The sequence below is a fragment of the Telmatherina bonti genome (assembly GCF_933228915.1).
Source record: "Telmatherina bonti genome assembly, chromosome: 20".
NCBI classification, from domain to species: Eukaryota; Metazoa; Chordata; class Actinopteri; order Atheriniformes; family Telmatherinidae; genus Telmatherina; species Telmatherina bonti.
The window spans coordinates 27,731,925-27,804,013 of record NC_136618.1 but is presented as its reverse complement, the minus strand read 5'-3'; the positions used below and the strand labels follow the sequence as shown (position 1 = coordinate 27,804,013).

At 41.7% G+C, this 72,089-nt stretch overlaps 3 protein-coding genes across 3 annotated transcripts in view; 2 read left to right on the top strand and 1 right to left on the bottom strand.

The window, feature by feature from the left end:
* Positions 1 to 36,005: 36,005 nt before the first annotated feature.
* LOC306770547 (retinol dehydrogenase 12-like) lies at positions 36,006 to 45,621 on the top strand. The gene is made up of 7 exons (XM_079259418.1): positions 36,006 to 36,141; positions 36,284 to 36,399; positions 39,536 to 39,691; positions 39,768 to 39,872; positions 43,523 to 43,732; positions 43,871 to 44,063; positions 45,302 to 45,621. Exons 1-7 carry the CDS (start codon positions 36,128 to 36,130, stop codon positions 45,402 to 45,404), a joined length of 897 nt encoding a protein of 298 aa, XP_079115544.1. The 5' UTR covers positions 36,006 to 36,127; the 3' UTR covers positions 45,405 to 45,621.
* Positions 45,622 to 46,797: 1,176 nt separating this feature from the next.
* fasn2 (fatty acid synthase 2) lies at positions 46,798 to 60,899 on the top strand (the record flags this gene model as incomplete). Its single annotated transcript, XM_079259991.1, has 8 exons — positions 46,798 to 46,855; positions 48,090 to 48,243; positions 49,596 to 49,756; positions 49,871 to 50,077; positions 50,212 to 50,393; positions 52,799 to 58,275; positions 60,396 to 60,542; positions 60,836 to 60,899. The coding sequence occupies 8 exons, from the start codon at positions 46,798 to 46,800 to the stop codon at positions 60,897 to 60,899; spliced, it is 6,450 nt and encodes a 2,149-aa protein (XP_079116117.1).
* A 6,553-nt stretch (positions 60,900 to 67,452) lies between these two features.
* The window catches only part of pks1 (polyketide synthase 1), a gene marked incomplete at both ends in the record, with an annotated part of 8,340 nt that continues 3,703 nt past the window's right edge, over positions 67,453 to 72,089 (bottom strand). The window contains one exon of the mRNA XM_079259990.1: positions 67,453 to 72,089. This exon is cut by the window's right edge and continues 814 nt beyond it. Coding sequence (XP_079116116.1) covers positions 67,453 to 72,089 — 4,637 coding nt within the window.

The following is a 72,089-nucleotide window of genomic DNA, read 5'->3' as shown; positions in this document are numbered from 1 at the left end:
TCCCACAGGCCAAGAGGGCCCGATAGGACTCCTTCTTCAGCTTGACGGCATCCCTCACTGCTGGTGTCCACCAACGAGTCCTGGGATTACCGCCACGACAGGCACCAACGACCTTAAAGCCACAGCTCTGGCTGAACACCTCAACAACAAGGCACAGAACACAGCCCATTCGGACTTGACGTCCCCCGCCTCCCTTGGGACATGTTTGAAGCTCTGCTGAAGGTGGGAGTTGAAGCTCCCTCTGACAGGGGACTCTGCCAGATGTTCCCAGCAGACCCTCACAACACGTTTGGGCCTGCCAGACGTGACTGGCTTCCTCCCCCACCATCTGAACCAACTCGCCACCAGGTGGTGATCAGTTGACAGCTCCGCCCCCCTCTTCATCCGAGTGTCCAAGGCATGTGGCTGCAGGTCCGATGATACGACTACAAAATTGATCGTCAAACTGTGGCCCAGGGAGTCCTGATGCCAGGTGTACATATGGACACTCTTATGTTAGAACGTGGTGTTTGTTATGCACAATCCATGACCAGAACATAAGTCCATTAACAAAAGACCATTTGGGTTTAGAGGTGGGGGGACCATGTCTCCCAATCACTCTCCTGCATGTAATCCTGTTATATAAAGTTTTTTTTTGTTGGTTTTTATTTTAGCTCCAGTGAACAAAGTCAACATTAATCAGTCAGACAACAGGATCACCTGCAGCTCAGAGGGGATCTACCCTGAACCTGAACTCACCTGGTCCACCAGACCTCCATCCAGCATGAGCCTCCAGAGCACCACCAGCATCCAGCAGACTGAACAGCAGCTGTACAACATCAGCAGCTCTCTGATGCTTTCAGACAGTGATGCTGACGTGATCTACAGCTGCTCCATCAGCACTCGAGGCAACAGGAGGAGATCTTCTCTGAAACCACTCTGTGAGTTCACAACTAACCTGGTTACTAAAACTAATTCTCACCTGGTCTGCAGGTTATGTTGTTCATGTTGTCATGAATAGTCGGCTGGTTAGTCTTTCCCTGTTTTTTGTATTTCTATGTTCTGTATTCCAGTTTCTTCTTCTTTTGTTCCAGTGAGCTTCAAGTTCTAATCCCTCTGCTGATTGCACAGTTTTTTTTCTTCTGAAAGTTGATGTTAGCATGATGGGAAAATTCCTGATGCCAACATGTGGAAGGTCAGAAAAGTAAGCAGCATATATGTCATTTTTGAACAGCAGTAGCAATGGTGGTATGAAAAGCAACAACAAATCACATGTATGAAGTTTAAGAGCTGGAGTACACAGATGGAGCTGATAGGTGTGTTTGATATTTGGCAAGAAGAGCAGCTTGAGTTGTCTGCCTGAACTTGCTCACTGGCTTCGCTTCCTTTACTTTGTGGCATTTTTAGTTTAGCTTCTCGCTGTTTTAACTGCTGTTTCAGTAAGAGATAATACCCAACGACGTGAAGGCGTCAACCGTCAAACGCAAAGCATCAGAAGGTTGCTTCCGTGAAGGGATTCAGCCCGGAGAATCGACCCATAGTCGTACATATGTTCTGAGTTTCTGTTGCCACGGTTACCAACTAGTGTTTTTGAATCAGCACCCAGAGCTTTTTATAGGTGTCCTACAACACTTTTTAACGGACGCCCTGCAACCAATCAGAATTGAGTATTCACCCAGACCGTGGTATAATTCCAGATAAAAGACACATTTAGACCTATTCCAAGTTTTGGCTCTTATGCCTCAGTTATGGTAACAAGTTTTGTGTAGACCAGATGTGGCCCAGATGTTGGTTGATGGTCCACCTTATTAAACCTGCCAACATGAACATTTTACTTTACTGAACTGTTCAAGTATCTGTAATATTTCAAAACACAAAGCAATAGGATTAACTAATCCATGTCAGTACAAAGCTGTGTCCATCCTTTAACTTATTATTTAGCATATCCACACAGTCCCAGTTCCAACTGTTGCAGTTCAGTGTGGAGAACCAGTTAACTGGTCTGGTAATACAACAATATAAATTTCATGTTAGACAGCAGTCTAGCATGATTATTGTGTTTAGTTTTAACCCACAGATTTACCAACACATAACTACAGTAAATCCATACGACAGTCATGAGTCAACTTTCCTAAACGGAGCAAATCAGTTTGGGTTTTTTTGTTGGTATTCATCAGTGTGTTGTTGTGTTTTCCAGCTTCAGTTTCCAGCAGCAGTGAGACAACAATCCTCTGCTCTTCCTCCAACATGTCTGTAACAAACCTCGTGTGGAGATTCAACCACAGTCAGATCATCGTGAAGAAAACTGGTCCTGATGTTACCTACACGGTATCAGAGGAGTGGAGGAAACATGTTAAGGATGTATCAGAGTCAGGCAGCATCACACTGCAGGACTTATCTTCACGTCAGGACGGAGTTTATACATGTGAACTCAGTAACTCTGAGGAGACGATGATAACTGAAACCTTTCTGAAGAGAGAAAGTCATCGATGTAAGAAGTTATCTGTCATTTCCATTTTACTGACACCAACAGATGAAACACCTGAAACAGTTTTTTCCTCTCAACATTTTATTAATTTCAGACTATGTTGGCGTGATAGTTGGAGTGTCGGCAGTCATTTTGATCATAGCTGTTGGTCTGGTGATGGTCTGGAAAAAGCGAAAAGGTAAATTAATGATCTGTGTTTATTCTCATTGTTTAAATCCACAATGTTAAAATATGGACTCCATCTTTTCTCAGGTTAAGAGGAGGACACAGAAGTCAGACACATTAAACACAAATGTAAGTAAATCTGTTGAATAAAAATGATCTGGACAAACTACATTCAAACATTTCCTCTCAGATAAAATGTCACCTTAAAATGAACACAGTGAAGGCTGAAAGTCTGACGAGAAACAGGCTTTAATAACTTATCAGGAAAACATTAAACTGATTAAAATATATTTGTTGTTTTTACTGTTATTTCTGATTTAATGAAACAAAACTATTTATAATTTATTTTACTATTAAAGAAATAGACATTTGAAGAAGTGATGAAATCATTCCATCTTCATCCTCTGATGAAGACTGTGACTGCATTGAAGGAGTGTGATCGAAATTCATAGCTAATATTCTGATGTTAATGTATTGGAGTTTAAATATATTTCTCAATCTCAGAATTTCAGAACAGAAAATACGTTTTTACTCCTTTTGTGGAAACTTTTATACGGTAAAGGGAAACTACCCAGTATTACGTATACAGCAGTCTGTGTTTACATGAGTTTAGACAGTTTGTTCCTGATGTGTTCATGACATGTATGATAGAAAAGCTACAGCACATGCTTTTTCTTATAGACTTGTCCTGCTGCGTTGAACATGAGGATCCAAATGCATGACTGAGAGGCAGATGACTGCAGGGAGAAGGTTTTAATTACAAGAACCGGGGAAGTCCCTCGCAGTACGTCCCACCCTGCCACAAAAAAAGCTTCTCCCGGAGTTGGAGAAAAAAAAAAGGTTCTCGCTTCTTACAGAGTGTGTAACAAACTTCCAACCCACAGATCACGACTAGAGGCTGGGTAATATTTTTTGCACTGGGTCTCTTTTTGATCCACAACCCCTGATGTTAATTTCACACTTTTATCTCTGTACTAGTGGTTTAACTTTGGCTTTAACTTTACAATTATCCCCTGGGATGATCTTGTGACCCCCATAGGGGTCCAGACCCCCAGTTTGAGAACCAGAGCTTTATAAAAGTGGATGTAGTAAAGCACTGGTTGACATTAAGGACTGAGACAGTTTACAGGTGAATAATTTACAGTGACAACTAATTTCAGAATTAAGTCTAATTCTGAATCCCGTTTGATAGAAAACGTCAAAGTATTTTCATATTTCTTTATTTTTTGTGACATAACTCTTTATTTGTTTACTGTTTGCATTGAGTTTTTCTTTAACTCTGTTTTCAGTTTGAGTTTTTACCTCATCATTTCTACAACTAAAACATTTTTCTGACTTCAGAAACTTCTGAAAAGGTTTTCTTTTAACTAAATGAGAACAAATGAACCCTTTATACAAGCAGCTATTTTTATACTAATGTTTTGTGTTTTTCAGTCTTTGTTGCCTAAAGGTTGTGACTTTTGTTTTTGTATTTTATTTAAAAACCAGCCACAGTGATCAAATCCTAATAATTACATTCAGTAGCATAAACCTCAAAATGGTTTTAAATTTTGGCTTTTTGCACTACTGCCTACTCTGGCCTTGTGCAGAATGTTTTAAAGGAGTTCTAAATCCTGTTTCAGGAGATTAAAGATAAATAATGCATTAAAATGAACTTGTAGATTATTGACCCCTCCTGTGGGCTCACTACCCACAAGAGGGGCCACAGGGGTCGGATGCAGTGTGAGCTGGCAGCAGCTGAAGGCACGGAAGAAGTCTGAGGTCTGTCCAGGGTCCTGGAGGGGTGAATCCATTAAATAATCGAATCCTGGATTGAGGAGGAGCAGTTTGGTTTTCGTCCTGGTCGTGGAACAGTGGACCAGCTCTATACCCTCTTTTGGGTCCTGGAGATGGCATGAGACTTTGCCCAACCAGTCTACAAGTGCTTTGTGGACCTGGAGAAGGCGTTAGACTGTGTTGCTAAACCGGTATAATTCCCTTTTAATGAAAATTTAAATGAGGGCAGAGTCAGGAATGTGGGTTGTCCCTGTTAAACATGTCAGAACTTCTCTGCCAAAGCCAACCAGATTATTCTGCTCTTGACTCCTGCTTGGTGGGTTTTTTTTATTTTATTTTTTTTTACTTGGATAAGTGAAATCTGAAGAAAGAATGCATTTTGGTAATTTAATACACAACCACAGCTTGTTCATTGAATTGTATTGGAGTGGATGTTTGAACAAACAGAATTTTTGTGTTATCTGCTGATCAGATCATTAAAATACAATAAAACTACAAAAGTGGTTGGGTGGAAGCTATTTTTCCTCATTTGCACAATACTAGTTAAGTACCACACCCAGATTCCTGGCCTGTGGTCTGATACACGATGCTAATGGTCCAAAGGAAATGGAAAGAACCTGGACTAGTTTGGGGCGACGAAACAGGACAACCTCTGTTTTATTTTCATTTCATCTTAGGAAATTAATGTCCACCCATGTCTTAATGTCCCTCATGCAATTAAACAGAGCATGAACAGATTCCTTAGAAGGGACCTTTAATGGCATGTAAATCTGTAAGAATCTGAAAGAAAGATAAAAGACTAAAGTAACATGTAGTTATTATATGATCTCAACTATTTGTACAGGAGTGACAACTAATATACAGAAACTCGTTCTCCACTCCTCTGATTTGCAAAGACCCCTCCCCTGCCTGTGCATGTTAATATATATTATATTTGAACAGTCTGTAGAGCGGGAGCATCATGGTGGCGTGTGTGGAAACTTCACAATTCTCATGGCAACAGTGGTCAACTTGTGAACTTATTGCATAACTGGGAGCCTTCTGGCCTCCGTGTTTACATGGCAACAGCTGCCATCTTTTGGCATCTATTATAATAACTACTGATTAAGAGGTCAATGGTCAGATTTATAACCTTCATTGTCTGCTCTGTGTGTGTCATGTCTGTCCTGGACTGACAAGTTCAGACCAACAGATGTAAACATTTATAATTTGTTATTTCTGTGCTTCTCCATAATTTATGTTTTTATTAAGTTTCTTTGAATAAAAATGTCCTTTGAAAGAAAATAGCTTTAAATACAAAAGACAGTTGTTCAGTTTTATCGAACTACAGCGACCACAGAGAAAAATAAGAACATTTATGTCATCAACTGTTGTTTATGCATCAGCTCAAACAATTTTTTTTTTTAAAAAAAATACAAAATTCCTGACAGTAAACATATAATTTAGTTTTTTGATTGATGTTTTTAAATATATATTTTTTTGTTTTCAATTCTATATCCTCCATTTCCTAGCCAAACATTTCCCATTGTTCTCGGTGATCTTTTAGGGATTAAAGAGCAGTGGTCATCCAACTAGATGCATGATTATGGCAGAAATCATCAGAATTTCTATTTAGAACTGATCCTGAAATCCTGAACATCACATCTTTTTACTTAAACCTGAACAAAGTGATTTTACCATTGGCAAATAAAAAAGAAAAAGGATTCAATTGGAATATAAAATAAGTAAAATTAAATATTGAAAATGGAATAGTTGATTGTAAAAGCTAATAAGAAGAAGAAGAAGAAGATGAAATGAAAAAAACAAAATGACTAAAACTGTATAAAAATGAAAAAATATTGAAACAAAAGTAATAATAATTAAATATTAAATTTAGTAACTGAACTTCAGATGTAAATGCTGCATTTCTTTGTCGGATTTAAAACTATAAAATTCCAGGAAGTCACAATCAGGATGAAAACGTCATGTGAAATAATCATCCATCTTAATGGCTGGTTGAACGGCTGGATGACTACTAATTCATTGATCCTTCCAGGAGATGTAAACCTGCAGAAAGAGAAGGTAGAAGGAAAGAAAGAGCTGGATTGGGTCTTTGTTAGAAATGAACATGAATAATGAAATTAAATGAAAAATGAAAAATACTTTATTAATCTTCAAAGGGAAGTTCAATATTGTAGTATATAATAATTAATTAGAGGAAGTCTTGTTCCGGAAGCTGATGGCTGCTGGCAGGAATGATCTTCTGTATCTTTCAGTCTTCCATCGGACCTGAAGGAGCCTCTCACTGAACACACTTTGTTGTTTCATCACTGTATTGTGGAGAGGGTGTGAAGAATCCTCCATCATCTTCATCAGCTTGTGCAGCATTCTTCTTTGGACAATCAGCTCCAGCGGCTCCAGAGTTACTCCAAGCACAGAACAAGCTTTCTTGATCAGTTTGTTGATTCTCTTCAAGTCTCTGGTTCTGATGCTACTACCCCAGCAGATGCTGCAAAGCTGACTGCACTCTCCACAACAGACTTATAGAAGATATGAAACATCTTGGTGCAGACGTTAAACCATCTCAGCTTCCTTAAGAAGTACAGTCTGCTCTGACCTTTCTTGTAGATGTATTCAGTGTTGCATTTCCAGTCCAGTTTGATGTCCAGCTGAACTCCAAGATACTTGTATTCCTCCACCACCTCCACCTCCTCTCCCAGGATGGAAACAGTGCTTTGTTTATTCTTGTTCCTCCTGAAGTCAACAATCATCTCTTTTGTTTTGCTGCTATTTAATATAAGATGATTGTCAGCGCACCATATAACAAACTGACTGACCACTTCTCTGTACTCTGCTTCTTGTCCATCACTGATACACCCCACAACTGCAGAACCATCAGAGTATTTCTGCAGATGACAGGACTCAGAGTTGTACTGGAAGTCTGAAGTGTACAGAGTGAAGAGGAATGGTGAGAGTACAGTTCCTTGTGGTGCACCAGTGCTGCTGACCTCCATCTCAGACACACAACCTTTCAGTCTCACAAACTGGGGTCTGTTTGTGAGGTAGTCATAGATCCAGGTGGTTGTGGAGGTATCCACCTGGAATTTATGGAGCTTCTCACATAACAAAGCAGGCTGAATGGTACTAAAAGCACTTGAGAAATCAAAGAACATGACCCTCAGAGTGCTGCCTGAATGGTCCAGATGAGAGTGTGCTCTCTGGAGCAGGTATATGATGGCATCTTCAACCCAAAGTTGAATTGAATATTATAAATGAAATAAAAATACTTTATTCCCCTTCAGGGATTAATAAAACACTTTCTTTTTATTTCATAATATTGTGATTGATTAGATTGATATCTGTGTTTTCACTCCAGATCTAGATTCTTCTTCTAGTTGTAGCCCACCTATACCCGTTGTCTGTAGGTAAGGGCCCCTGAGTTCTTTACTAAAAGCTTAATGACTGTAATATCTAATATTTCCGTTATATACAACATACATTAGCACCAAAATAGACAGTATTTGAGAAATGACCAAACCAAATGTAACTTTGAACTTATTTTAAATTTACTGTGTTAGTAAATTCTCTTTTTTTTAAGTTGTAACAGAGTTACAAAGGTGTCTTTGTTCTTTGATAACAAAAACTTAAATGTCACACTCAACACCAAATTTCACTTTCATGCAAGTGGGCCCACTCACCAAACATACACACATTCACAAGCCGACTTACTCATAACAGTTCTTGTTGCAGGCCTGAGCGTAGGTTGGGAGCGGTGAGACCCAAAATATATTGGTTACTTCACTCAATGAGCCAAATAAAAGTTTAAGTGGTACCTGGTTCCGTATTTCAGAGTTTCAGAGTCAACTTGTTTGTGTCCACGGCTAACATGAAGGGGAAAGGCCACGACGTGTCCCAAGATGGCGGAGCGGTCACGTCCACACTGGTCCAAACTTCGGATCCTCCTCACGCACTGTGTCCGGCAAAATACTAATTTAGATGTTGCTCAAAATAGTCTCTTAGCTCATAAAATTACAACACATTCACATTTCTAGCCGAAATAATGATAAACAGTTCATAGCAGGCTGATTTAGCGCTTCTTTGAAATAACATGAGCACATTCACTTGGGGAGCAAATGCTAAGCACACGAGCTAAAGAGTTTTTACCTCACGGTAAATACTTGCTGCTGGACGATCCTCCGTGGTGAGAAAAGGTCCATCTGCACTCTTTACATATTTTTCTTCCTTCACCCTCGTTGTTTTCTCTCGAGGTCAAGCTAATTTTTTTTAGCGAGCGCTACTTCCGGTTACACACAGAGCGTAAAGCTAATACAAAATAGACCAGTAAAAGTGGTGTAAACACATGGCACTTCCTTTTAGCCCTTCAAAATAAAATAAAAATAAAAAGATCGGCTGTACTTCAGAGGACAGGTTTTAACTTATTTCCAGGTACGTTTAACATTTGTAAACACATTTATCTATCAATGAAGTAGCATTTTAATAAAATTTATAACTCAGTGAACTTATTTGTGTTTTTAATCGTTTTTAACTGCAACTAGCATAATGAACTACTAGTTATTTATAACAAGTGTATTTACATTTTATCCAGGTTACATAGTCTTTGCGTAAGTTTTCATGTTATGGAGGGATTTGTTCTTTAAATCGTCTCTATGGTGACGGGGTCTCTGATCTGGTCTTCTCTGGTCTGAGATTCTTCTCAGTGAGGAAGACTCTCCTGAGACCATCGCTGGAGGACTTTCATCAGTCTTTGAGACGTGATTTTGACCCTTGTGTCCGTGGAGACGTGCTGGACGTCTCGACTGAGAAGGTATCTTTGATCTTCTGAAGTCCACATCTGCTGCTAAGTCCTCCTCTGGTCCAGAAACTTCCTGTGGTTGAAGGTCCACTTATTCTGAGACCACATGTGTTTTTGAGACTCCTTGTGGCTCTGAGACTTCAGAGTCCGTAACTGGTGTCAAGACCAGTTCTGGTTTGGACTCTGCTTCTACTGGGAGACATACTGGTCCAGATACCTGATCAGGGATCTGAGGCTTGCTGATACCTGCTGCCATCTTGAGTTGAACTGTAAATTCTGCCACCTTCCACTCCAGATCCTGTATTGTCTCCTCCTGAGACCAAAGTCTGGATTCCAGGTTTTTGTTGGATCTGATCTCCTCTTCCAAACTTTTCTTTAAATGTTCCAGCTCATCGAGGTTTCCCAGCGGGAGTCCTACCTGTCTGACCTCGCTCTGACCTTCTGGGTTTGATGGCTCGGACGACTGAGCCAGTTCCTCAGTGATGTCCTTGTATTTCTTCAGTTCCTGCTCGTAATGCTTTCTGAGACGGCATTTTTTTTCCCGCTGCTGGTTTGTCTCGGCAAACATTTTCCAGGAGTGTTGCATCGTGGCCGAAATAAAGGTGCAACACCTCTCAAGTTTCTTCTCTCCTTTATTCGTCTCGTGCACATCTTACAAGCACGGTTCTTTTCTCGATGCGGCATCTCTTATTCTGCCGTTCTCCGCATAACACCGCCTACACAACGTAACATGAAGGCGAGTTCGCCCTCTACTGGTGTAGCGTATAAAATACATAAACATAACTAAATGTTCCCAATAACATTCAATATACCACATCTCCCCCACCTTTAAGCAAAAACTTGTCTGGGGTAACTAACACATTTTTTTTCTAAGTAAAGCATACACATAATAATACAAACTGAAAATGACTTAGCTCAAGACTAAGCAATATAAATGAACTATTAGCATTCTAGTAAACAAAATCTTTAAGGTGCACAGGTGCACGTCTCTCTCTATGAGAACGTCTCATTTCTGGCTCTGTGGGCAAAACTTTCTCTGCCTGAATATCTGCAGCAGGGGGTATCCCTGGCTCTACCTCTGAACTAGAACTCGGTTGTTCTAACATTAGCGGTTTGTTCATTTCAGGTAAAGTAACATTAGATGTAGTGTCTGGAAACAACACCCTCTCCTTCTCAATCTTTAGCTCGGGATCAGGTAATCTAGCTCTGACCTGATCAACATGCCTTTTCACAACTTGACCAGTACCAACATTAACAGTGTAAGAAAGAGGTCCTGAACAGTCTTGGATAACGCCAGGAATCCACTTTGGTCCATAAGAATAGTTCCTGATGAGTACATCATCTCCAGATGTAAATCCTCTTTCTTTGCTGTGTGTGTCATGATTCACTTTCTGTTTCAGTTGTTTTTGTTGCACTTTGGTTTTTACGTCCGGAACAACCAAATCCAGCGCTGACCTCAGTCTGCGTGACATCATGAGTTCTGCAGGTGACAAGCCTGTCGTTGCATGAGGTGTGATCCTGTAGCTAAATAAGAATCTTGACAATCTTGTTTGGATTGTCTCATCTTTCATCTTTTTCATCCCCTCTTTAAAGGTTTGAACAGCTCTCTCCGCTAGTCCATTTGATGATGGGTGAAACGGGGCGGATCTCACATGGTTAATGCCATTTTGCTTCATGAACACTTCAAACTCTGCACTTGAGAAGCAAGTCCCATTATCGGACACAAGCATTTTTGGTATTCCAAAAATACTGAAGCTTTGTCTGAGTTTTTCAATAGTGACTTGGGAGGTGCAAGAGTTTGTTGGATACACGTCCAGCCACTTTGAATGAGCATCCACAATCACGAGAAACATTTCTCCAAGGAATGGTCCAGCGTAGTCCACATGAATTCTCGACCATGGTGACTCAGGCCATTCCCACGGGTGCAGTGGTGCAGGGGCAGGTGCTTTTTGATGCGCCTGACACTCATGACATGCCTGAACAGTTCTTTCTACATCTTGATCCATTCCTGGCCACCACATGTACGATCTGGCCAGTCCTTTCATTTTAGTCATTCCTGTGTGAGTTTGATGCAATAGTTTGAGCATCCTTTCTCTTCCTTTTGTAGGGATTACAACTCGAGCTCCCCAGAGAACACAGCCATCTCTTACACTTAGCTCCATTTTTCTCTGGTGGAAAGCTTTGAGGTTTGGATCATTAACTGCAGGCCACCCTTTTAGGATGTATTCATGTACCTGTGATAAAACAGTGTCTTTAGCGGTCCACTGCTTTATTTGACTCGCTTGTATCAATGTCTCATCCAAAATGTCCATCATTAGAACTTGCTCAGTCCTCTCCTCCTTTCTTAGTTTGACCGGGACTGGCAATCTGCTCAATGCGTCTGCATTTGCGTGATGTTTGCCTGGTTTGTAGACTATGTTGTACTTGTATGCGCTGAGTTTCACAGCCCACCTTTGCACTCTTGGCGATCCCATTTGGGGAATTGGCTTCTTTTCGTTAAACAGATAAATCAGCGGCTTGTGATCTGTATAAATCACAAAGTTTCGTCCGTACAAATATTTGTGGAATTTTTCAATCCCAAATATGATTGCGAGCCCTTCTTTATCCAACTGTGAGTATCTTGTCTCTGCAGGTTGTAAAGTACGGGAAACAAACCCAATTGGTCTCTCACTTCCATCTTCCATGACGTGTGATAATACTGCACCTACTCCATAAGGCGAAGCATCACATGACAAAACCAGCTCTCTGTCCGCTGAGTAGTGCACCAAAACATCGGATGTGTTGAGCATGTCTTTTGCGTTTTGAAAGGCTTCTTCTCGCTCTTTATTCCATTTCCATCGAACATCATGTCTCAAGAGCTCATGTAATGGCGCCAACCTAGTTGCAAGGTTCGGAAGGAACTTGTTGTAATAGTTTAACAGTCCCAAAAATGACTTGAGCTCTGTAACATTTGTTGGGGCGGGAGCATCCTGGATTGCTTTGACCTTTTTCTCCACTGGGTGTAATCCTTGTGCATCTACTCTGTACCCTAAGTACTCCACTTCATCCTGAAGAAAGGTACACTTGTTTCTTCTGAGACGTAGTCCAGCCTCTTTCAGTCTTTTAAGCACAATGTCCAAGTTTCTGATGTGATCAGCTTTGTTCACTCCGCTGACCAAAATGTCATCCAAATACACTGCGACCAGAGGAATTCCACTTAAAAGACTCTCCATCGTCCTTTGAAATATGGCCGGAGCGGAGGCCACACCGAACGGTAGTCTGTTGTAGGTGAATAATCCTCTGTGCGTGTTCACTGTGAGGTATTTCTTGGACTCTTCATCCATGAGTATTTGTTGATAAGCATGACTCATGTCTAACTTGGAAAACTGCTTTCCTTTAGCAAGTGCATTGAACAAGTCATCTACTCTGGGTATTGGATATTGCTCGAGTGAGGACACTGTATTTACTGTTAGTTTGTAATCTCCACACAATCTGACTGTGCCCACTGGTTTCAGGATGGGTACTACCGGAGCTGCCCATTCTGAATATTTCACAGGGGTGATAATGTCCTCCAGCCAGCCCCGGCCTAGCAAAGTAGGTCCATCGCCTTTTACGACCACTAGGGGCAGTTTGGCTCTTTGCTTATGGTACTTGACCTGGACTTGAGCTGCTCCCACAACTGTCACTGGATGCCCTGTATAAGTCTCCAACTTGATTCTCACTGGTTTAATGTTGGGGGTTTTGCTTGATTTCCACATTGTTTTAAATGTCTTTTCACTCATCACGGTGAGACTGCAGCCGGTATCAATCTCAAAAGTCACTCTTTTGCCATTTAGTTTCATACTCTCAGTGTATGGCTCAACTTTTCTTAGGGGCATTTCACTCATGCGCCCTAGCTGGAACTTCATTCTTTGTAATGTGAAAGGATCTTCATCAGAACTATCCGAGTTGCTTTCCTCTTGCCTTTCTTTAACATTATGTGAATGATAGCCTGAACGAGCTTGCTCCTTTTTAACACCAGGTTTAGCATTTCCTTTTTGCTTGGTTTTGTTTCGACAAGCTTTGGCAATATGGCCCACTTTTCCGCATGCATGACATTTCTCTTGTTTGAACTTACATTCTGATGCCTTGTGTTGTCCTTTGCACCGGTAACACTCTGGAACACTGCTGCTCTTGAACGCGCCTCCCTGATGCGTGCCTTTGTTTATCTTGAAGCACTTCACAGTTGCTCTTGGATTTTGGAGGTCATGTGCATTTTTATTGGCGGTTTCAGCAGCTACTGCAATGGACAAGGCTTTTTCACATGTTAAATCTGCTTCTGCTAGGAGTCGTCTTTGGATACGGTCGTCATTAATTCCACATACGATCCTATCTCTCAACTTTTGCTCCAACGTGTTGGCATAATTACAGTCCTGTGCAAGCCTGCGCAGTTCTGCTACATAATCCACGACTGATTCATTTGGCTTACGACTGCGGGAATCAAACTTGTACCTCTGGACGATTTCACTTGGCTTTGGGTCGAAGTGGTTTTTCAGCAACGATACCAGCTCTGTGTAAGTCTTCTCTTTTGGTTTACTCGGGCTGAGGAGATTCCGTATTAAACTGTATGTAGATGCGCCGACTACACTGAGGAGTATAGCTCTCTGCTTATCCCCGTTATCAATCTCATTGGCCTCAAAAAACTGATCCATTATTTCACAGTATTCTTCCCAGCTTTGATTTTTAGCATCAAACGCTGCTAGAGTGCCGATGGTCGCCATCTTTTCTGTAACTTACGGCGCTCTCCCCTCTTATAAAGTCTTTAGCCCGACAGCCACGTCCTTACTGTGCCATCCTGTTAGTCCTCGTCGCCAAAAAGATGTTGCATCGTGGCCGAAATAAAGGTGCAACACCTCTCAAGTTTCTTCTCTCCTTTATTCGTCTCGTGCACATCTTACAAGCACGGTTCTTTTCTCCATGCGGCATCTCTTATTCTGCCGTTCTCCGCATAACACCGCCTACACAACGTAACATGAAGGCGAGTTCGCCCTCTACTGGTGTAGCGTATAAAATACATAAACATAACTAAATGTTCCCAATAACATTCAATATACCACAAGGAGCCTTCAGGCTCTTTTTCTGCTTTCATCCTCTTCTCTTTCTCCAAGGTGAGAAGCTGGTTCTTCTTCTGGAGTCTGGCTCCCAGATCCTCCACCTGGTTGTTCAGATAGTGAATCTGGTTTCGGCTGGATCGAGATTCTTCTTCTGCTTTCTTCTTCTTCTCTTTCTCCAAAGTCAGGAACTGGTTCTTCTTGTGCAGCCTTGCTCTCTGAGATCCTCCACCTGATTTCTCAGGTTGTCCAGTTCCCTTTGGTGGAATTCCGATGGGGATCTCTGGACGTTTCTTGCAGGATTTGAGACCCTGCCTTGTCTCTGTGGGATGTTGGCCGCAGCGTCAGTGTTACACGCTTTAAGAATGACGCTGTGGTCGATCTTTAGTGTAGCACATTTAAAGTTATTCCTGTTAAACAAACAGAGGACACAATTAGTTGAGGTTGCGCCTCTCAACTCTGCCTGCCAACTTGCTCTGTGCGTGCGGTGCGTCAGCTTTGTGTGAACATCTTTGGTACATCCGATTTAGAAAAACTAAAAGATAAATACAGCAAAAGAAACAAAGATCTCTTTGACTCTTGTGAAAAATAGCTTAATGTTTCACACTTACAGAGTCTGTAATAATCTTCACTATTTTACATTCAACATTACATTAGAATACAAAGACAAACAAATCTAAACCATATTTACACATTTATTTGCATTAAGCTCGTACTTTGAAGTTAACCGGATGTGTCGCTTAATAATTCCTCAGGCGCTTTTATTGTGAAGGGTGAACATGAAGCAGGGCATCATCGTTAAGGTCTTCTGACATCAGTAACGTTTGACTCGCGTTTCGGCGTGTTAGCTTAAATGCGGTTTACTCAAATATTATTAAAACACAAACACGATTAAACTTTTAGTGATCTCTAACAATTACCACGCTAGCAAAGCATTTATACAACTAACTGATGTGACATGTCACTGCAAGCTATTTTAACATTATCCATAAAACTATTAATCTAAACACTCGAGCTGAGCTGTCGTCTTACACATAAAAAAAGGATATATATATATATATATATATATATATATATATATATATATATATATATATATATACAGTTGCATCCAAAACAGTTACATCATTTCTAATACATATACTTTAAATATCTTTTCACCGAACCACATATCCTACATTGGCTTACGTGTTACACAAACAGAGGACACAATTGGTTGAGGCTGCACCATAGTCTATGAAAGATAGGCCAAGCCTCCGGCGGTTAAAAGTGAAGCCAATGCGGAAGTGCATGAAAGTGCAGTTCCCCCTTCATCCACTAGGGGCTCCAAAACAGAGCAAATCCCCATAGACTCCCATGTTAAAAAGACCAACTTCACAGCAGAAATTAACATGTTTACAGCCTGGTTCAGAAATCCATTTTAGGTTTAATAGCTCAGGTTTATCCTCATGACAACTGTTGGGGGAGTGAATTTTTTTCTAACTCGCCTGTTTTAAAGTAATTTAATCTCGAAGTTCGGCATATTTAGGAGTGTGTCCTTTTGATTGACAGGTACCAATCTCTGGCTTCAAGTCAGAAGAACGTAGAACAACCGCGGTTTTTAGCCGGTTAACAACGTGGCTTAGCTTTAGCCTGCTTTCCTCCGTTAGCTGGTTAGCTCCTGTTATCTCCAGGTTAGCTCGGTTAGCTCTTAGCTACAGGCAGCCCGGAGTTTGCTCGATGTCAATTATCCACCCCTTTCACAGCCCCCCTTTCAGCTCCACCTCTTTGCCCATATTTGTATTTTCCGGGTGAGATTACACACGTGACGCTGCCAAGATGGCGACGGTAGGAACCGCCCACTGAGCTTCAGTTCACCTCTTCAGAAACCCATGGGTGACGTCAGGGAGGCTCCGTCAACCTCTTTATATACAGTCTATGCATCAGTCATCATAAAACTAATAAAAAATTGCTACAAGTAAACCCACAGGATGGTGTCCAGTTAGAGAACTGGGTTGAGCGGCTGATTGGTTGTTTAAATTGTTTATAACAAATAGTTCAGGTGAGATGAGTGTTTGCTGGATACTGTTTAGAGCTGGTTTATTCATTCATTTTTTTAACCATTTAATCCAAATAGGGGCCGTGGGGAAGCTGGAGCTGATCCCAGCAATCACTGGGCGAGAGGCAGGTACACCCTGGACGGGTCACCAGTCCATCACAGACGCTGGTTTATATAGAACATTTTAAGAGTCATATTTGTACAGTAAATACAGTTTTGTGTTCCATCCTGAATGGATGCTGACAGTGTCAGGGATCTGGGTTTTCTAAGAGGTATTTTTCAGGTTCCACCAGAGGGTGCCAGAGGATCCTTTTCTGGAGGGAGATTTTTCCCACTGTGGAGGATTTGTGATCAACTCCCCAGCACTATATCTGGAGCTGACTGTCGGTCCTTTATCGCTTGAGCTCTGTGGTAAAACCTCAGCCCTTCAGTGATTTCTTATGTAACTTTAAGAATCCTTGTTTTTTTTGTTTTTTTTCCCCAGAAACCAACATCCTGGATTCCTCTGAGCTCCCTGTGATTTCTCCCTGCGGTATTCATCTCCAGCATTCATTTCTACAATAACCATCAACTTGGAAACTTCACTGGCAGTCCTCCAGATCTGGTGATCTTGGTGCAGCCTGTCCGCCCTCCAATGAAAAGAACCTCACTGGCTCCTACTATCAACATCAGTCTTCCTGGATCACCTGACACCATCCTGATTCTCTACAACTCCAAACAAAGAAACCAGCCTTCGGATCTCCCGGTACCACAACCCTTCATTCTTCAATAAAAATTATTCCAAAACTTCAGGATTGCTTGATTTTTGCATGTGGGTCAAACATCTTCACATCATGACACACACATACTCTATATATACACTCCTGATGCTGCAGTCTCGTGTTTTATTTATTTTTTTCTTTTGGTTGGGCATCTCAATGGATGTCACCCTTCTTCATCATATAAGGTTAAACCTTAAAACTGGTCAAAACATATTTCTCTTCATCCTTTGAAAGCATCAACATAAAAAACATTGAAGGATTTGTTTAAAGAATTAAAATGTAAACATTTGTCTGTAAAAGGTTTGTCAAGAATAAACCTGAACACTTAAAATTAGATTAAATAATTTTTCATTATATTAACAAATGTATATATTTAACCTTTAACCAGGAAAACCCTTACAAGCTTTACCAAAAAAAAAATAAGCACAGTTGAAATTAAATATTTTTATTATCTTCATTTTGAATACATGTGACAGAAATTTAATTTACAAAAAACCTTCATTAAACATTTAATACGTCAGTGTTTAACTGCATGGAGGCAGCGATGTGCAACATACATTCATTTTCTTAACCACTGGTCCAGTTAAGGGTTGCAATGGAGGTGGAGCCTATGCCAGCAAATATTTGGCGAGAGGGAGGGTACACCACCAGGCCATCATAGAAGCACAACCAATCATTCATGGTCACACTCACTCTTAGGTTAATTGGCTATCCTAAATTGTCCCTAACATGAAATTCTTTAAACAGTGGGAGGAAGATGGAGTCCCCGATGAGAACCCACACATACACAGAGAGAACTCCACTGTTTGAACATCCACCTGGACAAAGCAACCTTCTTGCTGTGAAGTAAGAAGGTTGAAACAACGTAATAGTTAGCCAAAATGCTAACTACTACGTCATCATGCAACCAATGAACAACATTATATCAAAATATCTGGACAACAGCAATTCAATCAGTACAGTCACTTTAGGTGTCAAACCACAGGTGCCAAACTCCAGTCCTCAAGGGCCGGTATCCTGCAGGTTTTTGTTGTCTCCATGCTCCAACACACCTGACCAAAATTTATAAATAGTGTAGTAAAACTATGCCTCTATCAATTACTACTTATTAAATTTTAATTACCTCGGAGCACCACTCATCACTTTTACTTAACTTAAGATTCAGGAGGATGAGAGAACCTGAAATATACTTAATTCAATAAACACAGTCTCACTTAAAGTAGTAAATTCTCAGAACGAATGAACCAGAAAATGTACATTCAGAAATTATGACAAGAACGGATGAATTGATTATACATATTTATTACAATGATGGTAAACATACAGCAGTGAAAATGAGCAATGATGGAGAGGTTATTGGTGAGATGGTCAAGTGAATTTGTTTACAGGGATTTTCATTTATGATAGTAATAATGAGAGGTAAAAATGAATTGAATGAAATGGGGCAGAAAGGAACTGGTTGGAATTGAAGCAATTAAATCGGTATCGTTATTTCACTTAAATCTTTGTTAAAATTATACTTAGTGTTTGGATGAGAATTCAAATTTATACTTTGGTTAAATTTGATGTACTGTTGAACACCACAAGTGATATCAAAGCGCTATGAAGATCCTACTTTTTCCCGCTGGGTCAGTTGATGGAGCCGGCGGACCGGGTGGTTCTGTCCTGGACTGCAAGTCTCCGGGAAATGGACCTTCTGGCGTCGGGAGAAGTAGGTCTGGAGCTGCTCTGATGAACGGGTTGGGATCTCTGTCCAGCAGAATCCCAGAGCCAAGGGCGGTGTTTCTCGTACTCAAATTATTCCAAAGGTTGTGTTCCACGCGTACTGTCTGAGGGTAGGCAGTACTTGTACAGACGCAAAAATTAGTGGAACTGCTGTTCTGGTGAATTACTGATCTCAAAAAGGAAAAATAAAAATGTTCGCTGGGTAAACTTAAACAAGGCTTGTTTCGCCTTCAACACAAATATTACTTTTCTGTTCGAACTTATCTCGTTAAGATCTTACGCGCACAAAAGAAGAGAGATGGAGTAAACTTATGAGAACAAAGAAACAGCTGCGTACAGCGGAAAGTTGCGAGAGGGCAACGAAATTAAGTCAAAGTACAAGAATCACGGCGATCGAGAGTCAAGGGCCGAGAGAGAAGACAAGCGAGGACAAAACAAAAAGAAGAGAAGACGAAGAAGCAAGAAGTAAGAGAGCCGTAAGTCCAGAGCGCGGGTCCATTTAACTGGACCCTTCCTCCTAGGTCCTGACCAATCGCAAACCACTATTCGTCAGAAGGCTGGTCAGTCTTACCCAATCAGGTCAGCTTTGATTGTTAACCAAGAGGGTAGGAGTGATTCAGGTCTTATTTCACTGCGGGCCCTGGTTCCTTTCTCCCATTTCATTAACATGATCATGATAATCAAATTATTAACTTTGTTTCTTAGCTTTAAGCATGGCAATCAACATTCTGGGGACTCATGCAGATGTTTTGTTTGCTTGAAAAGGGAACATTTACCAATAGTAATACTTTTACACATGAAACCCAATTGTTGTATATTTCACATATTTCTTATCAAGTGTGGATTAATCCATTGGCATGACTTGTCTTCCTCAGCCGATGAATCCTGAAAGAGTGTTACATTCTTATCCATTCCTATTATTTGCTTAACAGGGGTTCCAAACTTGGAAAGATATATCCAACATTATGTAGTAAAGTGTTCATGATTGATTCTGATGTGTGATCAGTTCAAGGATTTAAATTACATATGAGAATGAATAAAAAGGGAAACTTCAGTCAAACCTATCAACAAAAATCATGTAGGCTACATTAAACCAGTTAGTGAAAGGAGATTTAAGACACAAAGAAGTGCATCTGGAGTTTCTTCCTGTGGGAAGAGGGGTGGATCTGTCACCCAGAATGTATATTCGGGGAGGATCAAAGCAGAGTTGCCGGGTCTCTCTCCTGGCGCCGTTGAGTCTTATCTGGAGGTGTAAAGGTGTCATTTTGACAAGAGCCAGTTGCTTAGTTTGATGTGACATTCCGTATCTATTGACCTAAGGGACTGTAAATTGTGTTAGAGGTTTTGTTCAGACCATCTGGTTTGGGGTCTGCAGGAGGTCCTGAAAGAGAAATCTGGAGGTAAATGTGAATTGTGTGTTTATCTGGGGGGAAAAAGAAAAGAAAACTAATACACCCGAAGCCGTCCTCCTCTTTCGGGTCACAAAAGGTCATTTTCTCCAGTCCTCTAGGATGACACCCCCTGACTGCAAGAGGAGATCAAGAGCCCATAATTTACTCCTGCCAAGGAGAAAAAGAAAAGGAAAATAAAAGTTGTTTTATTCCCCCTGGAAGAGCCTTGGAGGCTACATAATCCCCCACTGCAGCCGGTTCTGGGTCCAAGGAAGAATTCGGCTGCACCGTCGTTCGAGGGTATTCCAGGAAGGATCCGGACTGAAGAGGTTCCATGAACAGTCCGTTTCGGGTGGAGACAGGGCCTTTATTGGACAATCACAAATGGTGTCTCACAGTACATCAAAGGTCTTATTTCACAACTAGTTACTAATTTTCCTACGTAATTCAGGTTTCATTAACACCCTTCTTCATGCATTACTAAATCATAAACACTAGTACCTCTACATTATTGAACTAAAATATTTCGAGGATAATACGTACAAAAGTAAAGCATGCAACAGAACCAAAGGAGAAATTAAAAAGATATATAAGGCATATTAAGAGGCAGGGGAAGTTAGATGTACTAATTTTCCGTGCTATGGGCTTAGGGAAGGCTTAGACTTCTTGTAACTCCAAAATGGCTGCAGAGGGTGGGGGACCATCCTCTCCCTCAGAGTTCCCTTCACTGAAGTCTACCAAGTCTGTGGTGTTTACAGTTTGTTTCGGCTTCTTCCGTCTTCGGATATGAAGCGCACGTTGTCTGCATTTCTCCAGCTCGCGTCGGAGTGATTTAGCATGGCGCAGGTAACAATATGCCATCCCGAATGCAAAAATATAACCGAGCGCTACCATCGCCGCAATCACGGTGTCTGCCGTGGACCATGCGTAGGACAGTGATTGGACGGGTCTCTGTTCTCTATTTGCAATATCTTTCAGTACATTCTCCACCGGGCTTACATCCACAATTTTGGTTCCTTCGTACTGGAGCTGCGACACTACGTCATTGCTGAGCTCCAGCGCGTGTTCTTTAAAGAAGTCGGAAATTTCCAGTCCCACGTGGTACTGTTCTGGGCTCAAGTTATAGAGTGCCAGATCCCCCACATGTACAATAGCGCCCTCCGGAACGGAGATCCAGAGAGTGTGACCTGGGAGCTCCAGTTTACTGGAGGTGTCATGTTGATCATAGTTTACTGTGGCGAATGTTGCGGGGGTGTTTATTAACCACCTGGTCCCGACTATTTCGGCTTGAGTAGATGTCACCTGAGATTTAGGTGTGAGCGTGGTGGGGCACCTGGAATCTTGGTTTAGTTTCCTGATGCCACACAGGCCGCCGGTGTCATCTCTGATGAAGGGTTTGCTGGGACAGAGGTAGTGAATGTCGCGGGTGAGTGTGCACATTTGAAGGTTGGGCGCAAGGTATAAATCTGGCGTGTTATCATGGTAGGCGACGACATCAGGTGTATGTATCTTTACGTGTGTGTTTCCGCGCCACAGTCCGACGTTGACAACATCCTTCAGCCGATAAATGTTGTCAGGTGTCACTATCGGGAGGTTCATAAGGAATCCCAGCTCCCGCGCTTCTGGGTCGACGTGTATTGGGATTGCACTACCTAGCGTGTAAGCGAGGTGGGCCTGTAACGGCGACACCATGTCCCCCGTGGTGGCAGTCAGGATCTCCTCCACGAGGCTGAAGGGGACCAGGTAGGGTGGAATGCGACCGATGGCGAGTGTGTCGATGGATGAGCTGACGTCTCGGTTGTAATCTGCCAACAGCATTGTTAGCCACTGCGTGTAAGCATAGTCCACCTGTAACACAGCCAACAGGGAATTAACAGCAGCAGTTGTTCGTCGAAGAGCCTCTCCCTGGGAATTTAACACAACAACAGTTTCTCGCACCGTTTTACCAATTGTGGCTAATTGTTCTGTTTGGAGTTTCAGTTGTTGTTGGATCACTGGAATTTCATTCTGCAACTCATTCATGTGACGTTTAATTGCCGCCACATTAACCGCGTTTACTGAAGACACTCCAAGACTGAACAGGGATCCCAGTGCCGCCGCTGCAGTTAACAGTCCTCCGATGAACTGTTTCTCCCTCCTGTTCACTCCGCTCAGCTCAGCCTGAGTCACTGTGAACTTCTGCAGCTGTTTGAGCATGTGTGTTGCCTTTACTCCTCTGTGCCCAGCAGTGGGAGAATTGTGCGTGTGTTGTAGCATGACCCCCCTCTGGCTAAGGGGAGCCACGTATGCAGGAGATGTGAGCGACCCTGAGACAAACACCAGCACACCTTTCACCACACGCAGGGAGGAGCGCACTGTAAAGAGGCCCTTCAAGTCAGGAATATTATGAAAGTCAGCTGCAGAGGGAGGCGACGAGCCGGGATCCGAAAGGAAGTTGATCAACCAGGCCGTGGCTGGGTCTTGTGCCTGAAGAGCAATGAAGTCAGAGTCAGAGAAGGCAGGAGTAACAGACAGGGACTCAGCCGAGTCCAGGGTCTGGTTAGCGGTGGAGGTTTGTGATCTTGTGATCACAGAAACCATTGGGTGGGAGGGCGGGTCTACGGCGGGACATGGCAGCCATGCAGGGTCAAACGACCATGCCGTGCCATGGACAGCTCCTTGTTTAGCCAAGGCATCTGTCTGGTCATTCAGCTCTTTATCCTGCCCTGGGATGCGTGAGTGGCCTCTGACTTTCTTCCAATACACCTGCATGTTGTGGGAGACTATCAGCTGATCACAAGCAAGGAACAGGTCTCTGTGTTTGACAGGTTTATTGCTGGAAGTCTGGAAACCATTTTGTTTCCAGAGAGCAAGATGGCAGGAGAAACTGAGACGTGCAGAATTAGAGTCGGTACAAATCACAATGTCTGTCACGCCTTTGGAAACTGCGAGCTGCAAAGTGATTAAAATGGCTGCAATTTCAGCGTACTGTGAGGACTGAGAGCCCAGGTTAAAGCTTTGAGATTCAAAGGGGTCATCGTTCAGCCAAACAACACCAGCCCCAGCCCGGACCTGGGTTTCATGGTGGAATGAGCACCCATCCACATAAGCTGTCACCATTCCTTTGCATACATTGGAATCAAAGTACTGGTGGTGTGAGTCTGTCATCGGCTGGGGAGTCCCATCTATCAGTGGTGTGTGAGCAGGGGGTTTCTCAGTACAGTTTTGGCATGCAGCCAGATCTGACCCTAGAGGGCTTCTCTTGTTTTGGGCGTAACGCACGTCCAGGTCAAAACTCTGTAAAGCCATCAGCCAAGATGCAATGCGTGCATTTGTGACGGTACCATCTCTGATTCGCTGACTGTTCAGGAACACAATCGGTTGGTGATGTGTTTCCAAGATGACCTTAAAGAGGGTCCGGAAAGAGAGGTCTGATTCCATATCTGGGTAGTTCTGGGGCCCAAAATATGCTTGTCTTAGCCTAAAATAGTATTCTTGTGGAGATTCTGACCTACCCTGTTTGATCAACATGGCTGCGCCCAGTCCTGTTTGAGGCAGGTCGCTGGAAAATTCTTGCTCGAGCGCCTGACAGAGTAAGTCATAATTAGCCATGACTGTGTCTGGCTGTCTGTCTAAGAACCGGCTCACTTCCCTGTTGGCTGACAGTCTGATCAGATAGATTTTGTCATTAATGGAAGCATGGGGAAATCGTTGCAAGTGAAAATCCAAGTCTCGTAGAAACCCTCTCACATCGGAATTATACGGGGGTTGTGGATTGAATTTGTTGATGTTTTTGGCGATTTTAGCTAATTCTGTGTAGGAAGGACCCAAAGGGTCGGCCATGAGTGAGTGTCTGGGTAAGGCATTTCGTCTGATCCCATCAGACATTCTGCCTTCGCTTCTGAATGGATTCTTTGGACTTAATCTATCAGGGATGACAGGTGGATTCTTAGGGTCATGACCAGAGGGTTGGCCTTTCCACCTGTCAAAATCCTCCAACTTTGCTATTCGCTCTGCGTCTATTTCTGCCTTGACGCTGTTTAGCTGGCGTGCTAAGGTATCGGATTGCTCCTGAGCACTTCCGCACCTCACCCTGGCTTCGCTTAGCTGTTCTTCCAAAACTCGAGTCCTAGTTTGCTCTGACTCGAGTTGCTCTTCGCAAGCAGCTAAGTCTGTACTTAGCTCTTCAATTTTCTGTGTGGCTTGGAGGATGGTGAGTTTTTCTTCATCCTGAGCCCTGAGTTGGGCTTCTAAGTCCTGATTGTCACCTTTCAAAGTAGCCAGTTCCGCAGTCAATTGCTGGATTTGGACTTTGTTCTGATGGCCTACTGTTTCAGACAAGTCTAATTTCTGCTGAAGGGTGGATTTATCCTCCTTCAACTGTGAAATTTTCTGCTTTTGAGCAGAGAGTTTCACGGAAGCTTGAGTGACCAGGTTTTGGGCATGTTTGAATTGGCCAAAGATGACAGCTGAAAAATTTGCAAGAGTTTTAGTCAGCATCTTGTCTTTTGGCACTTTCTTCTCAACTTCCTCAATCAATCCATTCAAGATTGTTTGAAGGTTAGCTGGGTCTGTATCTAGGATTGCTGTCAAGTATCCTGGCACAACTTCCTCCGTTAGCGTTAACAAGGCTCTCTCCCCTGCTTCTGAGGATTCGCTTTGGCCTGCTAAGCTACCTGTCAAACTCATGTTGGTAGATCTACTGATATCTAAGTTTAACCTATTAGTGTTACAATCTTCGCAGTGGTTTACAAACTGAGAGGTATGCCACAGTAATAAGGTACAACTATGCTGATCTCAGTTATCTAAGCAAAAGAAATAAAATCACAAAATTTACTTGATACACAAGCCACAAGGTTAAATAGTTATCAGACAAGCTTATTGCTGCAATTATTTGAGAAGCAAATTTACATATTCTTAATGTGGGCTTACTAATAGTAAACAACTAATAATACACTTCCAACAAGGGGTTAAATGCACTTGTGTTTTCTTAAACACTATGTATGATTGAAACTCCAATAACAAAATTAAGCTAGAAAAATGCAAAACAGTTTGAAAAAGGCAATTCCTCTTTTTACTTTTTACTCCGCTCAATTCCACTTATGACTATTTTACCACCCATGTGATAAGAAAACATAAGCAAACCACAGGAGTTAAATGGATTAATCTGTTTAAAGGCTTATCTGTACAATCCTTCACCATTTGCTAGTATAGTTGAGGATAAACATTGAACACAGAGCTTAGCAGCCCTTGCTAAAAACGCAAGCTACAGCAGCGTAGCCGCTATTGCTAAAAACACAAGTTACAACAGCTTAGCAGCTATTGCTAAAAACACAAGCTACAGCAGCGTAGCCGCTATTGCTAAAAACACAAGTTACAACAGCTTAGCAGCTATTGCTAAAACACAAGCCACAACAGCTTTCCCACGGTACATACAATTCACTTCCGGGTTCACGGTATTTACAAGGTTCCCACGGCGGGGTTCAGTCAAGTTTTAAGTCTCACTGCCAACAGGTCGCCAGTCGCGTCACTGTTTCTCCAGATTGACCACAAGTTGCAACACACAAGCACACCACGCGATGGCGCGGTCTTTACACAATGTACAAAGGGTTCGGCAGTTACCACGAGTCGCCACACTATGGCGGCAATGTACCACGAAACCAATTGGGGTTTTCCCAAAGAGGAGGTGACGGTGTGTCACCGATGACACGCTTAGGACCGCCCACAGGTGTTCCCCAACTTACAGAAGTTGTTAGTCTGTCAATGGCAGCCGAAGTAGCTTCACTTCGCTCCCACAAACAACAGATTTCACGGACTTCTTGTCCCACAATTCACAAACCAACAGCACAGCTCAAATGGCGTTTCAACTCGGCTCGGACCGTACGGTCTGCCGCTTTTCACAGATATCTCCCGCTATACGGGACAACACAGCGCACCTGCGGGTTTTACCGGCAGGTAACAGGAATTTCCTGTCCTGTTTGCGCTTTAATCAAACAGCGAGATAAACTCCGTCTGGAGTTTTCTTCCCCCCTTTTGTGGGGAAATATCAGCACTTTATGCTACAATCACATCCGTTTGCAGGATTACGCTGCAACGGGAATTAACAAATCTCCTACCGGCTCCTTGCTTACGGAGACCGGTTCTATCGCAGTGGGGATTAGCTACTTCCCCCGATAGGATAGGAGGGGAGTTACAGAAAGCAACCGCCTGGAACACGCAGGACAGCCGGTTCTGAACCCAGCAGAATGACCCTGGATGGATTCCGCACCCAACTCACTCTGCTCAGGCCTGGATACGCGTCTTGGCGCGTTTGCATGCAAATGTCTGCAGTTTGGCAGACTAACAGTTACAAATCACATCCGGTGCTTATTCGTAAAGACACCAGTTCACCAACAATTAAAGCACAACATTTACCAAGTGTATAAAAATTCCCAGAGAGAGATCATTCACAGAACACGCTTCTGCGTTTTCCCAAGCGGCTCGAAAAACAGATGGAACAGTATCATGCAGTTAAGCGCAGCGCGCTTCCCAATAATTCCGTAATTTCTGAATGCAATTTCTGATTCATTAACGGATTCTTGGCCTCACACGGGGCACCATTATGTAGTAAAACTATGCCTCTATCAATTACTACTTATTAAATTTTAATTACCTCGGAGCACCACTCATCACTTTTACTTAACTTAAGATTCAGGAGGATGAGAGAACCTGAAATATACTTAATTCAATAAACACAGTCTCACTTAAAGTAGTAAATTCTCAGAACGAATGAACCAGAAAATGTACATTCAGAAATTATGACAAGAACGGATGAATTGATTATACATATTTATTACAATGATGGTAAACATACAGCAGTGAAAATGAGCAATGATGGAGAGGTTATTGGTGAGATGGTCAAGTGAATTTGTTTACAGGGATTTTCATTTATGATAGTAATAATGAGAGGTAAAAATGAATTGAATGAAATGGGGCAGAAAGGAACTGGTTGGAATTGAAGCAATTAAATCGGTATCGTTATTTCACTTAAATCTTTGTTAAAATTATACTTAGTGTTTGGATGAGAATTCAAATTTATACTTTGGTTAAATTTGATGTACTGTTGAACACCACAAGTGATATCAAAGCGCTATGAAGATCCTACTTTTTCCCGCTGGGTCAGTTGATGGAGCCGGCGGACCGGGTGGTTCTGTCCTGGACTGCAAGTCTCCGGGAAATGGACCTTCTGGCGTCGGGAGAAGTAGGTCTGGAGCTGCTCTGATGAACGGGTTGGGATCTCTGTCCAGCAGAATCCCAGAGCCAAGGGCGGTGTTTCTCGTACTCAAATTATTCCAAAGGTTGTGTTCCACGCGTACTGTCTGAGGGTAGGCAGTACTTGTACAGACGCAAAAATTAGTGGAACTGCTGTTCTGGTGAATTACTGATCTCAAAAAGGAAAAATAAAAATGTTCGCTGGGTAAACTTAAACAAGGCTTGTTTCGCCTTCAACACAAATATTACTTTTCTGTTCGAACTTATCTCGTTAAGATCTTACGCGCACAAAAGAAGAGAGATGGAGTAAACTTATGAGAACAAAGAAACAGCTGCGTACAGCGGAAAGTTGCGAGAGGGCAACGAAATTAAGTCAAAGTACAAGAATCACGGCGATCGAGAGTCAAGGGCCGAGAGAGAAGACAAGCGAGGACAAAACAAAAAGAAGAGAAGACGAAGAAGCAAGAAGTAAGAGAGCCGTAAGTCCAGAGCGCGGGTCCATTTAACTGGACCCTTCCTCCTAGGTCCTGACCAATCGCAAACCACTATTCGTCAGAAGGCTGGTCAGTCTTACCCAATCAGGTCAGCTTTGATTGTTAACCAAGAGGGTAGGAGTGATTCAGGTCTTATTTCACTGCGGGCCCTGGTTCCTTTCTCCCATTTCATTAACATGATCATGATAATCAAATTATTAACTTTGTTTCTTAGCTTTAAGCATGGCAATCAACATTCTGGGGACTCATGCAGATGTTTTGTTTGCTTGAAAAGGGAACATTTACCAATAGTAATACTTTTACACATGAAACCCAATTGTTGTATATTTCACATATTTCTTATCAAGTGTGGATTAATCCATTGGCATGACTTGTCTTCCTCAGCCGATGAATCCTGAAAGAGTGTTACATTCTTATCCATTCCTATTATTTGCTTAACAGGGGTTCCAAACTTGGAAAGATATATCCAACATTATGTAGTAAAGTGTTCATGATTGATTCTGATGTGTGATCAGTTCAAGGATTTAAATTACATATGAGAATGAATAAAAAGGGAAACTTCAGTCAAACCTATCAACAAAAATCATGTAGGCTACATTAAACCAGTTAGTGAAAGGAGATTTAAGACACAAAGAAGTGCATCTGGAGTTTCTTCCTGTGGGAAGAGGGGTGGATCTGTCACCCAGAATGTATATTCGGGGAGGATCAAAGCAGAGTTGCCGGGTCTCTCTCCTGGCGCCGTTGAGTCTTATCTGGAGGTGTAAAGGTGTCATTTTGACAAGAGCCAGTTGCTTAGTTCGATGTGACATTCCCTATCTATTGACCTAAGGGACTGTAAATTGTGTTAGAGGTTTTGTTCAGACCATCTGGTTTGGGGTCTGCAGGAGGTCCTGAAAGAGAAATCTGGAGGTAAATGTGAATTGTGTGTTTATCTGGGGGGAAAAAGAAAAGAAAACTAATACACCCGAAGCCGTCCTCCTCTTTCGGGTCACAAAAGGTCATTTTCTCCAGTCCTCTAGGATGACACCCCCTGACTGCAAGAGGAGATCAAGAGCCCATAATTTACTCCTGCCAAGGAGAAAAAGAAAAGGAAAATAAAAGTTGTTTTATTCCCCCTGGAAGAGCCTTGGAGGCTACAATAGGTTGACAAGAAAAGCTGCAGGATCCATTTTATTTCAATCAGCTGTGTTGGTAGGAGAAAAAACCTGCTGGATACCGGCCCTCAGGGACTTGAGTTTGACGCCGCTGGTCTAAACACTTAAAGAAGTGCTTTATCACACAAAATTGAAAATGAAGGAGAAAAACAAAGTGCTTTTTCTAACAGTCTCTTATCAATTAAAATACCAGTGCAATGTTCTGAATAATGGGAAAAAAAATATTGCATCAGTTCACTTATCAGGGCTTGGGTCACAGGGGCAGCAGCCTAAGCAGGGAAGCCTAGCATTGGTGATAAAGGGCAGCCTTGGTAGAATCCAACCTTCACTGGAAACAAATCTGACTTACTGTCAGCAAGAGGGTCTGGTACCCCATACTCCCGGGGTACCTCCCAAAGGAGTCATGTAGGAGGGGGATAAGGTCAAACACCTTCAAGTCCACAAAGCACATGTAGACTGGTTAGGGGAACTCCCATGACCCCTCTCGGACCCTGAAGAGTGTATAGAGCTGGTACACTGTTCCACGACCAGGACAAAAACAACACTGCTCCTCCTCAATACTAAATTTAATTATCCGATGGACCTTCCTCAAGGACCCCTGGATAGACCTCACCAGGAAGGCTGGGGATCAGACAGCCAGGTTCCTTGCCTTCGGCTTCTGCCCAGCTCACACTGCACCCTACCCCTGTGGCCCCTCCTGTGGGCTCACTACCCTCAGGAGGGGTCAATATCTACAAATAAAGTTTACTGGATTATTATTAGGGATGGGACTCAATTAAAAAATGTAATATAATTAATTAGTCCTTGTAATTAACTGAGCTACGTGCGTTCTTTAGAACGGGGGAGGGGGAAGGGAAGCTCCCTGTTCTACACGTTCTTTTAATTGTTACTCACCAAGAGTCCCTGATACCAGAAAAAGATGCTGGACTTGTTGATGTTCCTTTTGTCATAAAATAAACTCACTGAAAGGTCTGATACATCTCTGAATATAGTGTCAATGCAGCTAAGTTAGTGCATGCATCAGTGTAATCAGCATACCAGGAAATTGTGCTCTGACAAAAAGGTTCAGCGATTAAATGCATTCTTATTTTTCAAACGCACGACTGTATCTTTAATTAATTAATCATAATTAACACATCATAAAGTCCCACCCCTAATTATTATCTTTAATCCTCTGAAAGAGGTAGTCACAAGGTTAGGCAACAAAGCCAAAAAAATATAAAACAGTATAAAAAATAGCTGATCAAGTAATAATTACGTACCTGGTATATCAGGTATACATACCTTATACAAACCTTGTAGTTTGTACTAGGTATACCTTGTACAAACTACAAGGTATTAGAAAATGAATAAAGTAATAGAGTATCAAAGTATTCGATTTGATACTTTATACCTTTGGTCCACCATTCCACAACCAGGACGAAAACACAGCTATGGTAGAATTCCTCCTCAATCCGGAAAAAGCTGTCCAGGAGCCCCGAATAGACCTTACCGGGGAGGATGAGGAGTGTGATCACTTTGTGTCACTTTTTCAGAACATTACACTGCAGAAATTTTGCTGAAGGGCCAGTCATCACTCCAACACGGCCTGAAATGAATAAAATGTTAAGAGTTAAAAACCAGTGTTTCATTCGAATATATTTTAATCAGTTTAATGTTTTCCTGATAAGTTATTAAAGCCTGTTTCTCGTCAGACTTTCAGCCTTCACTGTGTTCATCTCTTTATTTTTAATTCAACAGATTTACTTACATTTGTCTTTAATCTGTCTGACCTTCTGTGTCCTTCTCTTGACCTGAGAAAAGATGGAGTCCATATTTTAACACCGTGGATTTAAACAATGAGAATAAACACAAATCATTAATTTACTTTTTCTCTTTTTCATGAACATCACCAGCAGACAAACAACTACTATGATCCAAATGGCTCCCAACACTCCAGCCATCACTCCAACACGGTCTGAAATAAATTAAAATGTTAAAAGAATGAAAAAAAAAACAGTATTTCAGGTGTTTCATCTGTTGGTGTCAGTAAAATGGAAATGACAGATAACTTCTTACATCGATGACTTTCTCTCTTCAGAAAGGTTTCAGTTATCATCGTCTCCTCAGAGTTACTGAGTTCACATGTATAAACTCCGTCCTGACGTGAAGATAAGTCCTGCAGTGTGATGCTGCCTGACTCTGATACATCCTTCACATGTTTCCTCCACTCCTCTGATACCGTGTAGGTAACATCAGGACCAGTTTTCTTCACGATGATCTGACTGTGGTTGAATCTCCACACGAGGTTTGTTACAGACATGTTGGAGGAAGAGCAGAGGATTGTTGTGTCACTGCTGCTGGAAACTGAAGCTGGAAAACACAACAACACACTGATGAATACCAACAAAAGAACCCAAACTGATTCGTTAATGGATGGAAACAGATTTGGACTGACATGGAGCAATTAATACATTACTTTAATTTTATTAGACATGGACAAGTACACTCCATGAATAATGGCACAAACTGCAGCATTTAGCCAAAGCTAATTTTCAAAGTCCCTAGTTGGGCTTTTACACGATACAAGAAAGTATACACAGTTTACATTGCATTGCAAAATTAAAAGTATATACACATTTGTGCCTTTATATATACATACAAACTACAAATACATATGCATACACCAAAATGTAAAAGTAAGTAAAACACATTCAAAACTGTCAATAAAAATCAGTCCGAAATAAGAGCATTGTCAATATATTCAATGAAAACCACCATTTTACCACCCACATGGAAAAATTACTAAAATAAAAGTGAGTGCAGTCCTGATTTGTCTTGATCCAGTTCTTAAGTCTGGAAGTAAACCTTATAAAATCCGGTATGGTCTTAAGGTCTGTTGGGAGTGGGTTCATTAACTTAGAACTCATCAAAGAGAAGGCCTAGTTTAATTAATTACAAGTTTAATTAATGACAAAGACCCTTCTTAAATGTTTGCCTACCAGTAAAAAAAAAAAAAAAAAAGTGCTTTTTGTCATTTGTCATTAATTAGACTTGTAATTTAATAACACATCAAATATGGACAGACTGGAACCTACATGTTTAAAAAAAAAACTATCTAATTATGATTGTAGTTATTTGTTTTAGTTCATTTATTTTGAAAATATTGAAAATCTTACATACTCCACCTTTAACATACATTGTTATCATTGTTGATAATTTGTATGTTCACATTACATTGATGGTGTAACTGTGGTGCAGTGGTTAGCACTGTGGCCTCACAGCAAGAGGGTCACTGGTTCAAAAGGTGGTCTCTCTGTGTGGAGTTTGCATGTTCTCCATGTTTATGTCAGAGTAGAGGCCGTTCATCTGGTTTAAAACAGCTGATGATCATCTGCTGCCACATGCTGGATAAAACCTCATACTGCACCAAGAGGATTCTCATGACATTTTATGGTTTGGTTATAAATCATATATCTTAGATTAATGGTTACTGACTAACTGACTTCACTTGTATTTGGATACAGAAACTGAATTATCTATAATAGATTTTTCTTTTCAAGTGTGTCTTTTCAAGGTGTTCTGGGTAAACATGCCTCATTACTACAAAATGTCATCAGTCTGGCTCAGGTATGACAGACCGGCTAAAAACAGTGGCAAGAAATAAAAAACAATGTCACTCAAACAACTCAAGGATAAACTATGAAGTGTGTCAGTCAGTTATGAATGGTTACGTGGTAAATTACGGGGTTGTGTCAAACAGAAAACCAAAGTTTGATGGAAATGTGTGGAGTCAAGTGAAAATATGTGGTTTCAATATACAATGGCCGGATGAGGCCAGCTGGGCACCTGCAACATGAAAATACCTGGGAGACAACGGCGCAGCACATCGACCAACAGAGGCGGGGGACACACCATGCCATGTCATTCATCAGGAAAGTTATCTCTGCCATTATTTGCACAGATACATTTCTGATCATTTGTATCAGTAATGCTTTTGTTTGAAAAGTGCTTTATAGGAATAAAGTTTGATTTAATTTCATGTTAAATATACATTGATAAACCCTCTGACTGGGTGGAAGATATTTTATTTTTCCTCATCTGCACAATACTAGTTTAAATGGATTATTCTAAATGGATGATAGATAAACAACACTTGCTATTTATTTTTACACATTTTCTTTACCTTTTTATACTAAATAAATCATCTAGTTGCAATTAAAAGTTATTTCCTTAAATCTCTTGTTTTTTCTTTTGTTTTTTACTCATTTATTCTATGTTTGTTTGTTTTACATTTCACAAGTCACGTTTACATTTGACATCTTTTCCCAGTCTGTTCTTTTGCCTGCCAATCTCACTTCTCCAGGGCTTATTGAAATTTTTCGAGGTATCCTCTTTAATGGTTAAGTATAAAAATCAAGGACAAGACTCACAAACAGGGAAATCTTTCATAAAAAAAATTCCATCCATCCATCCATCTTCTACTGCTTATCTGGGGTCGGGTCATGGGGGCAACAGCTAAGCAAGGAACCCCAGACTTCCCTCTCCCCAGCCACATTTGCCAACTCTGCAGGGGGGGATCCCAAAGCGATCCCAGGCCAGCTGAGAGATATAATCCCCAGTTCAACTTTTCTCGCTGTTGATGTCCTCCAGATTGATGGAGCCCCACGCATGAGCCATGAAAGACACATTAATGATCCGGGATGGAGCCGATCTTTTGATCAGGTCAATCAACAAATACATCAACAGGAAATGACCTGAAGAAGAATAAGAGATAGGTTTCAAATTCAATCTGGAGTTTCAGCATTAAGAATCATGGTGAACGTATTAAGATCTTAAATCTCCATCTGATCCACACATCAGATTTGTGCTGTTACCTTGTAAACTTGACAGATCATTAGTGTTTAAATACAGATTTCAGAGACTTGTGCAGGGTCCCAACTTCGGTCTTTGAGGGCTGCAGTTCTGCAAGTGTTGAGAGTTTCCCTGCTGCAACACAACAAACTTAACACACTCATGCAGAGACTGAAATCAGCTGCATGAGTCTGCGAATTACCCACTGATCTGACTCAGGCGTGTTGCAGCAGGGAACCTCTAAACACCTCTAAGCACCTCTCATTCCCTCATGGATGAGGGAATTTCCCAGTTCAAAGACAGATCAGTCCAACAAGATGATGCCGCCATCACCATGTTTCACTCATGTCCAGGGAGCGATGAAGAGTGCTGACACAGTTGTAATGATGAACTGAACTACTTGCATACCTATACGATGTAGCTCAAAACATTGAGAAAAAAATAAAGAGAATTGAGATTTTTCAGCCTGATATGAACTTTTTCCATTCATCCATTCTCTGCCCATTATCCGGAGTCGGGTCGCGGGGGCAACAGCTTAAGCAAGAAACCCCAGACTTCCCTCTCCCCAGCCACATTTTCCAACTCTGCGGGAGGGATCCCGAGGCGTTCTCAGGCCAGCCGAGAGATATAATCCCTCCAGCGTGTCCTGGGTCTTCCCGGGGTCTCCTCCCAGAGGGACGTGCCCAGAACACCTCACCAGGGAGGCGTCCAGGAGGCATCCTAACCAGATGCCCTACCCACCTCAACTGGTTCCTCTCGATGCGGAGGAGCAGCAGCTCTACTCTGAGCCTCTCCCGGGTGACCGAGCTCCTCACCCTATCTCTAAGGGAGAGCCCAGCCACCCTGCGGAGGAAACTCATTTCAGCCACCTGTATACGAGATCTCGTTCTTTCGGTCACGACCCACAAAAAATAAATAACTAAAATGTTAAATTCGTTCCTTTATTACTCATATTTGATCATTTTTCTTCCAAATCTAATCTTTTAAAAGTGTCTAGTTCAGAGGTGTCCAATTCCGGTCCTTGAGGGCCACAGTCCTGCAGGTTTTCCATGTATCCCTGCTCCAAAACACCTGACTCAAGTCAACCAGTTATTGCACAGAACTTCATTGGCTGTTGGATCCATTTCATGTAAGCCAGGAGTGTTGGAACAGGGATATATTGACAACTTGCAGGACAGCAGCCCTCGAGGACTGACTTTGGACACCCCTAGTCTATTTGTCAGTCACTCTGATGAAAATTATCATTTAGGTTTCACTGAAGCATCCTGAGCATGTCATGAAGATGGTTTGTTGCATTAAAGTTTATGTATTCAGAACAAAATGTTACAAATGTCCACTGGGGTCTTCTATGTTGTATTAAGTTTCGAGGTTAATAACTCTTGTTCTAGTTTATTCATCTTAACATGTGACCTGAAAACCTTTGAAACCATGATTACTATAACTCACCAATATGAAGACAGTCCCTTTTGTCTCTAAAAAGCAAGGAAATTGGTACTGTAAAATGTATGTATGTATATATATATATATATATATATATATATATATATATATATATATATATATATATATATATACATTCAGGGAGAAAACTAATGTGTTGGCGTCTTTTTATTATTTTATTTCTTTTTATTTCTTTGGTTTGGTCTGTTAAGTAACTTTCCAATATGCTGTGTCACTCCAAAACTCACCAGCTAATCGGAATGCGCCTCTGAAAGAGCCCGCCTACGTAAGGTTGTGTCAGAAATTAAACCAAACAATTGTGAATCAAAACCAAAAACTGTGTAGCGCAACAAAAATAGCAAGAAGAGAGAAAGAGGAAACTACAAACAAAACTGCTCAATTTAACCAAACAAAAGCTAGTAGTTTTCATGATGATTGATCATTTTTGATTTTGTGATTATTTAATTGACTTAAGTTTTAGAAGGTTTTGGTTTTAATTGGTTTTTTTTTTTTTTTGCTTGCGTTTTTCTGAAACAAATCTGATTCCATAAAAAGGCGGGTCGAAACGTTTTACTATAACCAATCATTGTTGACAAATTAGCAGCTTACGCTTGATTGGCTGAGCGTCACGTCCATCACAGATAAGTCCACGGCGACGCTTCCGCTTCATGCTTTTCAATCCATCCGCCGCTCCGTGAAAAGTTCAGGTACACAGCGTGTTGTCTGGGTTTTTCAGGTTTGTCCTGTTTTGACATTTCTACACAGTTCACCTACCCGCTGGGTTAAACTAACATGCAATCTCTAAGGTATGTATACGTTTGTACTCGTGTTAATTCTACATTTTTTTGGCTTATTCTGTATTTTCAAATGTTATTTGCTTCGTAAAGATTGTTTTTAAGCCAATTGCATAACTTTTGAGACATCAGCTGAGGTTTCTTAATGTCCCAGGAATCTCTTCCGGGCTGCCTGGTCCTCTGATGCGAAGCTCGATGGCAAAACGGCGGTCATCACCGGAGCCAACACCGGTATCGGCAAAGAAACGGCCATAGACTTGGCAAAGAGAGGTAGATCTCCCTGACATTGCTTGGTTTTATTTGTTCATGGCCTAGTTTTCTTTTTCTTTGTCAATATGTTAAAGGACTACAACTATAATCAGACCTTTTAGTGGCACATTTGTCTTCAATTGGTTTAATTTCCTAAAGCACCTGTTGCAAATTAGTTTCTTCTCACAGTATATTAATACACATTTTCACATGTCATTTGAGGAAATTTTATGTTCAGTCACAGCTTTGATGGGATGTGGAAAACTGCCAAATTGGAATAAATACAACAAATTATTTGATATTCTAACCATATGTACAACTCATACCAACAACTGTTAAACATTTAATGGTGGGAGATGCTGGAGTTATTTGTGACTTGTAGAGTGAACTTTTTTTTAGGCAGTTCATACTACTAAATTCTTCTGTTTATCTAATGGGACTGAGTTGTTTGATTCATTTTTGGCGAGTCATTGCAGCTGAATCAGAAAAGGCCTTTATTGTTACTCAAGAAGTTCAACTTTTCTTTCTTTCACAATCTCTGCAAACGAAGGGTGGATACCGAGTCAAAGTTTAGTTAAGCAACAAGTGACGTCACTTTAACCAAAACTGAAGGAGAAGCAGGAGCCTGAGATGCGTTCATGTGAATCCCATTTTTAATGTCAAATGTTTTGTAAAGGATATTTGTTTATAATTATGTATTCAGACACTTGGTCTTTGTTTCTGCATGGACAGCTGATGTAAACTGAGGTTTGCTACATAAGAAAGAGACTGTTGTTCAGAATCCCATCAACATTTGGAGCAACTTTTGATAACTTAATGTCCATTTCAGCAGAATGTGGTGTGGCTTTGTATGCTTAGAACAAGGCTGTAGCTTTTAGAAAGATTATCTAATGTTTTTTTTATCTAATGGAAAGCTCTAGAGTGCAACCATCTTGGTCTTACTCCCGTGTTTAGTTTAGTTTTGTTGAGCTTAACTTTTGTTTTTCTCAACATATAATAAAAAAAGCTTTTTTTTTTTTTTTTTTTTTTTTTTTTTTTTTTGTCTTTTAGCAGCTACAGCTCTATTTAAAGAAGAAGAAAAAAAAAGTTTATTGCTAAGATTTTAGAAAAAGTTGTAGATAAACAGCTTAAAGATGTATTTAGAGAAGCGTGTTCATTCTGGATCATTTCCAGTCTGGATTTTGTAGATCTTGTTCCACTGAAATGACCTGATGCAGGAGAACGTTCTCTTACTGATGCTGGACTTGACCTCAGGCTGTAATCCTGTTGATAATCACATCCTGCTCGATAGCCTGAATCACTGTGTTGGTTTATCAGGATATGCTTTGGGATGGTTTTCCTCTTATCTTACTGGATGAACTTTTTTTTTTTTTTTTTTTTTTTTTTTTTAAAAACCCATGGTGTCCCACAAGGACACTGAAAGATTTATGCTTAATACAGAAGAGTCTCGTGTGAAAGCTTCATCTAGGAACCACGGTGTAACTCTGGACTCGGCCTTGATGCTCATCAGAAATCACTCCTGTTTTTAAGTTCTTGCCAACCGAGGTCCCATTGCATCTCGTCATGAAATAAAGAGGATTCTGCTTGTTTGTATTTAACCACACCTGGATTTCTGTTCATTGTTTTTTTTTTTTTAAAAAAAATCTCTGACTATCTACAAGTTTTTCATAATGCTGCTGATGGCCTCCTGAGAAAATCCTGCAAGTATTTTCATGACCTCCCGTTGTTTAATTCAGCAGCATTGGTGCCCCATCTACTTTAATGTTTAGAAGATGGACTTGAAGGTTTGCCTGCTGCAACACACCTGATTCATATAAAATGGATCTCCACAACTTAAGTTCTGCAGAAGTCTTAACGACACTTTCATTTGAAGCAGGTGTGTTGCAGCAGGAACACATCCAAGGACACTGGCCCTGGAGGACCAGAGTTGGTGGTCCCTGATGTAGCTTTACGTCAGGAGTGGGCATGGATGTGTTGCAGTAGAGAAACTCCGAACACGTGCAGGACTGCAGCCCTGGAGGACCAGAGTTGGTGGTCCCTGATGTAGCTTTACGTCAGGAGTGGGCATGGATGTGTTGCAGTAGAGAAACTCCGAACACGTGCAGGACTGTGGCCCTGGAGGACCAGAGTTGCCCCTCTCAGCTTTACGTGGCCTGACACTAACTCAGGGTTGTCTAAACCCAGTCCTCGAGGTCTGCTAACCTTCAGTTTTTTACATGCAACCCAGCTCCAACACACCTGAATCCAAAGGCTGAATCCCTCATCTGCATGTCATCCAGCTGTGCGGACGCCTGGCAACGAGCCGCTTACTTGAATCAGGTGTGTTAGAGAAGGGTTGCATCTAAAAGCTGCAGGATGGTAGATCTCCTGGACCGAACATGGGGACCCCTGCACTCATTTATACCAGCAGGTCCCTCAGGTCATGTGATCATGACGTGTGTGACGATGTGTGTGTTAAACCCTGACTGAATGTTGTCAGTGTGTGTGGAGGTGTATATCTCTTTATCTGTGTTTATTATGTAAAGCACTTTGTATGAAAAGTGCTTTATAAATAGCATTTTATTTTTCTATGTAAACTTCTTCATGCAGCACAAGGAAACATGTCATGTAAAAAATATACAAAATAAATTCTATTTCCTGTCCTATTTAGGTCTAGTCACGTTTTTAAGGGTTTTTAAACCACAATCATTTTGAAAATAAATATAATTATTCTGTCAAATGGCTCACTGCCCTAAAATTACAGCATTAATAGGAAAAAAGACAAATTAAGAAACAAAGCTTAACAAATAACAAACCTAATGTGAGTGTAAATAGCTGCTTTTCTATTTAATTAGGTTTTCTAAGTATAAATACACTTGTTGTCACAAGAGGGAGCCCTTGATTCATCCACCCGCCTTCTTCCCATTGATAGTCTAAAATAATTTAGATTCTATTTAGATAATAAATTTGGAGAGAAGGGTAGGTATAATAAGCCTTGGCTTCTGCCTCCTCCTGGTTAAATGAGAATGATGAAACTTGTTATTTTATGTTGTTTAAATTTTGTTTGTGATGTAAATTTGACCAAACTATAAATATAATTATCTCTTCATACATACATTCTGTTTGATGAAACTGCAAACGCTGTTGTAAATCGTTGCTTTTTATTCTCTCTGTTCAGGAGCCAGAGTCATCATCGCGTGCCGGGACATGGAGAAGGCGCAGACGGCCTTGAAAGAAATCATCGAGCGTTCTGGCAGCGACAATGTTGTTTGCATGAAACTTGACTTGTCGGACAGTAAATCCATCAGAGAGTTTGCAGAAGCCATCAACAAAGGTTCAGTTTCCTTCTTTTAAATGATGTTTACATGAAAGTCGCAGAGTTTCACCTCTTTCTGCTTGTCTTTCTGCAGATGAGCCGAAGCTCAACATCCTCATCAACAACGCTGGCGTGATGGTTTGTCCGTTCGGGAAAACGGCAGACGGCTTTGAGATGCAGATCGGTGTAAACCACATGGGTAAATGCAACCACTTTGGGACTTTTTTTTAAAATTTTTTTTATTTATCCTCCTGTTTTATCATTTAAAACACTAATTCTCCCAGGAAAGCATTAAACTGCAGCAAATATTAGTTCTTCTCCTGAGAGCCTGTTGGTTTGGCTTTCCTGATGGCTGGGATGCCAACATGGTGGATTAATGTAGCTCCAGGCTGCTGCTGGTGTTGACTGCGTGTTTCTCTCATCGGGGACGTCCAGCAACAAACACACTACATATTTGCTGCCACTGGATCTGATGCTACACTTCACTCTCCCATGTATTTAGATACATTTTAATACAAAATTGTAAAATCACATGATATAATCCATCAAAAGGTGTGTTGGGGGGGGGTGAACTTGTTTATAACTAGAGATTTATGATAATACAGTCATGCTCTTGTCCACAAAAATATACACTAAAGTGCAGATTAGATGAAATTTTCCATGGTTGAGCCTAATTTCAGAATGAGGTAAGATGGTTAAAACAGTCAGGAATCGGCTATTTTAGTCATTATGTAAAGATTAATATGTAAAGTTTTTGGGTTTTTTTTATTAGATTTTATATTGTCAGCGCTTGTTTAAACCATCAGTTGTATGAGGTGTAGTGTTAAATTTTTTCCTCCAGAGAGGCAGATCTCTATCTGTCTGTCTGTCTGTCTATAGATGCTTTTATCCAAAGCGACTTGCATATGAGTGTATGTGTGTGTGTGTGTGTGTATATACATATTTATATATATATATCATTGACAGATGACTTAATGTAGCTGGAAATTATCCACAGAAATGCAGCATAGCTCATGCATTGCATTTTGTACCAGACTTATTTTTATATTTCAAGTCACTTATATAATTTATCATATATTTTTATCTGCATAGATTTTAGTAGTGTTTTAACCAGAATAGTCATTTTGCTGTTAGATACTGATTACTGATTATTATGGCTTCACGTACGCCTGTGTGTGTAATCCAGTAGTTTGAGGAGCACATTGTCATGCTTAGCCAGGGTGTTTTTGGGTTTTTTTCTCTTTTATTGCCTTGTTTAACTAGAAAATATGACCCTTAGATTCACTTTATTCTAATGTTTACTCATCAGACTGGTTGAAAATGGTCCAAATTTACATGTAAAACCAAGAAAATGGATGAAGTTTTGATGGATTATGTGGCAAAGTGTTGAAACGGAGCGTGCTGTCTGGCTGTGTGATTACTCAGGATCATGAGAGCTGTTGTGTAATTTCCTTTCTGTTATGAGTCGATGTTTGGCTGTCAGTGTTAACTGTGTTAGTGTTAAATATTCATTTACAATAATCTGGATCATTTTGTGTTATCTTCCTGCAGCCTGGTTAAAACAAACAGAAGTTTCCTATTTAAACACACTTTTCTACGCAACTTCTGTTGACAGAAGTGAATACATGTGTGGACATGTGGCATAAAACTGATTCTACTGATATAAATAACATGATGATAAAGTCGCCACAGATTCTCTCGACCAGAACCCTGTTTTTCAGAACCACTTCCTCACAAGACTTATTCTTACTGCCTCTCAGCCTAAATGACATGGTGAATACAACTGAAGTATATTTTCACAACTACATGCAGTATAAACAGGGGTTTAGTAGGAAGCTGTGACGTGAGATTAGAAAGAAGTGTCAATTAAAATGTGTTACTGTAAGAGTAAACCTGGCGCGCAGTAGAAAATGCTAATGGTCTAAAACCAGAAGACAGCAGCTCAGTTCATCTAGGAATGACTCGAGTCATGTCTAATGAGGAACGGTGCAGAAGTAGAAGCTAAAAGCGGGAACCAGAGCAGTTTTATAGATGCTTTAATAGAGGTGTTTACTTGAGTTAATATCTCAGAAAACCCTCTTGTTTGGATCGTAAACGCTTCTTGTTTTTCAGGAGGATGGAGGGATAGACCTGGTATTTATTTTTAGAAACGCCACGAGATTCAGGAATGAAGTGAAGACCGAGATGGGACCTGATAGGAAGAGTGAATGTTTCAGGATAAAACGTTTCTCTTCATTGAAACCAGCAGGACTTTTGTTTCAGTTCAGTCGTAGCAGAACACATTTACAAGGTTTTCAGAGGTTTTTGACACAAAACGGCAAAACTCAGTCAGGATTTACGATCGTGCTTGCTAGCTGTCTGTTTGTCCCGCGGTGATTTAAACAGAAATTTCTATCAGCAGTCTTCTTTCTTTTGACCTCCAAGTGGCGATATCATGTTTTTGTTGCATGTCTGTGTAATTGCTTTGGGCTTGGACGCCAATGCTTGGTTTAGTTTTTTTTTTTTTTGTTGTTTTTGGTTTTTTTTTTTAGATGGTTTTAATTTGGTACATATGGGAATAGCTGCTTCCATGGACTAATTTATTCCAAATAAGTAAATATCATGAATGACATCACTTTTTTTTTTTTTTTTTTTTTTTTAAATAAGGACGAAGTTTGAACCATTTTAAAGCTGAAATGTAATCGTCATGCTTCAGACATCTCTACTCCCTGCATATCGATGCCATCTCGTGTGATATTTCTCCATTTTATGATTAGATTCTGTGTGAACACTGAGCTGAAGCTGAGTTTAGATTAAATCATAAACAAAGTTAAGTGTGAAGCAGCTGGGACAACGGTCTGCACATCCAGATCTGAGACCATGGTCCTCAGCTGGAAAAGGGGGGGAGTGTCTGGAATGAGGTCCCACCCGCAGTGGAGTTCAAGTATCTGGGGTTTTGTTTACGACTGAGGGAAGGATGGAGCGTGAGCTTGACGGGCAGATGGCTGCGGCGTCTGTAGTAGTGTGGATTCTACCTTGTGGGTCGTGACCGAAGGACTGATGCCTCCTGGACCTCCCTGGTGAGGTGTTCCAGGCACGTCCCTCTGAGAGGAGACCCTGGGGAAGACCCAAGACACGCTGGAGGGATTATATCTCTCGGCTGGACTAGGAATGCCTTGAGATCCCCCCCCGCAGAGTTGGACAATTTGCCTGGGGAGAAGGAAGTCTGAGCTTCCTTGCTTAGGCTGCTGCCCCCGCGACCCGACCCCAGATAAGCGGTAGAAGATGGATAAATGGAAAAAGTTCATATCTGGCAGAAAAAAATCTTACTTTTTTTTTTTTTTCTCAATGTTTTGAGCTACGTCGTGTAGGTATGTAAGTAGTTCAGTTCAACATTACAGCTCTGTCAGCGCTCTTCATCGCTCCCTGGACATGAGTGAAACAGAAAAGCGTCTGCTAAATGTCTGTAGAAATGACTGTAGAAACATGGTGGCGGCGGCGTCATGCTGTTGGGCTATTCTGTCTCTGAACCTTGTCCATGAGGGAATGAGAGGTGCTTAGTGGTGTTCAGAGGTTCCCTGCTGCAACACGCCTGAGTCAGATCAGTGGGTAATTAGCAGACTCATGCAGTTGATTTCAGTCTCTGCATGAGTGTGTTAAGTTTGTTGTGTTGCAGGAGGGAAACTCTCAACACTTGCAGAACTGCAGCCCTCAAAGACCGAAGTTGGGACCCTGCACAAGTCTCTGAAATCTGTATTTAATCTGATGTGTGGATCCGATGGAGGTTTAAGATCTTAACACGTTCACCATGATTCTTAATGCTGAAACTCCAGATTGAACCTGAAACCTGAATCTCTTCTTCTTCTTCAGGTCATTTCCTGTTGACGTATTTGTTGATTGACCTGATCAAAAGATCGGCTCCATCCCGGATCATTAACGTGTCTTCCATGGCTCACGCGTGGGGCTCCATCAATCTGGAGGACATCAACAGCGAGAAAAGTTACAGCAAGACTAAAGCCTACGCTCAGAGCAAGCTCGCCAACGTGCTCTTCACCCGCTCTCTGGCAAAAAGGCTGGAAGGTACGCATGTCACGTCCTCACCTGCTCTGGTACGGCCGCCGTTTGGGCTTCAGGAGGAAACCAGCCAACAGGGAGCCATGCTGCTGATTGGCTGTCCTGTTGCTCAGCGTTATTAATCAGAAGTGTGTTTTTGTGCAGGCACTGGTGTGACGGCGTACTCTCTGCATCCTGGAGTTGTTCAGACAGACTTGTGGCGTCATTTGAGCATTTTTGAGCAGATCTTCATGAAGATAGCCAGTCCCTTCACCAAAAACTCCGTTCAGGGAGCTCAGACCACAATTTACTGCGCAGTGGAGCCAACTCTGGAGAACGAGAGCGGTGGATACTACAGGTACTTGTGTGAAGCAGTGGTACTCAGACTGTGGGTTGCAAGATATCAGGGGGTTGCTAGGTAATGCAAAGCTTACATTTATCAAAGACATTTGGGATTTTTAACAGTGATCTTAAAATTAAATCATTAATGCAGAGAGAAATCTGTGAATTGGCACCTTTTCATATCTAATAAACTCATACACAGCGAAACTGCTACATGTGCCATATTTTGGCATGATCTCTGTAAGAGGAGCGGATTTTAGGTATGTTGGTGCCTTGTCACAGCAGTGAACTGAATCCACTAGAAATCCCTTTATCCTCCTTATTTCTGTAGATTCTGACAGTTCTGCAGCCTTAAGGCCTTTACACACCGGGGCCGACGCAAATAAATGACATGAAGTTGTGACTAATCCGGAGGTGACTTATCGACGTTTGTGTCTATACACAATAGGGCTGGGGTTTTTTTTTCCTGATTTGATTTAAATTCAGATTCTCCCAATTCATCAATTTTGCTGATTTTTTTGTAGCCTTTTAAAAAAAGAGGAAAAAAAAAACACTTTTTCTTTAATCGTCATTTTTCTTCATTTCATTTAGAAAAACAACACAGTAGCCAGACCATCATTCTGCTTCTGTAATGCCCAAAAACAGAAGTAAAAAAGAGCAATAAAAATGACAAAAAAAAGTTTGAACAGGTTTTTTGAAATCTATTTTTCAACAAAAATATTGATTTTACAATTGTGAAGCAAAAAAAATCACTATTTGATTCCCCCCCACCCCCAATACACACAGTGTGGTGCAAAAAATTGCAAGGTGGAATCCACATCAAGCCACGACAACAGATGTAAAGAGGCGCCGCGTACGTCCTGTTCTAGTAAAGAGAGAAGGAAATTATTGGGGCTAAATAGTCTGAGTAGGTGTGTAAAGGCCTTTTAATCATGCAGTTGTGGAGGTGAAGTGTAAGTTATCTTGGGGATTGTGGCTGAAAAGGTTTGAGAACAGGGATAAAGTTAATTTCTCTGTATGCCCTTACCTTATTTGTAAAATAGCTGTATTTCTACTTTTTATATTATTATTCAGCACCTTATAATCAAAACAAGTTCCTAGTCTGTGAATTGTTCAAAGACAATGGCAATGAAAGTCTTCTGATTCTGATAGTATATAACAGTGAGTCTATAACATTATGGCAGCCGCAGTCGCCACAGAAACCTGCGGCGAGACACTTTTAACGCTTCCTATCCGACACGTCTTTGCTTCCAGTGACTGCGCTCCTGCCAGCTGCTCCAATGCAGGAAAAGATGACGACCTGGCACAGAAGCTGTGGGAGCTGAGCTGCAGAATTCTCTCCATATCATGGGAATAAGGAAGCGCGGATGGAAAAGAAAACCTTTTCCAGTGTATTGTTATCCTGGTAACCCAGTGTCTTTCGTCGCAAACACTACTTGCCAGGAAACGATTGTCTTAACAAACACATCCTACATGTTCTTCCAACTGTTTGCAGTGTTTTATTCTCAGTATTTCTAATAAGTTATGTGAAGTTTTTAAATAACTTTGTTTTAATAAAAACTTTTAACATTTATTTGGGTACAGTTTTAAGATGCAATATTTGAGTTTCCTATGATTTTATTTTTCCTGTACCTGTGTTTTCTAATAATAAAAAATCTTTTACTGTCATTTTTTTGCATGTTTTTGGATGTTTGATACTTAAGTTGGAAACTGTGGGTACATAACAGGAGAATATACATCGGTCATGTGGAGCAGGGATTTCTGAAAGGGTTCACACCTTCCTTTCGTTTGGTTGTAAATCATAAAATTAGAAGGTAGAACAACAAGTTTTGTCACTGACTTGTTAGTGTGGTGTTTTGGGAGCGGCTCCTAATGTTCCTTGGGAGTTGAGTAGACCCACAGGTTTTTACAGCTTGAACTGTGATAACCATTTGTGCTTCGAATTCAGATTTATTGGCAGCATTTTTCTCTTCCGGGCTTTGCCATATAACAGAGAACCATAAAGGCAACCATAAATGACTTAAGTGGAACCACTTCAGCTCATTGATAGTGTTTTATTAAGATCATAAAGAAAATTCTTTGACTTCCTGAAGCTGAGTTGGCTGAAACAACCTTTTCAAGCTGAATTTGATCAAATATTATTTCTTTATATTTCTGATGGGTGCTCATCATTCAGACGATATCTTGAGTTCCTGATGCATCCAAACAGTAGCTTTACATGCGACGTTGCTGCACTTTTAAGACCTCGAAGGATGATTGCAATCAGGTTTCATTCAAGGATTTTCACTGCATTGTCTGGAGTCTTTCACGATCTCCTCTGAACCTAAAACATCTTGAATCAAAACAAAATAAAGGTGAAAATACTTTTTACGTATCACTTCTGCAGAAGAGGAGTAATGATCACAGTAAGTCCATAAAGATAATGAGCCAGTTACTTGTTAAGAGTAAATCAATTTAGCCATGAGTGTTGAAGTAAAACAAGATTATGCAGCTATATTATATCTGCAGTAAGCTTAAATGCAACCAAAACTGAAGCCACCCTGTTGTAAAATAGGTTCATTAAACTTGATCTTATCTTTTGTGAGACATAACTGTGTGCAATGAAGTCGTTCATCTCCATGGCCACGTATAAAATCATTCATTAATGTTTGATAATCAAGCCGGTTATAAGAGTCAGCTGCAAGTCTGGGGCTGATACCATCACTGTGTGGGATGGATCTGATCTTCTGTCTCTGTGCTTGTCTGTCAGGATGTTGGAGGCAGATGATGGTGTTGCTGTGGTGGGGATTGGATGCAACTTTCCAGGAGGTAGGAAGAATTTAAAAGCTTGGTTTTGGTTCGGCTTTGAATGACTTTTTTTTTTGTGAGCACATCTTGAGTTGTAGGGTGCCAAACTGGAGTTGACACTGAGAAAAAAACTAATTATGCAAATAAATTCCTTTATTTGATAATCTTTAATACATATCAGGGCACAATAATCTATGAAAATAGTTTGAAAAAATATATTTATCCATTTTTGTGGGGTTTTTTTTAAGCTATCAAATTTAGGAGCAACTTGACCAAAACATGGCAAATTAAAGGTTAAAAACATGAAAAGTTAATTAAAATTTTATATGTATGAAGAGGACTGATGCTGGCTTAGAAAATAAAAAAGAAAAATTCAATTAAAGAATCTAAATTTTTTATTGCTTTATATTTCATGCACACTGTGCTGGAAAAATCTTTGTGGATGAGAAACAACGATGCTGAGTCAAACTGCCTTTGTTAGTTTATTCACACAAATGATACATGTAAGTCATACATGGAGAGATCTCTGAGAAGTAAAGAAAGTCGACAGCTTATATAGTTTCGAAACTCCTCCTCTGTTGCTGGGCAGACCATATGAAACAATCATTATCTCTTATTTAAGACTAAACTGAACTCACTAAGCATCAATCACTTACTATATTACTTTATTGCCTTTAACCTTTAACCTTTAAACAACTGGTCAACCAAGCAGTTGACAAAAACAGATGCGCTGCAGGAAACTCTTCCTGCCTCTAACATTACCAGCGCATTCCATTGAGAGGTCATACATGAGTTAAAGAAAGCAGTTCACAATGAGTACAATGTCTGAACTTTGTCTACATGGACTACAAAATACAACAAATCAATGTATATATGTCTAATATCTAATACAAATCAAACTCATAACAATTTTCCAACACAACACATCATACTGCAGGATTCAAAAGGGGATTTTTTTTTTAAAAGTGGTGCATTGGAATTAAACTTTAATGACTGTTAATTCACACGTGTGAAAAATACTCAATGTAGTTATGGACTGGTTTTAAAAATAAGAATAATCAACCTACTTAGAATCTGCACTTAAATACAAGTTTAGTTTTTGTTTTCCTGAAAATTCACTAATTATTTGACTTTATGTTTAAACTCATTTACATTCATGGAGGAATTTTCTGTTTTCTATGACTTCCCTTTAATGCAACGCTTTAATTTCAATAAGGACTAAATAATTCCTTGACTATTGACACTTCGTTGACAGGAGAAGGGCTCGACAATTTCTGGAAGGTTCTGCTGGATGGAAAGAACTGTAGTGTGCAAATTCCAAAAGAGAGATTTGACTTGGCGAGATGGTACAACCCCGATGACACCAAAGCGGGTAAATCCCGCACAGCCAAGGCTGCCCTCATTGATGGGTATGTGTTTATATCTTATCATACTTATCATAGGAGGAGCATACTTATCATATGCAATGCTTTTTTTTTCTGGGTTTTTTTTTTTTTTTTTTTTGTCTTGTCCAGAATTTAAGCTGGCAGAATGATTTTCTGGATGCTGTGTTCTGATGGGCAAATTTACTTTGCCAAGGGAAGCTTTATAGATATGATACTCCCCTTGATACTCTGGATTCTTATTTTATTTTTCTATTTATTTTACATAATTGTTTGTGTTACAAAGTTTGTATTGCTGGACCGGACAGGAGAGGATAGAAGACGGACAGAAAAAGAATCGAGAAGAAGAGAAAACAGAAAAACACCCCGTAGAGAGAAAAAGAGAGAGGGAAAGAGAAGAGGAAAAAAAAGAATGAGAAAGAGAAAACCTACATACATATGCATCTACATAAGCACACATACACACCCACCTATATATACACATATCCATACACCTATACACATTAGAGTCATGTTTCCCCTGTGGGAGGATGAAGCCATCAACTATCAGGAGAACCTAGGACTCACAAGCTAAATCAGACACACAGAAAGAAAACGAGCTGCTGTTAGTAAATAAATCATCAGGCGACTCAGTGACTGTGTCACATGCAGAACATACAGAGTGGAACATGTTCAGAGAAGAGTGATCATGCCAATGTGACCACGCCCACACAAAGGCAAGAGGAAGGAGAAACCCAAGGCACGGGCAGCCGGCAGCCATCCCGCAGCGCAGACCCCAACCACCCCAATCCGGAGCCAGCCACATATCCACCCAGGAGGTGGCAGAGTGGGGGCCCCTGCCAGAGCCTCCCACGGTCAGGTGGAGCAGGCCCCAGCGGGCCTGGACTGGCCAAGCTTGGCCCCGCCAGCTTTGTCATCTATTGTTTTAATTACATTCTAATAAAATTACAATACATTTCAGAATTTTTTACAATAGTTTTATGTTAAATTATATTTCTTCATTATAAATGTACATTGAGTTATTTTTACAGTTACATGTCACTTTAAGACATATACATTTTTAAGTATATTTCCACTATATTTTTGTATACTGTAGTATTTAAAAAAATCCAGGAAAAAACTGTAAGGTAATACAGAAAAAACTTTATAAAAATAGATTTCTTTTGCAGTGTAAATCCAGCAGAAAACAGCTTTCCAGTTTGAAACCCAGTGATTATTTTACCTGTTTAAAGTTTGAGAGCACCTGCTGAGGTGCTTAAAGATTTTTTGTTTTCCTCCTCAATGGATCTCCAACATGCAAAAAAGCTGAAACATTGAGTTAATTGTGATTAAATAGCTTAATCAATCTAATCGGAGTGAATGTTTTTGAACGCTTGCAGGTTTAATGAATTCGACCACAGGTTTTTCAGCATCAGCGACAGCGAAGTGGAACAAATGGATCCTCAACAAAAGCAGCTCCTTCAGTGTGTTTACAGGGCTCTGGAAAATGCTGGAATTCCTATGGAGAAAGCAAGCGGGACCAGGACAGGAGTGTTTTTTGGTAAGACAGAAGCCAATCTTTCATCTGTTGGGACCCTAAATTAGTAGCTAATCAGCCATAGATATACATATATATGTATATATATCAGTCATATTATTTCTGCTGTGATTGCAGGGATAATGAACAAAGATTATGAGACCAATGCAGCGCACATGCACCCAAGTATGATAAACCACTGGACTGGCACAGGGCTTGCTATGAGCATTGCCGCAAACAGAGTCTCCTACATCTACAACTTCACTGGGCCCTCGCTGTCTTTAGACTGTGCCTGTTCATCATCCCTAGTGGCTCTTCATCTTGCCTGCCAGTCCATTAAACAAGGTCTGTACAGCATCATTTATTCATCTCACCAATGCTGGTAACATTCACCAACAAACAGGTGGAAAACCAGCACTGGTTTATTTACAACCTGTCATTAAAATATTGGGTGTGATAAGTATGTTTTATCTCACCAGGTGATTGTGACATGGCTGTGTGTGGAGGGGTCAGCTGCATCATCGAGCCAAGATTGTTTGTAGCGCTCAGTAAGGCCAAGATGATCTCACCTGAAGGGACCAGCAAGCCTTTTTCCAGCAAAGCAGATGGTTATGGCAGAGGGGAAGGCTGTGGGGTTGTTCTTCTGAAACCACTGAAAAAGGTCAGAGAGGAATAAATTCATTTTGATTAATTATTTCTATCATCTTTTATCATATTCACATCATGTTTGTTATATTCTCAATGTTAAAGTTAAAGCACCGTTATTATCGACTGGAGGCAACTTGTTCGACTGCCAGCAGAGCAACATGTTTAACAAAAATAACAAACTCTTCATATCACAGCAGGGCATTTAAAAACATAATTGCTGCAGGAATGACTTAGTCTTCCAGTCTATTAGTCCTGCACCTCAACAGGGATCGGTGGTCAGACGGAAACAACTTGAACTGGTTGTATCGTGGTGGTCTTGATCTGACAGGATCACTCTGGCTTTTCTCACTGACCTCACCTTGTGTAGATCAAACTCGATATATTTGTGTGTGCGTATATCCTCCAGTTCTTCCTTGAGGCCTTGGTACTTCTCCAGTTTCTCATGCTCCTTTTTCCTGATATTTCCATCATTGGAGATGGATATATCGATCACTACGGCTTTCCTCTGCTGCTTATCCATGATCACTGTATCTGTCTGGATCTTGAAGTCCCAGAGGACCTTAGCCCTCTGTCACAATGAGATGTTGTGACTCTACTGTGGTTTATGGATTAACGACAGCAAACATTTGGGTAACTGGTTAAATTGGTTTAATATGTTTTATACTGGTAGGACAAGTAGTCAAATGAGTACACAGAGTTTATTGTATTGTTTTATTGGTTCATGGTGTTTGTGTGAAGAAACCTGGAGTCATCCATATTAGGCATCCCTGTAAAGATAAGACTGGAGTAATGGGTAAAGTAGATTTAAGGCTCCTGAAGGATGTGCAAGAAAACTGATGTTTTACTTACCTCTGATTGTCTCTGCTTTCCAGGACTGAGTAATGGAGAAAAGACACCACAGGTGTTCAGGCGCCTTTTAATGGTTCCGGGGGGAGGGAACTGAAGCAGTGGAGTAAATGAAGGGGGATTTTGTGGAGAATGGATTTTTAGAGTGGGGTTAATCAGGGGCTGGATAATTTAAGTATGATTGTTGGGGTGGTTAGAGCTATGTAAATATATGTATAGTTTCTGTTACAATGTGAATGTAAATATCTTTGTGTTTTCTGTGTATATAGCTATTTTGGGAGCCTGGGGGAATGGTATGGTCCAGTTAAGCTTGGTTATATAAGCAGGCAGTTTTAATCAGTCGGGTTGGTTCTTTGAGTATGGAAAATAAAGGTTGACAACTATATGTCCAGTTGTTTGCCTCTTCTGTGTGCTTCCCATGATGTTTGCCTCCAAGACTGCTGACTGAAGTTCACACCCTCTCATTCTCCACCACTGGGACTTAGGGATCTCCAGTCCATATTCTACACAATGCAGGCTACTTGGTTATGGCACTCCATGTATTCTTTGCCTGCAGTCTCTTGCACCCTGCTGTGAGGTGCTGAATTGTTTCAGGGGCTCTTTTGCATAGTGTGCACCTGGGATCCTGCTTGGTATGGTAGATCTTGGCCTCGATCGCTCGTGTGCTCAGGGCCTGCTCCTGTGCTGCCATGATTAGTGCCTCTGGGCTGTCCTTCAGTCCAGCCCTCTCCAGCCATTGATAGGACTTGTTTATATCGGCCACTTCGATGATCTGCCGGTGGAACATCCCATGCAGGGGCTTTTCATCCCATGATGATTCTTCCCTCTCGTGTTCCTCAAGATTCCATTGTCTGAGACATTCACGAAGTGGTCCCCCAAGAAGTGGGTTTACTCTTAATTTTTTTTTTTTTACCTATTTTTAAAAAAAAAAAGAAAAGGCCCAAAAAACACTGTTTCAGAAAAAATGACATGTAAGGCTACTCTATTTAGTTTTCCCTAAAAATCCATCAGTATATTTGCTTATTGTTCCATTATTTCTACTCTTCAGGTTCAGGGAGTTATGAAATGACTAAACCAATACTGGGACACAGAGTAGTGAGAGACAGGCTCATAGACATAGATACATAAATGATTTATTATGTCTATGTTCAGAGTAAAGTTAACACAGCTGACAGCTAACTGCACTAGTGTAGCATAGGTAAGCTGAGCTGCTGGGTGACGTAGGTACATGTGAAGGATTGCTTGTAATTGTAAAAGAAGCATCACAGGGGGGTTTAGAAGTGGGTATACTCAATGCTGACTGAAAAAGAAGTGGGTATACTCTGTATAACTGCGTATACCCTGGACTGCACCACTGGACTGATTGAGTCCAGGTGAACAGGAACAAGGCTAGACAGAAATCACACCTTCTAAATAAAACAGGAAACCAGGAACTTAGACAACACAAAGCATCACATAATGACATAAATAAATCAAATAAAAATACATCAATTTAAAAAAGATGGAAATGAAGGGATCAATGGATTTTTTTAACCCAACTTTCCTTGTTGCTTTATTCCTTTTCACTTCTAGGCTCTGGAAGATCGCAACCCCATCTGGGGGATCATTAGCAAAACTGCAGTCAACCAAGACGGACACTCAGTCACTCCGATTACAAAACCCTCCTTGACCCAACAAGAGGAGCTGCTACGCAGAATCTACTCAGACGTTGACATCACAGATGTTCAGTACATAGAGGCTCACGGGACTGGAACTCCAGTTGGAGACCCAACAGAGGCCAGAAGCATCTCCAATGTCATCGCTAAAGCCAGACCTCCCAGCTCAGGGAAGCTGTGGATCGGCTCTGTGAAGAGCAACATCGGACACACAGAATCGGCAGCTGGAGTGGCCGGACTCATCAAGGTTCTGCTAATGATGAAGCATGAGACCATTGTTCCTTCAGTTTTCTACTCTGATGACTCCTCCAGTGTCAATGCCAACGCCTTGAACATTAAAATTCCACAGGAAACGCAAAGATGGGAATCATCCAGGGCAAGAGTCGCAGGGGTGAACAACTTTGGCTTTGGAGGAACAAATGCACACGCCATTGTCAAACAACACTTACAGCCATGTGATGAGCAAAAGAGCAATGAGAAGCAAGAAAAATATTTTGTCTTGTCTGCAAAATCCCAGAAATCTCTCACTATGATGATGGAGGACACCATTAAACAGCTAGAAGCTGTAAAGAAGGTTGATCTGGATTCTCTATTGTACACATCAGCTTGTAGAAGAAGCCACCAAAAGCACCGATACAGAAAGGCCATTGTGATATCCTCTGCAGATAACCTAACGGAGAAGCTAAGAGCTAGTGCAGGCAAAAATGTTCCCGCAGCAATCTCAGATGCTAGATTGGGGTTTGTCTTCTGTGGAAATGGGGTCACTTACCACGGCATGTGCAAGCAGCTGTTGAAAAACCAACCTGTATTCAGGGAAAAAATCAAAGAAATTACACAACTTTACCAAAACTGGAGCCCCCTGAACATCCTAGAAACCCTTGAGAGTGAGTTTGAGGGCAGTGACTTCAAAAACCCAAATGTTGTCCAGCCACTTCTCTTTGCCATCCAGGTGGGGATTAGCACCCTTCTCAGGCATTGGGGTGTCAAACCAGACGTCATACTGGGACATTCTGTTGGGGAAGTTGCAGCTGCACACTGTTCAGGCCTCTTGTCTCTTGAAGACGCTGTAAAAGTCATATACTTCCGCAGCACCCTACAAACCAAAGTCATTGGTGGGAAGATGCTTGTTGTTGGCAACATGGATGTATCAGAGGTAACTTCTCTCCTCCCTTCATATTCTGGGAAACTTTGCCTTGCTGCTTTCAACAGTCCGCAGTCCTGCACCCTCTCAGGTGATGCCGATGCCATTGAGAGCCTCCATGAGAAGTTAAAAAGCTCAGCTAACGGTCAGAATCTGTTCTTACGCGTGCTGGATGTCCCTGTAGCTTATCACAGCCACATGATGGACCCAATCCTGCAAGAAATCAAGGAGACAATTGGAGCCTTAACAGAGAACAACCTCAACACAGAGTTGTTCTCCACAGTAACGGGCATGGAAGCCAATCGGGGAGATTTCTGCTCAGGTGAATACTGGGCGAGAAACATCCGAGAACCAGTTGCTTTTGAGCAGGCGATAAGGTCAGCGGCTAAAGGAAAGATGACAGTCTTCGTGGAAATTGCACCAAGAAGAGCGCTGCAGAGAAATATCATGGAAATTCTGGGAACCAACACAGCTGTTCTTCCCTCAGTGGAGCCACAGAAAGATCATGAATCCATCTTGAGTGTTGTTTCTAAACTGTTCGAACTGGGTGTTGATGTGGATTGGAACACCTTCTACAGAGGTTATGAAACAACACCTCTGCCCTTCCCAAGATACAAGTTCGACTGTGCCAATAGAGATGTGATCATTGGAGCAGCACAGAATAACAAGGCAAGCAGTCATCCTGTGCTGTGTCAGACAGGCAGTGAAAGCAACGTTTTTAGCTGCAATCTCTCAACTGACTCCACTTTCTTCCTGAAAGAGCACAAGCATAACAACATTCCCATCATCCCTGGTGCCTTCTATGCTGAGGTAGGTTTAGCTGCTTTCCTGGCCAGCACTAAACCAAAGGTGCCCATCAACTCGCTGCAGCTCAGTGTCAATTTTCAGACTCCGTTTATTTTATCGGAGAACTCACCAGAGATGAAGGTGCAACTAGAACAAAAAGAGAAAGAAACTAGTTTCACTGTGTTCTCCTCATCTGCTGCATATTCAACAGGGTCTGTGATTGTAAAGAAAGAGAGGCCAATCGAGGAGCGATACATTTCACTCAGCTCCATCTACAAACGATGCACATCTGTGATAAGCTTTCAGGAGTTTTATGGCTATCTCTCTCAAGGAGGCTTCCAATATGGAGACATCTTCCAGAATAAGACAGATGTGCACTATGGGGAAGACCTGAAGGAAGCTTTTGCAGTTGTATCGGTTCCAGAGAAGCTGCAGTCTCAGCTGCATGACTATAACATTCATCCAGTTGTCTTGGATTACCTGATGCAGCTTCTTCCTGTTACAGTAGAGCACAAGTTTGCTGGCCGGTCTGGATTTCCAGCCAGAATAGGAAGTCTCACTGTGTTTGAACCCTTGCAAAATGAGATGATTGTCTATCTGAGAGCAATGAATGTGGGAGTGGATCACTTTGAAGTGTGTGGCTGCTTTGCAGATAAGGAAGGCAGAGTGCTGGTGGAGGTTAAGCATGCCATAATTAGGTACCTTGGGAGTGGCTCTCGTGTGGTTGAGGAGTACTTCTATCATAATGCTTTCAATGTCATTGATGAAGCTTCCAGTGCTCCTTGTCCTCCAAAGGCTTTGGTTTTCTCCGACCATTTAGGGATCTCTCAAGGTCTGGAACAACATTTAGATTCAAACTCTCAATATGTGCCTGTTGCACATGCAAAGGAAATCTTAACCAGCGGGTTTCTTTCTCTCTTGGCACATCTCAATATCAGGGATATTGAGAAAAACTTTGATGAGGTGTTGTTTTTGTGGGGCAACAAAGACCTCACGTCACATGCAGCTGATGACGTTCTGCAGAATTTGGCGAGCTGCTGTGAGGTTTTCCGCCAAATTGTCCTTGAGCTGAAAAAGATTCACTTCCCCAAAGCTATCAGAGCTGTAACTCACCGTTCATCAGATCTCACTGTAGACCGTATAAGTGCAGGTTTTGCACTTGCTGGTATGACCAGATCATTCGCTGCTGAGATACCAGAACTTTCTTTTCAGCTGATTGACGTAAACTCTATCTCTGGGAAGGATATGGCAGCTTTGGCAGAAGTTCTGAGATCATATCCTTGCAGCAAGTACCACGAGCTGGTGGTGAAAGATGGGCTGATCTTGAAACCCTCCATCGTCCGCACCCCACTGGAAGTCACTGACCATACTGAGGAGAGTTACACCTCTGCAACGTCCAAACCATGTGTCTTTCAGACAGCTGATGCATATAAGATGTCGCAGCTGAGTGCCATCTACTTTGAGGAGGAAGCCAATCAGATCAGTGACACGTCTGTTGAGATTCGACCCAGAAAGTTGTGCGTTCATTCGTCCGATTACTTCCCTGTCAGTGCCTCACATCTGAAATTCGGACAGACTTTATACTGGACCAAACACTCATCTCAGACTCACAAATTGCTTGCTCTTGACTTCAGTGGCACCATCACAGCAGTTGGAAAAGATGTGAGGAAATTGAAAGTGGGGGACCATGTCGCTGCTTGTTATCCTGTGGTGTTGGCTAGTAAGGTTAGAGTTCCAGAGAACGTGTGCTACAGTACAAAAAAGTTCCCTTTCCTCAAAAAACAACCCTGTGCGTCCTTCTTTGTGCTGGCGTGGGAGATCTTGCATAAAGCTTTGCCCAGTTCTAAACAGAATTTGGGGATCATGTGCTCTGTGCCTGACTCCGCTCTGGTGAAAGTCTTGGCTCGGGTCGCACACCGATCAGGCTGGAATGTGATTGTTGGAACAAAGTACAATGACTTCTTTGTAGATGTGAGTCAAGTGGACGCATTTGTCATCCTTCCACCATTTGATGAGTTGCTGACTGCTAAAATTAGCAACTTTCCAGGTGTCCAGCAGGTTGTGCTCATCTGTGGATCTCAGATGCAAGGCTTGCTTGCACAGGAAGTGCTCCAGAGTGTAAAGGAAAGTGTTCACTTACAGACCATTCAAATGCAAGCCATTCTGCAAAAAGCACACCTGAGAGCACACAGAGCAAGCATTAAAAACTGGCTGAAGTCTCTGAACTTAAAAATGAGGTTTTCATTTGAAAGCTTCACTTTTGAGAATGTGAAAATGAAGAACTTTCATTTAGAGGATCCACCATCATATTTCAGCTCTAAAAACCTGGCTGTGGTCGCTCTGGAAAAAGATGAAAGTGGATCATTGTCTGACATCCCACTGCTGCCAACGAGAAACCTGCTGTTCAGGAAGAGAGCAGTGTACATAGTTGCAGGGGGTCTCTCTGGTCTGGGCTTTGAAACGGTCAGGTTTATCTCACAAAGAGGTGGCGGGCACATTGTCATTCTCTCCAGAAGCAAACCTTCCCCTGACGTGCAGCGAGAAATCCACAAAGTGGAGAAACAGTGTGGTAACAGCATCATTAGCATGGAGTGTGACATTTCTGAGTCTGAGCATGTGCATAAGGTCACCAATGTCATCAAGCAACAGTTTCCTGGTTGTCCAGTCAGAGGAGTGTTTCATAGTGCGGTTGTCTTGCATGATGGTCTGATTGAGACCCTCAACAGATCTCTTTATGAGAAGGTTTTCAAACCCAAAGTGAATGGTGCGCTGAATTTGCACCGTGCAACACAGAACTGCCCGTTGGACTACTTTGTGTGTTACTCCTCCATCTCAGCTTTCCTCGGAAATCCATCACAAACCAACTATGCAGCAGCCAACACCTTCCTTGATTTGTTCTGTCAGCACAGGCGCAACCTGGGGCTACCTGGACAGTCTATCAACTGGGGGGCTCTGAATCTCGGCCTCCTCTTGAACAAAGATCACTTCCAGCGCTTTCTGGAAGCAAAGGGGATGATGGTGTTAGACGTGGCAGAGATTCATCAGAGCTTGGAGTATTGCCTCATGCTTAACAGACCCCAGCAAGCTGTTTGCAGATTTCACTTCAGAAACATCAGGTACAACATCCTCTCCCAGAACAAGGCCTTGACCACGCGGCTCTCTGAGTTAGTCAATGAGGCCTTCCAGAAATCCAAAGAGGTCGAGTCTCAGACTCAGCACATGGACTCCAGCTCACCCAGAGAATACGTCGCCTCTCTGCTCAGTGAGACGATCGGCGTGGACCAAAGTGAACTGAGAGAGGAGTCGCCTCTTTCATCTTTAGGCATTGACTCCATGCAGGCCATGACTCTGCAGAATCTGATCTTTCAGCAGCGAGGTGTGAACCTGCCTCTGGTGAAGCTGTTGGATCCTGATGCCACGTTATTAACAGTGGTGACTCTTCTGAGTGCAGCAGCTGAGGAGCAAGAGTTCACTGACGGGGTTCCTCAAGATGAAGATGAGGCTGATATTTCCACCAGACTGTAAACACAGATGCTTTTTTTTCTTTGTTTTTCATCAAGTTTGTAACAGAAATTTTTGAAGCTCTTCCTGATCAAATAAAATGCCTGAATAACCCCACTGGTTTATATTTTACAGGCTTAGATATGTATTTCCATTAAATAATTACTGTTGTGGAGCATTTTGATGATATTTTACATATCTGCACGTTGTTTTTGTTCTCTTTTGGGAAGCAAAATGTGATAGATAAAAGAAAAATTTAGAACAGTCAATATTGTACTTAAATCTATTAATAAATGACATAAATTAATGAAAACAACCCTTTGTCAGTTTCATTGAACTTGAATAAATGTTCTCAACTGGGACACTGTTCTTACAATCTGATTTTATCTATGTTGCAATGAGCCGTCTGGCACATGTGATCGTCTCTTATTGTTATAAATTTTGATTCATTAGCAGGTTTATAATAATGATGTCAAATTCTGAGATAGTATTCTGGCATGTGAAATAACGGTGGCAATCATAGCATTTATGATTAACGAATTTTATTACAAGCAGATCAAAGAAGTGTCTGTCAGGAAAATGCATCACATTCAGAGAAAAGCTGTTAAAAAGCCACTGATAAGCAGCACGATGCTCCAGAGTATGCAGTTAAAAGTATGTATTTCAGCTTCCCTATAATCTCACAAGGAGGAATGTTTGCAGTGGGCTTAGAAATAAACGAAGACTCCTTTTCAATTAGTTTTAATCACTGGTTATTGTCTTTGCGGCAGTGCATCTCCAAACAGCTTCACTACCAGTCAAATCTTTGGACACACTTTCCCATTAAATCCATAGGAAAAGTGTGTCCAAACTTTTGACTGGTAGTGTACTTAGTGGTCTCATTACGATCCAGGCAGAAACTATCCATAGACTTCCAAGTTTAATGAACATTGAATGAGAGCTCCTATGTTATGTGCAACTGCTTTAAAAAATGTTTTTCTCTTCTATTTAATGCATACATACATACAAAAACCAAACAAATCAAGTAAAACAGGTGTAAAAAATTTTTTCCCCCAACCTATTTATTGTTATCGTCCTTTATTAATCATAATTTGGAAGTTTTGCTAATCATCTCACCTAAAGGGAATAAAATAAAAACATGAAAAGAACTGGGGCCAGAATGTCACCCTGGCTTACGCCATACCATATTTTATCTTTAACTTTTGATACAATGAATCATTTTCATTCATTCAGAATAAATAACACATACACAGCTCAAAACTAACATTTCAGTATTATCACATATTCTTCTGCACTTAAAATTAAACAAGACAAACAAGCACAGTTTCTTTTAATTCCAAGGATTTAAGTCTTTTTCATATTTAATTCTGTTACATGTATATTTATGACCACAATCTGAGTCCCTCACTCTGCATCGTTTTGGGTCAGGTACATGCAATCTTCTGTCACTTGGGGACACACTGAGTGAGTTTCAACATGACACTGATACAACTTGACAGCACTTTAGCTCTGTGTAACACAGGGGTGGCCGGGGCGTATTAAAAAAAATAAAGAAAATAAAAACAGGTAAAAAAGGGTCCTCCTGGCCACCTTGGTTCTTTTAAAAATCAGGGGGAGCAGAGTCAACCACACTAAAATCTCAATAAAAATGGTTTAATAAAAAGATCATAAAAAGGTTAAAAAGTTAAAATAATAAAACCCCAGTCCTCTAAAACGCTGCGTTGGAGAGTATATTGGTGAATGGTGAGTGGGTTTCCATTGTTTACATTAGTTATTATTTGGTGTAGAGGAGATCATACATAAATTGAAGTAATAATAATAATAACAGCTAGTTAGGAATAGATGGTGGCGTTATACTCTTCAGCATTTTGTGTGACCGTTAATATCGGCTTATATCAGTTAATATCAGTTGGAGCTAAATTAGCTTTAGTGTGCTAGATAAAGCGAAAGCTAGCTAAGATGAAAACACCAGCCAAGCAAAAAGCTACAATTGGCAAGCCAACACTAGCTAAAAGCTATTGTTTCTGAATTGGCTTTATATACATTTATTTATTGTCATTTGGGTTTGTGTTTGTGTCTGTTTAAGGCTGCCTTTCCCAAAACGAGGACAGTTCGACAACAAGTGTCCTCCTCGCAAACTCCCAAAACACCCTGGCACCGGCAGCTTCCTCAACACCGACACGCACCCAGACGCCAGATACGTTGAGCGGCGAGTCGCAACGTGTTATCTCTGGTAAGGAAGAACAGATTTTACGGTTTAGTCTGTAACTCTAAGTGGATAGAGATTAACATCAGTTACAGTGCTTTTAAGGGTTTTTTTTTTTGTAAATAAACCACTTCAGTTTTTTTTTCTTTTACAAAAATGTGAAAAATGTTGCATTGTTTTATTAATTCATGCATGAAAGGATTAATGAACTTTAAGTTTATGTATTTACTTTTCAGTGTTATTTTTAATGTCCATGCAATGAATATAAATTAATTCATTAGCTTCATTTTTCTTAAAATCCTTTCTTGCTGTGTGACCAGGAAAGAGGAAAAGGGCCAACTCTTCATCGGACCTTGTTACTGTCCTCAAGGAGATGAAGAATGAAGATGAGCTGAACCGGGCCCAGCGGGATCATCACATGCAGATGCTCCTCAGTGATGCTTGTGAGGCGAGGGAGCAGGAAGCTGCTTTACGGCGTGAGGAGATGCAGCAAAATGCACAGGTTAATCAGACATTTCTTGGAGTGTTAGGCCAGCTTGCCCAGTCACTGAGTGGTCGACGTACGTGACACCTATTTAATTGTAAATATATCTTTTTAGGTGTTCGGCTTTTTTGACTTTTGTACATATTTCTGGTTAATTTGAATTAAAAACATCTTTTGAAGTGACTGTGCCATTATTCTATGTTGCCTGTTCAGACACAGATCAACCCAGTGAAGAGTGTGCACCAAGCATTCATTACTGACATTTTTATGAAATGCAGCAAGCGGACAAATGCAGCAGTATTATACTAATAATTTAACATACGTCTCTGATTTAAACAATTATATGGTCCAAGTTCTACCAATACAATGTAGTTTATAAAACGCTTTAACAACTTCAAGCTCCATCCCTCCAGGACCACAGTTCTACATTTTCCAAGCTCCAACACACGTCTAAAGGATCAAATCGTTACTGCAAAATGACCTGTTTGAATCAAGTGTGAAAGAGCAGAGAAACATCCCAGTACAGTGGCTTTGTCAGTTCTTCAGTTTTTATTATTCTTTTCAAATTGGGTCTTAAAAACAAAAAAAAGACAGTTTCATGAAGTAAAACATTTTATTGAATATTACTCAAAACTGGATGTAAAGACAACCTCAAATAAACAAACTATTAACTATGAATGAAACTATGAACATGGCATTGGCTGTTAAGTAAAATCTTTATGTACTGGCCAACAAGTAATGCATGACAGCATCTCTTACATCCCTCCCCTGCTCCTCTATACCCAGTGCTCCTGCTACCCCAGGTTGAGCTGGTTCAGCTGCAGGTAAGTTCCATGAATTTTCATGTGTCTCCCCATGATCTTCAAACAGGTTGTGCAGAGCACAGCATGTCAGCACCACACTTTTCACCAGTTGTACGTCACAGTCATTCCTTTCAATGAGGCAACGCCACCTTCCATTCAGGCTGCCAAAAGCATTTTCAACAATGACCCGTGCCCGGCTGAATCTTCTATTAAACATTTGCTGGTCCACTGTCAAGCGTCCGGTGTCTTGGAATGGTTTAATGAGCCATTTCTGCAAGGGATATGCAGAGTCTCCGAGGATGTAGTAACCAGCCTGCACCCCACCAATGTTTCTGTAGTTGGCTGGGAAGAGGTTTTCTCGGCTGGCTAGTTGCCACAAAGTTGACAGTCTCAGGACCCTCACATCATGCAAGCTCCCTGGCAGTCCGGTGAATACGTTCCAGAACATCCCTTTTCCATCTACAACACCTTGAAGAATAATGGAGTGCCAGCCTTTCCTGTTAAAATAATCAGAATGGTAGTCCCGTGGTGCTATTATGGGTATGTGGGAGCCATCAACTGCACCCACACAATGCGGCATCCCCCATTTATTCTCGGTATAGGTGGCCATTTCTCTTAACCTCCTCTCATCAGGAAACCGGATTAGTGAAATGATCGGAGAAAGGACCCAAAAGTAGCACAAGAGATCTGGGCAGGTTAACATTTTTATTTTAGCCACTTGGTGAGGTTCTGTGCTGGAGTTGAACTCTGGTTCCCAATGAGCAGAGCAGAGCAGAGTAACCTTCCTCCGGGCCAACAGAGTAGACACCTAGCACAACTAGATGACTGACGGTTTGCCGTGTCCCCTGATGACTTAGAGCCACTAAATGTTCTTTTAAATTGTATTTCAGATATAAAGTCATGGATGGCAGCAAACTTTTTACAGCTCAACCCGGACAAAACTGAAGTTTTAATTATCGGTCCTGAAGGCAAGAGAGAGATCCTTTTATCAAAATTGCAACATTTTAATCCCTCCCAGTGTGTGAGAAATTTGGGTGTTCTTCTTGACTCTGAGCTGGATTTTATTCCACACATAAAAAAATGTAACAAAAACAGGTTTTTATCATCTAAAAAATATTGCCAGAGTCCGCTCATTTCTCTCTCTTGCCAGCACAGAGGTGCTGATGCATGCTTTTATTTCCAGTAGATTAGATTACTGTAACGCCCTGCTCTCTGGTCTTCCTAAAAAGCCTCTTTCCAGCCTACAATTACTACAGAATTCAGCGGCACGAGTTCTGACGAGGACCAGAGGGCGGGAACACGTTACACCAGTTTTTAAATCGCTGCATTGGCTTCCTGTGCACTTCAAGATTGATTTTAAGATTCTTTTACTTGTTTATAAATGCCTTAATGGTCTTGGGCCTTCTTATTTATCCGACCTTCTTTTTAATTATGAGCCTTCGCGGACCCTGAGGTTCCTCTGGTACCGGCCTTTCAGTGGTTCCTAAAGTCAGAACTAAGACATACGGTGAGACCTCTTTCCATTGTTATGGTCCTCGACTGTGGAACAGCCTGCCAGAGATCCTCAGGGCCGCGGAGACTGTTGATGTTTTTAAGAAGAGGCTCAAGACACACCTTTTTAGCTTAGCATTTAACTGAATTTTATTTTACTTTATTTACTTATCTTAATTTACTTCATTTATTTATTTTTAAAATGTTTTATTAGATTTCTTATTTTTAATACATTATTGTGAAGTCCTTCTATGTATATATGTATATTTTCTTTTATTGTTGCGCTTATTTCTTACTGCTTCTTAAGGTTATTCATCTTCTGGTTTTAACTCCAGTGTTTTCCTTATGGGGATCCTGCACGCTGGGGGCCCTGCCTGTTTGGTCTGGGGGCTGTTGTCATGATGACCTCTGCTGTTTGGGTGGCGCGGGGTCCACCACTGCAGCTTCACGGCTGCGGGGTGGCCCCTTTGCTGCCTGGGAGTTGTGCGGTTGCTGTGGCAACGGCCCCTATGAGCATGCGGGGGACTGGCTCCTGGTGTGGATGGATCCCGAGGTATTGTCTCCTCAAATCAGCACCAAGTCAAAATTTTTATCACTTACTTAATGTTTTTAGTTGTTTTATTAACCAGAATTCAGTTAAAGAGACAGTATTCAGGGAATGATGTTTTTCGGGGAATGTGGGTGGGTTCTTTGCTCTATGTTCTTGTGCGTGTGTGTGAGTGTGTGGAAAGAGCTTGTGTCTATTATTTTTAAATGCCTTTTTATCCACTGTTTGCTTTAATCCTTATGACTTGATTTTATCCTGTAAAGCACTTTGTGTTGCCTGAGGCATGAAAAGTGCTCAAGAAATAAAGTTTGATTTGATTTGATTTGATTTGATTTGAAGATCCACAACTCACGGTTGGGGGTCCTCCAGGACAGAAACCCAGTAACCACTGGGGAGCAGGCTCCAAGAGCAAGGCAGGAAGCAGAAGTCGGGGACGGATCAGGTCGGTAACGGGCAGGCAATCGTGGTCGGAGTGCTAGAAGGTCAGGCATGAGAGCAATGACAATCTGGCAGTGAGTGAATGGTGGAAGCTGCATATATACGCAGGCTGAACTGATGGGGATTGTGAACAGGTGGCAGAGGCAGGTGAGAGCAGTAAACTGATTAGGGGTGTGGCAAGCAGCAATGCTGGAGGAAGCAAGACTGATTGTGACAATTAGCTCTGGTAACAGCAACGTCTCCACAGCAGCACAAAAATCCTGCACACAGTTGTGATGCTGATGCCAAAAAGATGTCCAACGCTGCTGTACTCTGAGCCGGTGGCGAGCTTCCAGAGTGCAACAGCCACTCTCTTCTTGAAGGGCACACACTCACGGAAAGTCTTGTCCTTCCTTTCCATAGCTGGACGTACTTTGTTGCATAGAAAATCAAATGTTTCCTCGGACATCCTGAAGTTCTGTACCCACTGCTGACTCGTAAAGCCAGGAACAATGGCATCCTACCATTGTGAGGCTCGTTTGACCACCCAGACTGACGGTTTGCGGCGACGAAACTGCTCCAAAACTGCCACCTGAAACACAGAATGAATATGTTACATCTTTTCAGAAATCATAGTTATTTAATCATTTATTTGGTTTAGGTATGCAAATAGGGTACTAATAAACGTGGTATTACATTATATGATTGTGGTGGTGAGCACACATGAGTGTCCTGTGGCTCAGGTTGGCCCCTCCCTGCTAATCAGCAGGTACCTATAAAAGACACCTGCTGATTTTCTTCTCTGCTGGCTGATTCTGTGTTGGTGGTGGTGACTGGCTGCCCTCTGTACTCTTCCTCCTGGCTTGGTTTTACTCAGGGTGGTGAGTAGAAACAGGAACTTGAAATGGAAAAACTAATTTTGTAGTTTTACTAATTGTGTTTTCTGTTTTTATAGATCCACCTGCTGCTGTTTTATTGGCATAATTTTATTGTAGTCTTTCTTTTAATCAGTTCTGTTTGCTTCTTTTGCTTTAGTTTTGTAAGTTGACTTTTCTTTTGTTTGAATTGTTTCCTTTAGGCAGCTGAGAACAATTTGGTGGATGGGCTAGGCACTCATGGTTGGGGACCCTCACGTTTGGTTAGGTTTGTTTGATGCACTGGGCATAGGAGGGCTCCACAGTTATAGTTTGCAGTGAAGTGTGATTGTATTCATAAGGTAAGAGGTGGCAACACACCGGGACACTCCTTCCCTGTAGGCTGCCCTCCACTGGTGGTCCCAGCTGGCCTGGTTTCTTTAGTTTATATAGTTATTTGCTTTTAAATAGGTCTTAACAGTGGGTTTTATACCCTAATTTTAGCTTTAAATTTTTGTATTAAATAGTTTAAACTCCCTCCCACGTCTCATTTCAACAGGAGCGACCCTGCATTTATTTCCTGGAGCCCTGTGCCCCAGGTGGTGTTGTCTGGCATTAGTATTAAATAAGTTAACTTTCTCATTTTACCTTTTTGTTGTTCAGTTATTTTTGTTAAGGCCTTACCACTCTGCCACATTATAAAACACTGAGTAAGACTTACCCTCCTTCGAAGTCTGCGATTGTCTTCCGCTTGGTAAAACTGCAGGGCTTCTAAAACTCTCCTGTGCTTCTCCAAGGTATTTTGTCTTGCTGCTTGCAGCCGCCGCTCGCTCATTTTTTATTTTGTTTCTGAAAACTAGCCACTGACTAAGTAGCAGATGTACCATTGCCTCTAGGTCCTCCATCTTGTGTTTGTCATGTATGTTGTTGGTCCCGCACAACACTGACGTCACAGCAATTTCACACAAAGCACGCCCATTTCAGACCTAGTGCTAAATTGCAATGGAAAAGAAACGAGACCGAGACGAGTTGAGACAAGCTGATACTAATGTAAAAAGAGGCATAAGTTGTTATGCGACAGGCCTCCAGGGGGGTTAGTAGTGCAAGCAAGTTAAAAACACATGCAGTCAAACTATTTCAATTTAAAAACCACACTTTGACCCCGTCACAGCTGTTGCAACAAAACACAAACTGTCAGGATACACAACACAAAGACACGGATACTATCATTCTGGATTTTCTTTTCAGAGTAAATGGAAATAAAAAATATACTTGATTAAAAAATATTTCAACATGAAACTGGAAGCCAAGAACAAAACATCTCCATGACACAAATAACAGCTGTTTTTTCCTGCTGCACAAAGAGCGGACTGCAACAAGTTATTACAAAATAAATCAAGAATGGCTGTAAAGATGCCTTGCTACAAGGTTTCAAGTTTGTTTTAAACCACAAAAGACTGATTTCTTGTAGATATTTGTTTGGGTTTTTTGTGTTTTTAGAAAAACTTGGGAAAAATAGAAAACCAATTTAAGAGGCTGATGATGCAGCCTTTAGCCCTGTGTAGGATTTATTTATTTTTCTAACCTGCATACATAAAAGGAAATGAGTACATCTCTGGAACTACAAAGTCAATTTGAAAGCTTTTGGGGTCATAGAAAAGGTGACACAAGTGATGCTGAAGATGTGTAAATATCTGCGTATGAGCTTTTGGTGAAGGACAATGAAGATTGCACAAACGCACAAATGAAAAACATTTCAGACTTGCCAAAAAAACAAAGAAAACAAAACCAAATATGAACATTGTCACTGCAAAGTTCAACTCTGAAAAGTGAAACAGAACTAAATAAGAGGTTTTAGTACAGACTTAATGAGGTCTCCAGAATGTCCATTTTGGAGATTTGGTACCATCAGTTCTTAATTTTTCCAAATTAGTGGAGCTCAGGTTTTTGTTTTGTTTTTTTTTTTAAAGTTTGGAAAAGATCAGATTCTCTCAGACCAAGCACAGTTGTAAACTTCATGTCGTGATTTAGGCTTTGACAACCTCTGAGCATCACCAAGCTAACTTCAAAAAGAAGGAAAATCCCCTGATATTGTGAATTCACTGCTGTTGGCAAATCAGAAGTTTAGTTTTCCGAGCCAACTATGGGACTAAAACCTCCATGTTCCAGTGATGGTAAACATCTCGTTATTGCTTGAATGTTGCTTTTTCAGTAACAGAACAGTTAAATTTGTGGCAAAATTTTATGACAGATGGATTTCTATATGAATCCACCTCATGGCTGCCATCAGTTTCCACAAGTTGCTGCACTTTTACAACAAAATGCATTATAAGGCATGGTTTTACCCACTGCTCACGACAACGTTCTCTAAATTTGCAATTGTACTGTTGGGATCCAATAACAGAGCCAAAGGTACGTTTACTCCTGTTTCCTGGAAAATCTGGTTCTGTAAAGTCATGGCCAACATGGAGTCAATCCCCAGTGCACACAGAGAAGAGTCATCATCCAGTTCAGCTGGACTCACATGGAGCATGTCACTCACAATCCTCCTCACACTCTCATGAGAGGAAGGCAAATGTTGAACATGAATTTCACTGTGTATTTCATCTTTAAGCTCTGCTTCCACTAAAATTGTCAGTCGCTCTCTGAGTGATGCATTTTGTGCGAGAACATGGATTTTCAGATTTCTAAAGTTGAATCTGCATATTACTTGCTGCGGCTTGTTCATTAAAAGGGACTTTTTCAGCATCTGATGGATGTCCTGCACACCCATGATCATCATCCCCTTGGCCTCCAGGAACTGCTGGAAGTGGTTTTTGTTCAGCAGCAGACCAAGGTTCAAAGGACCCCAGTTGATGGACTGTCCAGCAAGCCCGAGGTTTCTCCGGAAATGACAGAACGCATCGAGGAAGGAATTGGCTGCTGCATAGTTACACTGTGAGGCATTGCCTATGAACGATGAGATGGAAGAATAGCACACAAAGAAATCTAGTGCACTGTGAAGTGTTGCAAAGTGGAGATTAAGAGCACCGCAAACTTTGGGCCGAAGCACCTTCCTGAAAAGAGACTTGTCAAGGGATTCAATCAGAACATCATGCAGCACCGCAGCACTGTGGAAGACTCCTTTGATAGGACAAGCTGGAAACCTTTCCCCAATTTTGGAGATGGCATCGACCACCTGCGTCGACACAGACACATCACACTGGATATTAGTGATAGAAACCTTGCATCTTTTCTGCAAGAGATCCATTTCAAGCTGCATTTCAGTAGATGGAAAACTTCTCGACAGCGTTGCAATGCAGCCTCCACCATTGTGGGCGATAAACTTGACCGTCTCAAACCCCAAACCAGAGATGCCTCCCGTTACAATATAAACACAGTTTTGTTTAAAGAGCTGCCTGGGTGTTGGAAGCAAAGCGATGTCTAGCGGTGCACAATCAAGCCCTGCATGGTCTAAAACAACTTGCTGCACTGTTGTTGTAGTGAAATAGGACTCAGGCTGTTTTACTTGGTACAGCTCTCTTCTCAGAGGCAGCGACGATGCATCAAACCCAAGTGACAGCAGCCAGCTGGAGACATGTCTGTTTTGTGCTTGCAGATTAGCTCGATGGAGAACACTGCTCACATCCAGCTTATGCACAAAAATGTGCTCATTGTTAAATGTGAAAAGGCTTGCAGAGACTAACGGTGACATGTAGCTGCTGTACACAAAGATGACATGCTTGTCAAGTCCACCACTGGCGTACACCTCCTGGCAGGAAGGGTCAAATGGGGGCAAGAAAACAATAGCATCAAAATGTGGAAGCTCCCTTGTGAAATGTGGGCGAGAGGAAACATTCCAGCCCGCCCTGCTCGCTGTGAGAGCCAAAACCTTCATCAGAACAGAAGCTGAGCTGGAGGAGATCATCACCAATGTTCTGCGCTGGTCTTTTACATCAGGCAGAAGCCTCTGCAGGATCTCCCATGCTAGGATGAAGTAAGACACACATGGAGTTTCTTTAAGGAACGGTAGTGTCTTTGTGCTATAACATGCTGATTCAGGAATCACGATGGTTGCGCTGGCTGTGACTGGATAGCATGATGCGACGTGGTCTCCCACTCTTACAGCTTTAACATCTGTCCCAACAGCTGTGACAGTGCCACTAAAATCTAAGGCCAGAAGCTTGTGATTCTGCGACACATGCTTGGTCCAGTACATCGTCCTGCCAAAGTCCAAATGGGATGCGCTGACAGGAAAGAAATCAGATGAATGCACACACACATTTGTGAGCTGAATTTGAACTGACTTCTTCTGGATGGGGTTAGTACCAGGATCAGCAGGGATGGCAGAGAGGTGAGCCATTCGGTATGGATCAGATGTCTGCAGGACAAAGTGTCCTACATGCACAGTGGGTGCTTCACCATCACATAAATCCTCGTCCTTCACTTGTGTCCTTGCTATTTTTGCTGCTAACGCCTGCCCTTTGCTGATTCTCACTTCCTGATGTTGGCAAGTTCTAACCACATGAACCAGGGTGTCAATGTCTTCACTGGTCACAGAAGCGAGGTCAGTCAGCTGAAAACAAAGACCCGGCATCTCTGCTGCGCAAGCCCTCGTCAAACCTGAAAGCACAAAGCCAGGACTCACGTGGTCCGCAGTCATTCCTGTAGATCTGTAAGTTATGACCCTGACAGCGCAGGAGCGCCTGCTCTTTTTGACGGCCAAAACAATCCAGCGAAACGTCTCACAGCAGGTCACCAAGCAGTCTAGCAACTTATCAGATGATAAGTGACTGAGATCCTCTACGCCCCAAATGAAGAAAACATCCTTCAGATTCTCGTTGTGGCTCAGCGAGTTGAACACCAAGTTATGAACTCGGTCCACTGTCATCTTCTCTGCGCTCTCCACAAAGACGGACTCTGGGCTTATGCATGGTCTTAGCTTTTGGGCAATGCCGAGTTTATCCTCAAAAACAATTGCTTTCAGCTGGCAATTTTGCAAATCCCTCTCATGTGCAACTGCATACGTTTCCGTGTGAAAGAATGGCGGCTGGGCAACATTTAAGGAGTCATCCAAAAAGGAAATCCTAACCCCTTTAAGCTCCACCAGTACCTTCCCCTCTGTAGTAGCAAAACAACCACAAACATCAAGGAAGTCTGGACTTTTCTGAGTTGCCCGCAAGTATATAACCATTTCCTCCTGCAGGGGTCCTGCTATTGCCATGGCTGCAATGCCTGAAGGGAATCCCCGCCTTCCTGCAAGCTGAGTCATTGCCGCCACAGCAGTCATCTGCATAAAACAATCCAACAGCACGGGGGGAAGGAAATATTCATGAAGATATTTCAGAAGTTCAGAAGGGACTTGAAATGTTGTTACAGCTTCGTTGAATTCTTTCCCCAAACACACATCATCAAGCTGCTGAAAAAGAGGACCATACTCGAACCCTGAAAAAGCGAGAGTTGAGTAAATCTCCCGTCTGTTCATAACCAAGCTGCACCTCTGGAAGATCACATCCAGACAAATGTTTGTCTCCTCTATCAGCTGCTGCTGATCTGTACGGCTGCATGTGCCAGAGGCGAGCGTTGCAACGGAAGACTGCACTTTAAATGAGGTGTGTTTGTCTGAATGATCTACTGTGACATTCAGCTGCTGACAGCTGGAGCTGAGAGTTAGCACGCTCTCAAATGCAACACTGAGACAAAGCTGGGAAACAGCCGTTTTTGGTCGCAGACTTGCCATCACCGCAGCATAAGCTAATTCCACGTAGAGTGCACCGGGCACGATGGCAACGCTGTCGTTTTTATGTTCCCAAAGATAAGGTGCAGTCTCCAGTGAGATGTTGCACACAAATTCTTTGTTATCCTGCTTTGTTTGGGCTAAGAGCGGATGGTGCGCGAACCTGGATGAGCTGTTGTCTTGTCTCAGAGCTTCAAAACTCACATCCTTCTTCATGCTGTCAAACTGATAGATTGGAAGAGATGTGGGTAGCGTCTCACACCCCCTGTAGACCTCATTCCAGTCTACATTAACCCCAAGTTCAAACAGTTTGGCCACAGCTGAGGAGATGGTGTCACAATCTTTCTCTGGGTGGACAGAAGAAAGAACTGTAACATCATTTCCAAGACTCTCCTGTATGTACCTTTGAAGAGCCCGTCGAGGTCCAATCTCCACAAAGACTACGCTTCTTCTAGACTGCTTGTCTTCGACAGCAGCACAGAGAGCTCGCTCAAATAAAACAGGCTTTCGGACGTTATTTGCCCAGTATCTGCCAGAGGTGAAATCACCGTGTGAATACTCCTTTCCAGTCACTGTTGAGTACAGCTTACAGTCCACATTGTTGCACTCCAAAAGGCCTACAGTCCTCTCAATATCATCTAGAACTGGATCCATCATGTGGCTATGATAGGCAGCTGGAACATCTAAGTGATGGAGGAAGAGTTTCTCATTGGGCAAAAGGAGCCTCAGCTTCTCATGGAGGATGTCTACAACATCTGCATCTCCTGACAGAGTGCACGACTGAGGGCTGTTGACAGCAGCTACGTCAACCTTCCCGGAGACAAGAGAAAGAATCTCTGAAACTTTTTCTACTGCAACGTTGCTGACCACGAGCATTTTCCCGCCTTTGACTTTGCTCTGAAGAGCGCTCCGGTGGAAACACACTTTCACAGCATCCTCCAGAGACAAGAGGCCTGAGCAGTGAGCGGCAGCGATCTCGCCAATGGAGTGACCAAGCACGGTGTCGGGTTTGACACCCCAGCTCTTCAGCAAGGTGGAGATCCCCACCTGAACTGCCAGAAGAAGAGGCTGGGCAACATCTGGCTGGCTGAGGTCAACGTCACCGAACTCACCAGCAAGCCATCGACTGATACTGATGTCTTTATAACTCTGGAAGATGCTTTCGACTTCTTTGACCTTTTCTCTGAAAAGAGGAACCTCCTTCATGAGCTGCCTGCACATCCCCCTGTAGGACAGCCCATTTCCACAAAACACAAAGACCA

Excerpts from the sequence above, each read along its gene's own strand:
- LOC306770547 (XM_079259418.1), top strand. Across the intron at positions 39,873-43,522 it reads GATCGGTGTAAACCACATGG|GTCATTTCCTGTTGACGTAT; the intron begins GTAAATGCAACC and ends CTTCTTCTTCAG. Across the intron at positions 43,733-43,870 it reads TCTGGCAAAAAGGCTGGAAG|GCACTGGTGTGACGGCGTAC; the intron begins GTACGCATGTCA and ends GTTTTTGTGCAG.